Source organism: Neofelis nebulosa, chromosome Y, assembly GCF_028018385.1.
Source record: "Neofelis nebulosa isolate mNeoNeb1 chromosome Y, mNeoNeb1.pri, whole genome shotgun sequence".
Taxonomy (NCBI): domain Eukaryota; kingdom Metazoa; phylum Chordata; class Mammalia; order Carnivora; family Felidae; genus Neofelis; species Neofelis nebulosa.
In genome coordinates this window covers 5,553,772-5,622,548 of record NC_080801.1, presented here as the reverse complement: position 1 = coordinate 5,622,548, position 68,777 = coordinate 5,553,772, and the positions used below count along the sequence as shown (strand labels likewise).

General features: G+C 55.1%; 5 protein-coding genes across 5 annotated transcripts; all 5 read right to left on the bottom strand.

Annotated features, from left to right (window-relative positions):
* Nucleotides 1-12,418: 12,418 nt before the first annotated feature.
* On the bottom strand, nt 12,419-15,123 carry LOC131503465 (testis-specific Y-encoded protein 8-like). Its single transcript, XM_058714933.1, has 6 exons — nt 14,812-15,123; nt 14,419-14,649; nt 13,084-13,206; nt 12,879-12,990; nt 12,596-12,741; nt 12,419-12,490 (listed from the first exon to the last, which is right to left on the bottom strand). The coding sequence occupies exons 1-6, from the start codon at nt 15,121-15,123 to the stop codon at nt 12,419-12,421; spliced, it is 996 nt and encodes a 331-aa protein (XP_058570916.1).
* Nucleotides 15,124-21,292: 6,169 nt separating this feature from the next.
* LOC131503464 (testis-specific Y-encoded protein 3-like) lies at nt 21,293-24,543 on the bottom strand. Its single transcript, XM_058714932.1, has 7 exons — nt 24,228-24,543; nt 23,440-24,065; nt 22,670-22,747; nt 22,414-22,525; nt 22,178-22,321; nt 21,998-22,084; nt 21,293-21,473 (listed from the first exon to the last, which is right to left on the bottom strand). The coding sequence occupies exons 1-7, from the start codon at nt 24,541-24,543 to the stop codon at nt 21,445-21,447; spliced, it is 1,392 nt and encodes a 463-aa protein (XP_058570915.1). The 3' UTR covers nt 21,293-21,444.
* Nucleotides 24,544-37,315: 12,772 nt separating this feature from the next.
* LOC131503426 (testis-specific Y-encoded protein 1-like) lies at nt 37,316-40,042 on the bottom strand. The gene is made up of 5 exons (XM_058714897.1): nt 39,356-40,042; nt 38,058-38,135; nt 37,790-37,901; nt 37,507-37,652; nt 37,316-37,401 (listed from the first exon to the last, which is right to left on the bottom strand). The coding sequence occupies exons 1-5, from the start codon at nt 40,040-40,042 to the stop codon at nt 37,330-37,332; spliced, it is 1,095 nt and encodes a 364-aa protein (XP_058570880.1). The 3' UTR covers nt 37,316-37,329.
* A 6,180-nt stretch (nt 40,043-46,222) lies between these two features.
* On the bottom strand, nt 46,223-49,483 carry LOC131503462 (testis-specific Y-encoded protein 3-like). The gene is made up of 7 exons (XM_058714931.1): nt 49,168-49,483; nt 48,380-48,858; nt 47,610-47,687; nt 47,354-47,465; nt 47,116-47,261; nt 46,938-47,022; nt 46,223-46,403 (listed from the first exon to the last, which is right to left on the bottom strand). The coding sequence occupies exons 1-7, from the start codon at nt 49,481-49,483 to the stop codon at nt 46,375-46,377; spliced, it is 1,245 nt and encodes a 414-aa protein (XP_058570914.1). The 3' UTR covers nt 46,223-46,374.
* Nucleotides 49,484-62,258: 12,775 nt separating this feature from the next.
* On the bottom strand, nt 62,259-64,991 carry LOC131503520 (testis-specific Y-encoded protein 1-like). Its single transcript, XM_058714967.1, has 5 exons — nt 64,305-64,991; nt 63,001-63,078; nt 62,733-62,844; nt 62,450-62,595; nt 62,259-62,344 (listed from the first exon to the last, which is right to left on the bottom strand). The coding sequence occupies exons 1-5, from the start codon at nt 64,989-64,991 to the stop codon at nt 62,273-62,275; spliced, it is 1,095 nt and encodes a 364-aa protein (XP_058570950.1). The 3' UTR covers nt 62,259-62,272.
* Between the last annotated feature and the right edge of the window lie 3,786 nt (nt 64,992-68,777).

The following is a 68,777-nucleotide window of genomic DNA, read 5'->3' as shown; positions in this document are numbered from 1 at the left end:
TAGGTCACCAGGAAACTGGGGCGCGTCTGTTGCATAGGCAGGAAGGCTGTGGGCCCCGTGCGGGGCAACTCCTCCGGGGGGCTTGCAGCCGGCCCTCTGTGCGCTCTGGGTGCCCTGTTTGGCTTCTGGCCATGCGAAAGCGACCTTTGCATTCCACGCTGCGCTGGGCACGCGGCTGTCTATACACACGGGTAAAGGGGGACCTCCACGCTTTTCCCATGTACACCGCCACCGTTGTTCATTGTGCCCCTAGTCTGACAAATCCACTCAGCGGTCACCTTGGCTGTCCGGGAGACGCATTTCAGCTGTGCGCCTGCTGTCTGTGCACCCTGGTTTTCCATCTGCTCAGCCTCCTTTGCATATTCTCTACGTCCATCTTTGCTCCCAGAAGACATGTATGTCATGACAGCAGTCTAGCAGTGCACCGGCTAGGGAAGGTCGGTGACCAGAGGTGTGTGACGTGGAGAGGACGCCACACTAGGGGAGGCTGCGTATCACGCGCGCCGCTCTTGCCGTTTGTCCCCGTTGCCTGGAACGTGACACGCTGGCAAGCACACACCCCCCTCTCACGATCGGCTGCCCATTCCTCCCGTGTGTGGCAGTGCACAGGAAAGACCCGTGCCCGTGAGCCCTGGGATTCCTGGAGCTTGCGTCTGCCGCACAGACAGCGGTCCCCTTCCTCCCACAATGGTCGGCCATCTTCTCACAGGGACCCTCCCCAGGCCTTCGTTGGCCATATGTCTGTTCATCCTGCTCCCATTTCCTTTACCACTCACTTAGGCGGCAGGCTGCCATGAGCGTGGGCGCTGACTCAAAACACTGTCCCCCTGTGCCACAGACAGCATGATTTCAAGGGTCTCCGAGAGGTTTCAGGGGGTTGGGGGATGTAGTGTTGGGACCCAAGTGAGGGACACGCCCCACGGTCTACACGAAGCCACATGACCACTTTGGGGAAGCAATAAGCTGCAGACGGTGTGCAGTGAGGGCAATGATGTGGTCTCCCTCCCTGTCAGGGCAGTGGTGATGTGGACTCCCTGCCGGTCTATGTCAGACAGCACCAGCTACACATACACACACACACACACACACACACACACACACACACACACACACACACACACACCACACAGAGCCACTGCAGGATTGGAGGCTCGAGATGCATTGCCTGGCCAGGCACCACACTCATGCATTGCTTTTCCCTTTGGTGGAGTGCAGTGTTCCCCTACCTCTTTATGGGACCAGGAGGCTGCCCCGCAGGCGGGGGATTTTAGGATTTCCAAATTCGTGTGCCGGGCCCTCTGGCCAACATGTTGCTTCCGTGACACAGAAGAGGTTCCTCCAGACTCGTTGGGCTATGTCACGATACGTACAGGGTACAGAAATGCTCCAGGGTGGCTGTGATATATGAGGCAGCACACCACCGCTTCAGGTGACAGCAATGCATAGACACGCAGGTGGATGGGGGGAGGCTGACCAGGTGGTAGGGGGCTGAGAGGGGGTGGCCAGTGTGACCGACAGAGAGGCAAACGCTTACCCAGAAAGGGAGAGGAACAGGTCCAGTGGTGAGCCCTCAAGCTGCCCTCAGCAGAGGACGTAGGGGGTGGGCAAGACAGGAAAGCAGGCCCAGACCCTGGTGCACCTGACCTATGCAACTCACTCCCTCCAGAGAAATGGGGCCTGTCAAACTCCCACGCATCGCTGGGAGACCCCGTGGCAGCAACGTGGGAGCAAATCTGGGTCCCAGGTGCAGGGACTGTCTGGGACAAGCAGGCAATGCCTTTCAGTTTGACCAACACCTACCACAATATTGGGGCCCAGGGGCCGGGCCCCAACTTCGCAAGGGACTCTAGACCAGCCAGGCCCGTCTCTGCAGGGTCATCCAGGAGGATGTTCACCGAGACACATCCCCAGGCTCGGACCACAAGGCCTTGCGATGATCCCCTAGGCCGCTCCAGGAGCAGGGCCAGACTTACTCTTGCTATCTGCTGCCTCCCTCCACTAATGCCCACTTCCTTGCAGGGAACTTTGGTCCTCCTCCACTGCACCATGGAAGGCCCAACCCCAACTTGCCCCTGGCCAAGGCAACACAGGATGAGCGGACCCAGGCAAAGTCCAGGCTTTCCTCCCGTCATGAAAGGTGTTCAGCTAGCTCCGTGTCGATCCCAGGAGCGAAGGGATTGCACTCGCTGCACTTTGGCACTGGAGCCTCCCCCTTACTCACCAAGTCAGGAAAGCCCCCAGTCTCTTTCCTTCGCTAGCCAACGGCCTACGCACACTCACTCAGGCACAAAGATGCACGGCCACGCGGCACGTGGACACAGACACGCGCACGCTGCCAGCACAAACGCTAAGGCACAGGCAAAAGTACTCACAGGCGCCAGCCACAATACATTCACAGACACGCTCTAGTGGACCTGTGCACTCACTCATGCCCTCTGCCACATCCCACTCACGAAGCTAGCTCCTCCCCACGACTCACACTTGCTTTTCCCCCTCACACAGCACATGCATTTGTCCTGGGGCCCAAACCTGGCTGAAAACTAGGGCCGATTCAGGACCTCCATTGGGTCACGGAAGCTTGCATTGAGATGCCAAGGAAAGAGAGCCACACCTGATACCAACCTTCCAGTACCAATGGCACTGGAACATGGCAGGTGGAGAAACACCAGCTACGACTAGGTTCCCTGCTTCCTCGGCTCCTGCCCTTTCTTCAGACCCTCTCAACACTGGGGAGTCCCTTGGGTCTCAGTACCTCCCAGCTGGCTGCAACCTACAGGGCAAGGGCCAAGGGACTGACCTTTCTCAGTTCACATGCATACCCAGCTTGTGTGGGCTGCCTGGAGGCAGTCACGGCTTAGGAGGTCTGGATGTGCTCTGACCCCTGGTACTTGTGCGTTCCTTTGTGCGTTCCCCTGCAGCCCTGTGCCATCAGCAGCCTACTACGTCCATATGGACATGCACAGCTCACGGAAACCCACATGCACTGATACTGTCCCAGGACAGGACAGAGACAGAGAAAGAGAGATGGAGGTGTGGGAGGGAGGAAGCGTTCCCTAAAGAAAATGATCACAGGGACTCAGAGACAGACAGAGGCCAGAGGGACATGGAAGGAGGCCGAGGAAGGAGAGTAAGTCACAACTAGAGACAGCCACAGAGGGGGAGTGTGTGTGTGTGCCCGTGCCTGTGCCTGTGCGTGCGCGTGCGCGTGCGTATGCATGAGTGAAATTGTCTGGGACTGAGACGGGCGTGCTGCCACGATGCCTGGACTCTCGAACGCCCTCTTCCAGCAGAATGGAGGCCCGGTATTCTCAGGAATCTCAGCGTTTTCCGGAACATGACTCCCTTGCTTTGGGGCCTTAGCCCATCCTCAGGCTAGGGCCATAGAGCACAAGGGGTGGGAACTTGAGGCATGAGGCTCCAGACTAGGCCCGGCAGGTGGAGTGTCGAGGCCCAAGGTTTTTAAATGCCTGCTGCCTCCTTCTGGAGCCCACCAGCTTTTGGGAAGCACGCCCACGGCCACGTGGCCCTTCGGACACTGCAGTGGCTGTGGCTGTGGCTGTGGCTGTGGCTGTGGTGGAGGTGGGGCAGAGGCAGGGCAGTGAACTTTTTGACCACAGGTCCTTGGGGTGAAGGAGCTCCAGGCCAGACCCAGACAGTTGGCTGCTGTTCAGGAACCATCAGCTGGAGGGTGGTGGGCGTGGCTCCAGCATTGGAGCCCCTGCCTCCCCTCCCAGGTCTGGAGCAGGTTCTCTGCCTCCCCCTCCAGGGTGACCTCCCTGTGTGGTACATGCCCTTTTCCGCTTTGTCACCGACCACAACTGTCCTATGGGATGTCTCATATCAGAGAACTGGTGCTACACATCTCACCTCTTTGGGGAGGAGCCAAGATGGCAGACAGCATGGAAGCTTCTTAAGTGTCTCGTGTGCATGAAATACAGCCAGACCAACACTAAACCATCGTACCCACCCAGGAAACTGACTGGGGGATTAGCACAGCAATCTGCATATCCTGAACCTCCGAATTCAGCAGGTACGTGGCATGGAGAAGTGAACTTGGAGAGCGAGGAGGCGCAGGAAGGGAGGTGCTTTTGTGCGCGGAGAGGCAAAGGAGACTGGGCAGGTGGAAATTTTACTAATTTTCTTTAAAACTCTTCTACATTATTCTTTCCTTTTGTGTCTATATTCACAAATTCTATTTTACTCCCATCTTCTCCTTTTAGTCTACTTCAGTGTATTGAGTTTTCAAATTCTCACGACATTTCCCTTTTTAATATTTTTATTGGTATTTTCTAAATTTTTCTCCACTCCCACTTTTTTTTTCTCCCCTGTGACAAAACCACTTTCAACACCCAGATGAAACATGCCTAGAATCTAGCATCATTCATTCCATTATTTACGTGTGTGTTTTTAAGTTTTTACTTTTAACATTTTACACTTTGAATATTTCATTCGAATTTTCCACCTCATGAGTTCCTTTTCTCCATTCCAAATGACAAAAGGAAGGAATTCACCCAGAAAGAAAGAGCATGAAGAAACGAGAGCCAGGGATTCAACCAACACAGGTACAAGCAAGATGTCTGGAGCAGCATTTAGAAGCACGATGATGAGAATACTAGCTGCAGTCCAATGTAGATTAGAGTCCCTTTGTGCAGAGAAAAAATGAAGTGAAAACTGGCCAGAATGAAATTAAAAATGATATAACTGAGCTGCAATGACGGATGGATGCAGCGGTGTCAAGGATGGATGAGACAGAAGAGAGAATCAGCGATTCAGAGGACAAATGTATGGAGACTATGGAAGCAGGAAAATCAAGGGAGATTAAGGAAAAGAGCACGATTGAAGAATTGGAGAAATCAGTGACTCATGCAGAAGGAACAACATCAGAACCATAGGGGTCCCGAGGAGGAAGAGCGAGAAATAGGGGTAGAAAGGTTATGTGAGCAAATCATAGTGGGAAATTTTGCTAACCTGGGGAAAGACACACCATCAAAATCCAGGAAGCACCGAGGACCCCATTAGATTCAACAAAAACTGACCCTCAGCAAGGCATATCATATTCAAACTCACAAAGTACTCAGGCAAAGAGAATCAGGAAGGCACCAAGGGGAAACAAGTCCCTAAACTACAAGAGAAGATAGATCAGGTTTGCAGCAGACCTATCCAGAGAAACTTGGCAGGCCTGAAAGGAGTGGTAGGATACGTTCAAAGTGCTGAATTAGAAACATCCGCAGTGAAGAATTCTTTATCCAGCAAGGCTGTCATTCAAAATAGAAACAGAGAAAAAGGTTCCCAAACAAAATTTAAAGGAGTTTGTGACCGCTAAATCAGACCTGCATGCAATTTTAAGGGGGGACACTCAGAGGGAAATTCATATCTATCTATCTATCTATCTATCTATCTATCTATCTATCTACCTACCTACCTACCTACCTACCGATCTACCAGTTTATATTTATATTTAGAAATAGATATAGAATTAGATATATAAAGATATATAGAGATATATAGATATTGATATAGATATAGATATATAGATATAGTTATACAATACGTATACATATACACATACACATACATATACACATACATATAGATATACATATACATATACATATATATATAAATATACATATACACATACACATACATATACATATAGATGGAGATGGAGACGTAGATATAGATATAGATATAAAGATATATAGATATTTTATCCTCCAACCCTTCAAACAAGATAATGGCCATAAATTCATATCTTTCAGTACTCACTTTAAACGTCAGTGGACTCAATGCTCCAATCAAAACACACAGGGGAACAGAATGGATGAGAGAACAAGTTGCATCGATATGCTGTTTACCGGAGACCCACTGTAGATGTGAAAACAACTTCAGAGTGAAAATAAGGGGATGGAGAATCATCTGTCATGCTAACCGTCAACCAAACAAAGCCAAAGTAGCCATACTTCTATCAGACAATCCAGACGTTAATGTAAAGACTGTGTCAAGTGATGCACAAGGGCATGATGTCATAATCGAGGGGTCTATCCACCAAGAAGACCTAGCAATTGAAAACATTTATGTGGTGTATTTGAGAGCAACCAAATATACAAATCAGTTAATCACAAACATAAGGAACCTCATTCTTAGTAATGCCATCATAGGAGGAGACATCAACTCCCCACTTGCTGCAATACACAGATAATCTAAACAAAAACTCAACAAGCAAACGGGGGCGTTGAAGGACACACTGGACATGATGGGCTGCACAGATATCTTCAGAACATTTCATAATAAAGCAGCAGAACATACGTTCTTCTCCAGTGCTCATGGAATATTCTCCTCTATAGATCATTTCCTGGCGGAAAAAGTCAACCCTAAGGAAGTTCAAAGAGATCGAGGTCACACCGTGCACATTTTCAGACCACAACACTACGAGACTCGAAATCAACTACAAGAAACAATTTGGAAAGGTCACAAATACTGGGAGACTGAAGAACATCCTACTAAACACTGAATGGGCTAACCAAGGGTTTAAAGAGGATATACAAAGTATACCGAAGTCAATGAAAATGTATATGGAAGTTACTGATAACACCACAACCCAAAACCCCTGGGACGCACCGGGTGTGTAATAAGAGGACCTGTCTAGCAAGTCAGGTCTTCCTAAAGAAGAAAGAAAGGTCTCAGAGACACAACCTCACCTTACGCCTTAAGAGGCTGTAAAAAGAACACCATATGAAACCCAACACATTCAGAAGGCAGAAAATAACAATCATTAGGGGAAATTAACGCTATTGAAACCAAAAATGAAACAAACCAAAAACAAAAACAACCTCAAACCAACCACCCAACCAACCAACCAACCAAAATAGGAGAACAGATCAATGAGCCCAGAAGCTGCTTCTTTGAAGGAGTTAACAAAATTGATAAGCCAGTCATCAGTTTGATGAAACAGAAAAAGGAAACGGCCCAAATCAATAAACGCAAGAATGAAAGAGGAGAGATCACAAGCAACACAGCAGAAAGGCAAACAATAAGAAGAGCATATTAGGAGCAATTATTTGCCAATAAAATGGGCAATCTGGAAGAAATGAACAAATTCCTAGAAACATTTACACTACCAAAGCTGAAAGAGGAAGAAAAGGAAAATCTGAACAGACCCATCACCAGTAAAGAAATCAAGTTAGTAATCAAAAACCTGCTGAAGGAAGAAGACTGCGGGGCCGGATGGCTTTCCAGGGGAGTGCCAGCAAACATTTAAGGAAGAGTTAACCCTTATTCTCTTGAAGCTGTTCCCACAATAGAAATGGAAGGAAACTTCCAACCTCTTTCTTTAAAGCCAGCGTTACCTTGATTCCAAAACCGGAAAGAGACCCCACTAAAAAGGAGAACTATAGACCAATTTCCCTGATGCACATGGATGCAAAACTCCTCAACAAGATATCAGACACTCGGATCCAACAATACATTAAAATGTTATTCACCACGACCCAGTGGGATTTGCACCTGGGATGCAGGGCTGGTTCAGCATCCGCAAAACAATTAACAGGATTCCTCACATCAACCAAAGAAAAGACGAGAACCACAGGATCCTCTCACTCGATCCAGACAGAGTGTTGGACAAAATACAGCATCCTTTCCTGGTAAAAAAAAAAAAAAAAACCCTCACGAAAGTAGGGATAGAAGGAGCACACATCGAGGTCATAAAGCCATGTATGAACGACCCAACGTGAATATCATCTCAATGAGCAAAAGCTCTCAGCTCAAGTCAGGAACGAGACAGGAATGTCCACCCCCTCCGCTGTTACTCAACACAGTATTGGAAGTCTTAGCCTCGGGCCTCTTCATCCTTCTGCTCCCCCTCTGCAGCTACTGCGCTTCCAGCCCTGGCTCTACCTTTCCTCCTCCTCGTCTTCTTCCCTCTGCTCACGTCCTCCTCAATTTCCTCCCCAGCTACTACTGCTCTTCGACTCCTGCTGCTCCTCTTGCTCGTCCTGGACTTCCTCCTCCTCCACTTCTTCCCTCGCCTGCACCCGATCATTCACTCGTCTTCCTCCTCCTCCTCCTCCTGTAACTCCTCCCAATCCTCTTCCTGCATCTGATCCTCCTCGTCCTCGTCCTTCACCTCTTCCTCCAACTCTTCCTCCTAGGACTCTTCCTCCTTCTCCAGGTCCTCTCCTGCTACTGCCCTTCCTGCCCTACCTCTGACCTTTCACCTCTTCTTCCCTCTGCTCTCGTCCTAGTCAACTCCCTCCTCCAGCTGCTCCTGCTCCTTTGGCTCGCGATCCTCCTCTTCCTGGTGCTCGACATCATCCTCTTCCATTTGTCCTTCTCCTGCACCCAGTCATTCCCTACTCCTTCTCCTCCTCCTCTTCTTCTAACCCCACCCAATCCTCTTCCTCCAACTCTTCCCGCTCCTCCTCTCCCTCCACCTTTTCCTCCTCGGGCTCTTCCTCCTTCTGCTCCTACACTTCTACTCATGCTCTTCCACCCTGGCTCTATCTTTTCTCCTCATCCTCTTCCCTCTGATCTCGCCCTCCTCAACATCCTCCCGCAGCCGCTCCTACTCCTTTGGCTCGTGCTCCTCCTCATCCTGGACATCCTCCTCCTCCACTTGTTCCCTCTCCTGCACCCAATCATTCACTCCTTCTCCTCCTGCTCTAACGCCTCCCAATCCTCTTCCTCCAACTCCTCCTCATCGTCCTTCTCCTCCTCCTTTAATGCTTCCTCTGGTCATCCTTCTCTTCTCCAGGCACATCTTTGTCCCTTAAGACCACCACAATCTCCCCTAAGAACGGGAGCAATAGCTCTCGCACTGCCCCCAAGTCATCCGCAATGAGCACCGGACCCTGAGGCATGGGCCCTGACAAGCCTTTGTGTCCCTGCAAAAGGAGCCTGGCAACCTCCCAGGCCTCCTGGGGAGACCCGGTAGTGGGAACCTGGGAGCAGCGACAGGATCCCCAGTGCAGCGACACCCAAGGGACGATCATATTGTGCTCTGTCTTTTCAACAACACCTACAGCAGTATCGGACATAGAGGCCGGGCCCCAACGGGCCTCACACGCGACCCCTGAGCAGCCAGCCCTGTGTCGGCAGTGCCATCCAGGAGGAAGCTCACCGACACACATGCCAGGCCTAGGACCCAAAGGCGCTTCGAACACCCGCTAGGCAGATAAGGTCAGGGCTAGGTTACTGCATGGGACCTGATGCATCCCTACAGTCGTCCCCAATTCCTTGTAGGACAGGTCGGACGTCCTCCACCGGGCCATGGGGTCTCCATGCTGTCAGCTGGCAGCAGCCAACACGTGACCAGCGGTACTGGGACACCGTCCAGCCTTCCCTCTCATGCTGGATGGTGGCCGCGTGTTTACCGAAAGCCCTGTATGGGGGCAACGGGCTATGTGGAAGGCAGGTAGGCGGGTAGCCAGGCACAGACGAGACCACCCGCTGTGATCCCGCAGGGTCACTGGGATTTCACTTCCATCTGGCCCACACGCAAATCCTAGGGATGGGGCTTTGGGGGCAGTGCGAAGCCTTGCAGCTTCAGCGTCAAGGAGCTGGGCACACACACCTGTGGGCACAGCCGGCAGCAGACTGGGACCAGTGTTCCTCCCTAGGCCCCTTTGAACCTCCACCACCTGAGAAGAATACGGGAGGGGCTGTAAGGCTTTAGATTCCCCAAAGCACACACAGAGTGGGCCACGTGCTGCCCACTGCGGTTTGGGGCGGGACAGGTGGAGCCCGGTCAGAATCCTGACCACACTGTCCACAGCATCCTCCATCGACATGCAACCGCTGAGACGCTGAGAAAGGAACCCAGTTCCCCATTTACGTGAGGCCAGGAATCGACAAAGTCTGAGGCTAATCAGGGTCGCCCGCACAGGGACTGAGAGGCTCATTCTGGCACCCCTTACGTGCAAGGGGAACAGAGTTCTGGGACACACCTTGACATGTCCCCAGCCCAGCTGCAGCGACAGTGGTGATCTTGTGCTGCGGGGAGAGGTGTTGTTGGCAAGGAACTGTCCCCTCAGAGAGCAGCTGGCAGGCTGCTCACCTGCCCATCCACACATGGATCCCCACACACCATCCTGTATGGCACCCCTGGGGGTCTCAAGTCACCTGAGGTCTAGGGTCCAAGCTCCTCCCTTTCCCTGGGCCTGGTGCACAGGAAGCAGAGAGGAGAGCCCCGAGGAAGAGCTGACTCGTGACAAAACATGGCACGTCTGCCAAGAGCAGACATTCTTGCTGGACGGCTCCCTCCAGGGAAATACCTACGCCCTCTGCACACCACGTAGCCTGACAGGTTGTGTTCCCTAGCTACTCTGTGCACAAAGCCTGGGCACAACCATGTAGCCCCTACGTATTTGCTACTGTAGGCCCACCAGGGCAACGCAACACACACACACACAGACACACACACACACACACACACACACACTCACTCCCACATAGACACACACTAACACACACACAAGCACACTCACTCACAAGTGGTCCACTGGCCACTGGGCACAGGCTTTCCTCCCCTCGGCCCCCCTCTTGACCTTGCACCAATTTCCCTTTTGCATCCTGACTTGAGCCCGCTGGCACAGCAACGATTGCACCCATCCTGCCGATTACCATCAGGACTCAGGAGGGAAGGGAGTGCACTCTTGTATTCTGGCACCTGACTGTCCCACCTAAGCACCTCATCCACAGAGACCCATGTGTCTCTCCTTGTCTCTCCAGCGGCTACACACCCACTCCTGCACACACAGAGACACACGGCTACGCAATCGCACGAACACATGCACGCTCACACTGCCGGCATCCCCATGGATCTCAGGCCCAGTTTGCCACAGACACCCGCACACACTCGCAGGAACTCACGCTGGATCTCCGCCCTCGCGCGTACTCTCTCCATGAAATCCCACTTATAAGCCTCGCTGCTGCCCACAACCTACACCTGCCTCTTCCCCTCACACATCTCCCATCCTGAGCCACTGTCTGAGGACAGGGCTCGGGGTCAAAGGGGCCCCAGGTGTGGGAGGCAGCAGCAAGGTATACTGGCATCGACTGTGAGAAGCTTGCCTACTCCTGAGTTCTCCGGGGACACGGGGCCTTAGCTCTGATCCTGACTGGAGGCTTTGCTCCCTGGATTCTATCTCACCAAGGACAGGACACCCTTCTGGGAGCAACGGTCCTGGCTGAATCCCACCAAGGCCTGGCCACACTGTACCAGGACCCAATGGACCAATTTGGTCCCACTGTGCAATCCCCTTCCCTGCCTTTCGGCTTTGGTCTATACAACAGGTCTCCAAATAACAGGTCTGTCTCTTCCTCCTCCTCTTTCCAGGCTCTGCCTGCCCAAGAAAGCAGGCCTCAGTGCACATGGCAACACCTGCCCCACACCAGGACTGCACCTCTCCTGCACACACAGAATCACCCGGGCAGTGGCTAGGACAGTCACACTCAGGTCCCGATCTCGTCGTCCCTCCTGAGGTCCCCATAAACACATACACACACACACACACACACACACACACACACACACACACACACAAACAGAAGGGTTTTCAACGTCCTGTATGTGTCCACATAAACATCATGGAAACTCTTCAAGGCTGCCACACGTTATCTCTTCCTCAATTCTCTCCGGGGCACGTAGAAGACAGGAGACTCATCCACCCATCTCTTCCAGCACTCGTGGTGTCCTCCATTGTTTCTGCATGGGCAAAGATAGAAGCTCTGCGCATTCACCCCACACAGATGCAGAGCCCCTGACTCATGTGGGCACACGCAGACACATTTGCGTACACGCTCACACACACACCCCCACGCAACAGACACCAAGAATGATACGGGATATTGGCAAATACTTCCCAGCTGGTGTCACTCTTGTGCCTCGCCCTTTTGCGATCTCCCTTGCTTTCTCACCCAGGGATTCATTTCCAGCCCCCAATGGCCTTGGACCAGTTCTAAGAATGGCTGTGAGGTTGCGCGAGGACATGGCGTGGTGGGGCACATGGAAGGAAGTGCGAGATTCTCACCACAGTGGCGTCTGGGGACACGTCAGCTCCTGACCCAAAGACTGGCAGGCAAATCCAGACTGAAGGAGCAGGGGGAAGTCCGGGAGAGGGCGGACATCCACGGGGAGCATTTGTGGTGGAGAAGCATTGCTCGTCCTGAGTTGCTCTCCAAAGCCCCAGCCCACAGCACAACTGCATTTGGTTTGCAGGCTTCGACCCTCTGTGTGTTTGCAGCTGAGTCTGTGCAGGTCCCCTGTCATCCTCCCACCCTCTCCCCATGCTACCTGTGTCCCTGTCTCGGCGGACCTTCCATTTCCAAGCCAATGTCTGGCCCACGCTCCCTTGCCCATACAACACACAGGTCAACACACCGCATACTGGGGTTCTCACCGACACGTGCGCACGTCAGATCACTGTCTTCTGGTCCCTTCCTCCCTCAGGTAGTACTGCAGGGGATTGGGCCACAGGTCCTCGATGATGATCTGGAAGGGGACACAGGCCGGCACCACATTGGGCATAGCCCATTCTCCTCTCTGGCCGGGGGCCACCCACATTCCCACTGCTGACGAAGGCCTCAGGGGCCCCACCTCGGCAATCCTGTTCTCCCCTGGGCAGCTGTGCTCACACAGCCAGTTGAACAAGTTAAGGCTGGTGGGGTCATGCCTGCGACTGGGAGCTCCACGTTCATAATCCCAGAACCACTGGACTGGAGTGGAATGCGATGCCCTGTAGCCTGCAGGAAGAGAGGATTTGAGGAGCAACCTGATGGCCTCCTCCCCACCCACCTCCCCCTCCCCGTCGCCCTCCCGCATGCCCCTGATTCATGCTCCTCACCCCCTGCCCCGCACCATCATGGGACCCACACCCTACCAGCAAAGCTAAGCTGATACTCCTTAATGATCACTGGGTTCCGGAAGTACGGGTTGGCCCCAAAGAAAAACATCACTCTGCAGCGGTACTTGGGATGGCCCACTTCTTCCACCTGCCGTGAGCAATGGGACAGGAGGGGGCAAGTGTCCTCCCTCGGGCTCCCGAGCTACTTGCCTGGCTGTGAGGGTGAGCACCTTTGCCTCACCCTCTCCCGCCCAAATCCCACACCCGACGGGACGGCCCCCAGCCACAGCCTCCCCGGTCTGACCTCCAAGTCGACCACGTAGCTGAGCACGTCTTTGTCCTGGGCACCCATCATGGCCGACAACTGGGGGTGATTCAGAATCTGTGCTGTGTCAAGGAGCTGTGCCTTCAGATGCTGTGGAAACAGACACACACCCCCTCCAAACCTCCCAGGCTAAGAGCAAAGGACGGGATCATGGCATTTGCAGAAACACCAGGAAACACTAGTCCCCACACTCCTCAGCCTCTGCAAATGCATCAGACCCCATCGACACTGGGCAGTCCGTTGGCTTCCTGTACCTCCCACGCTGTCTGCACACAGCAGGGAGAGACTCCACTGCCTGCACTCCTCACAGTTCCTTCCTATATCTGACCTGTGTGGGCTGCCAGCAGCCCATCATAGCTTGGGATGTCGGCCTGTGCTCTGACCCCTCCTCACGGCTGGGTTTCTTGGCATATTCCCGTGAAGACCTAGGTTGTCACCAGCCTTCTGAGTGCAGATGGAAGAACATGGCTTACAGGAACCCGACTGCCCACTTACGATGCAAGCGGAGGGTGTGGGAGGGAGAAAGAGATCAAGAAGCACGGACGAGGAGGGCCGAGGAGGGAAAAGAAATAGACACAGTGACACAGCCAGTCCGGAGAGAAAGACATGGGTGGGACCCAGCCGGAGCCTGAGGACAGAGAGGGAAGCAGCGGTGGACATACCAGGAGAGAATCCTGTGTGTGTGTGTGTGTGTGTGTGTGTGTGTGTGTATGTCAGGGTCTGTGCAGGCAGCTTGTACCCCGTTCGGAGTGGGTCTGAGTCGTCCTACTGTCTGGCAAAGGGGCGTGGCGTGCTTCCACTAAAGGCCATGAGTGTGTGTCTGAAAAGCTCTCCTTTGACGGAACTGCTAAGAAACCGTGCACAGCCTGTGAATGTGAAGGTGGGTGTGCGGCCTGTGTAACTCTCCCATTTTGCAGCGAAATATTTCCTTGCTTTATCTGCTCTGAGTGAAGGCTGCTTTGTGCTACCCTAGCTCTGGTAGCATGGGGACACATGACTCGCGTCCGCAAATAATGTTTGAGAGCAGCCTGCAGGCCAATGTTGGCGGAGACCAAGAGGAAGCAGCTCCAAGTCCCCGGGTCCCCCCGTGCCCAACAACCGCCCCTGTGCAAGGCCTTACACTGGATCCCAGACCACACCAACCCAGGGCCAGGGACCATTCCCCAGCTCTCCTCCCTCGGGGCCATCGCCCTGAGGCACCCTGCTCTCAGTGCCCAGCCCTCCTGCACAACAGCCCCCGCCATCACCCACCAGCACAAGGAAGGATACCGCCTGGGCCCAGAAGCCAGGGATGTGCTTGATGACGGCCCTTCTGTGATCCAGGTGAGAAATCCGCCTCCGAAGAATCCTGCGCTTCAGCCGCCGTAAGGCCCTGGAATCCTGGGCATTCCCAGCGCTGATCTCCAGCTGAAGACGCTCCAGCACTGCCAGTGGGTCCTGGGCTGAGGCAGGACGCAGCGCTGCCTCTCGCTGCTGCAGCTCCTGTGAGAGCGGGGGCCCCTCCTCCGCCTCTGCATCTGCCTCGCGCTTCTCCTCTTGCTCCTGAATCTCCTCCTGCTGCTGTCTCTCAACTTCCACCTCCTCCTCCTCGTGCATGTCCTCTGCTTCTGGCTTGGCTTCCTCAGAATTCTCCTCTCCAGCCACCTCTTCCTCGGTCGCCCCCCCGCCGTCCTCTTCCTCCTCCCCGATCACCACCTCAGCCGCCACCATTCCGTCATCCAATATCAGCACCAATTCCTCCGCTGGGCTTGCCACCTGTATCTCACACCCGGCCTGGGCTTCCTGCACACGATGGGCGCTTGCCGCCCCTGAACCTGGGGACTGCGGCCAACCCACGCCCTCCAGCGCCCCTGCACTCCCGCGGGTCCGGGACTCTCGACCTTTCTCATCCGGGACGATCAGGGTCCAGGGTCGACGGGAATCGCTGCTTTTTCCGGACCGCGACACGCTGGCCATGACTCTCCGCCCCGGCCCCAGTGTAGCTAGGGCAGCCTCAGGACAAGGACAGGGAAATGGCAGCCGGTGGGGGGAGCCTTGGCCGCAAGACCTTTAGCTCCCTGCTGCCTCCCGCCTCAGCCCGCCCAAGTTGGGCGCAGGCGCACAGGCTCTGGGATTTGAGGACTCCGCATTGGCTGTGGCTGCTGTGGAGGAGGGGCCGAGACAGAGGCAGTGAAGAGTGGGCGCATGCGGCCTGGGGCGAAGTGGTTCCAGGGCAGGTCAGGCCCGCTGGCCAGCTTCGCGGAACAATGAGTTGCAAGACAGCAAGACAGGGTGCTGGTGGCCAGCAAGCGCGCGCCAGCGGCCGGTCCGGGCTCTGGAGCAAGTGCCCAGCCACCAGCGTGAGCCCCGTTTTGCCGCATGTCCTCTTCAGCGCTGTCACCTTCCAGGCCTGACTTGCGAGGTCCCCGGTATCACACAATCTGTGGTCGCTTGTACACCCTTTCCCCAGAGGCCTCAGTACGGGCACCAGAGCATTCAGCACAGGAACGTCCACGCCGTGAGCCACTGCATGCTCCGTCCCTTGCCCCTTCTTCATGAAGCTGGGGCAAGGCCTGGAGAAGTCCTTAGGTGTCGCGCCTACTGGGGCCACATGGCCGTCCGCACGGTTTCTCCTCCCTGGCCGTCAGGCTGAGGGCAGCGGTAAGGTGGGTGCCCACCCAGAACCGGTGACACCCACCCTAGATCCACCCCAGTGCCGTGTCCCTGCCAGAAAGCAGCTCAGTAGACCTCACTGCACTGCAAATCAGAGCAAAGAACAACCCCAGAGCCCCATCTGCCACTGGTGCCCTACTGATCTCCGTGCAGAGGGCCAGGGAGGTGGGGTAGTAGGATTTAGCAGTTTGCTCCGGTCCGGAAATCTAACCTTCCACTAAAAGAAGGACGACTCCAACCAAGCAGGGCACTTAGGGGGCCCTTCACCGAGTATTGCAAACTTGTCTGTGTCTGTCTCTGAGAAAGCCCCGTGCCTGCTTTCACTAGTACACACGATAGCAGACGAGTTCCCTTCACATTTCCCAGGCGCCAACGAGAATTCTGAAGAAGCATGCACCCAGACACAGAAGGTCCACTGAGAGAGACAGCGAGAAAGAGACACACAGAGAGAGGGAGCTATAGAGGGAGAGAGAGAGACACGTGCAAGCAGATGAAGGAAGGACGAGTGGAGGGGAAGACCGGCCTGGAGAGGGAGAGTCCCAGGGAGATTGGCGGGACTGACAGGGAGGAGGAGCAAGACAAGAAGAGACAGAGGGGCACCTATTACAAGGAAGACCGGCGGAGACAGGGGGAGGCAGTAGTGATGGAGAGGAGGGAGACGAAGACAAAGAGAGCTGGAAGGAAAGTGGGAGGGAGGGACAGGAAGAAGACAAGGGAGGGGGAGGCAAGGAGAGGGTAGGAGGAAGGAGAGCAGGGGCAGCCGAGGCAGAGACAGGTGGGCTGACTCTGAAGACAGGGCAACTGCAGTGTGCAGTTTCACCTGGTGAAATTCACCTGTGCAATTTGCACAGAGACGAATGCTGTACAGTGGTCAGCCCTCAGCACAAAAGGCACCACTCCGACCTGGACCTTAAGGGCAGTCTGAAACGAACCCTGAACTAGAAGGAAGCTAGTTCTAGCTTCCTAGACTGAGGAATGACTGAGGTCATTCGGGGTGAGGAAGAGGGCACCGCAGGGAAGAACACCAGGACCCGATCCCCACAGGGCTGCTGGAAGCCCTGTAGTTACCAGCAGGAGACAGGAAACGGGACTGCCGGAAAGACACAGCAGAGATTTAGGCACAGCACGTGCGGGAAGAAATCACGTCCCAAAGCTCAGCAAACTCAAGCAAAGGCAGAGGCTGCACATGCATGAATGTCAATGCTGTCTGAGTGGAACCAACGAGGTTCTCACAGATGCCCAGGAAATGTGCTCAACTCTGAGAACCCTCGCCTCTGGCAAGCTTCTCATCCAAAGCGACTCATCACGGAGAAAGGGTGCACCGTGAGCAAAAGAGCCAAGGTCTCCTTCGGATCCCCGGACGCAGACAGGTGATCCGCCCAGTACTGTCAAGCCAATGGATGGTTATAAAGCTTACCTTCCACCACAGTGATGGAGGAAACTGGCACCCGAGGGGAGGACAATGAGTGAGAACCGCATCCCAGGCTGTAGGCTAAGGACAGACCATCAAGCTGTATTGGAAGGTCATGAGACCGTGACTCAAATGTCTGTACAGACACAGAGCGTCTGCAGAAGCACGAGGGCTGGATAGTTGTAAGCAGGTGGCGGGATTTCTAAGTCTGCGCTGCCTGTATGATACGAAAGGCTAACACGTGCAAGCAGAGCTATGCCCGTGTGATGCGGATCAGCCTCCTGAGGCGGTACTTTGTACCCTGTGGAGGACCTGGGACACGCATGCAGGCGGGCTCCTTGTGCACCTCTGCCACCAAGCACATAGGTGGGAAACGTAGGGCCAAAGGGCTCGCCGCCGGGCTTAGTGTGGCTCACCCTTGGGCGGGTGCATTGAGCATCGGTGCAGAAAGCACGGGGCTCACTGAAAGAGGCCAGCCCCTGACAGAAGCACAGTGGTGGTGAGCCCTGCCTGATGGATTCCTGAGGAGACTAAAGGAGTTAAAGGCATGCAGTCCACCAGAGAGCAGAGTGGTGTTAATCAGGGGAGGGTGCGATGAGGAGGTGTCGGGCCTCGGGTGTGAAGATGCAGTCCTGCCGTGTGCATGAGTTCTGGAGATCTAACTTGCACAGGGCAGCCGTAAGCAATGCTTCACCGCCTCGTCAGATTTCTCAGAGGCAAGGGCTCTCACCACAAACAAAGAGGGGTCGCTGAGAAATGTCCCGGTGAAGGTGGCTGGACGGAGCGCTTGCACGTGAAGGATACGGGCACATCCGTCACTGCCCGTTGTGTCCCTCACTCACGCACTAGTCCCGGGGGACTAAGCTGAGCTCAGAACCCAGCAGTCACAGGGGTCAGCCTCGTTCCCGCAAACATGAATCAGACTCCCAGGTAGGACGTAATGGACAAATTAGGGACCAGAACACACAGGAGGCACACGGAAACGAGACACACACTGGCAGGGGAAAGTCTCTCCCAGCCAGGAACATGCCACATGGCAAAAGAGTAAGTGGGAAAACGTTGCTGGACCGCTTTACACAATTTACGCGTGCATGTGCAAGGTGCAGGCCAGTGACGTTTGAGCCCCTCAGGTGCAAAGGGTTTGAAAACAGAGGGACAGAAAATAGAGGTGTGACTGCATGCTCACAGCAAGGCAGCTGCATTTGGGGACATGAACTGGCTGGCAGTGAGTGCATGGCCAATCCTCTGACGAAGGTCCTCCAGGCACGGAAGGATTTCTGGCTCCTGGAACACATAACAGAATGCGCAGAAGCCCCTCCACCTGACAGCAGGACAGCAATTGGATCTGTCAGTGGAAGAAAGGGTTTGAATTCAGAGGGAAACACACTCAAGCGCAGAAGCATACATCAAAGTCAAGACAGGCCACCAGAGCCACAGCTGACACAAGACACAGGTGTGCAGAGACGAAGGCGGTTACACGGGTACAGCTGTGCCCACTTAGGCCAGGCAAGGAGGCATCACCAGAGAGGTGTCGGCACAGGCAAAGCCAGGAAAAGACACAAACACGCCAGGGCTCACTCAGGGAGACAGAGGAGCACAGGCAAAGCAAGACATTTCCTGTGCACAGAGGACAACATGACGATCCCAACAGACCAATGAGAGACACGTGTGGTTCAGGAACATGGAAGTCAGAAGGCTCCTGAATTGCTGAGGGTGTCCTCTCTCAAGGGACAGCACTCTGGAGCCCACACACGCTGATGTTGGGGTGCAAGAGGCCGCTGGGCAGCAGATACAGTTGTGCACGCGGTTTAGCAGCTCCTGGACCCTAGGGCTCCCCAGGAATTGCTGCGCATAAGGGAGGAAATCCGGGGCTGCCGTGTGTGCAGCATGAGGGCTGTAATCCCTCGGACACAGAGCACCAAGGCCTCTGACCACGGACCTCATGTGTCCACACTTGAGGTTTTGGCTCTGGGGGCCGTGAGTGCAACCACACCCACACCTTGTCCGTACCTTGTCTTTGGGACAGGCCGGGCGGAAACGTCACCCTGGCCCCTAAGGAGGTATTCGCTGGAGATATTAACGTGTGGGGGACCCTGTGTTCACCTGTCCCGTAAAGTGTTCCTGCTCGGCAAGACCTATCAAGTAACGGCCTGCTTGTGCAGAAAGATGCCCCAAGGGGCCCAGCCTCATGACCACTGAGGCCGTATTCCCACTGCAGAATCATGGGCCATACTTTCTTTGGATGTTCACACCCAAAGACTCGGGTCAGCACAGGGAGCTTTTCCTGAGTACCCTGACATTTACACATCAAGCAGCTGAGAAGACGTGCTTCTCCAGCCAGTGTGCAGACAGCAGCGAGAGAAAGACCTGCCTTCCCTTCTAGAGAGTGCGACAGCCTCCGCCCTGGAAGAGGTGGGCTTGGTTGCACAGATCCTCAACTCCACAGCCTGGTGACACGCTGCTGACCATGTTGTCTGCATACTGAGAGGGACAAGAGGCCTCCATGCATTGGGACTGCCCTCGCCTTCCCTGGAATAGAGCCACTGCAGAGAAGGCTCTTGTACTGCAGAGCTGTGCAGTGGGGATCCTGGGGGGCTTGGGCAGCTTGGGAGACAGGAATATTAGTGTCGGGATGTCAGTCTCAGGCACGCTGTGCTGGGGGCCGTGTTACTTGGGGATACAGAAGAGCCTGCGATGGACAAGGCTGAACTCTGTCTACTGCACTGCTAGCACGGTGGAGCTTTTGCCCCATCCCTAGCACAGACATCTCTGGCAAGCAGCCATCTGCTCTGTAAGGAGTACCCCCGCACTCACGTCGTCGCAGGTGAGGCTCGTCCCAGTCCTTTCTAAGCTCCAGGCCTGCCCGGCACCTCTGCACAGAATGCTAAGGCCTCACAAGTCCATCGTTCCCTATGTGGCTGAGGCAGCCTTTGTCCTGGCACTCAGGCAAAGGAACACAGGCTGCCTGGGACGACGCGACCTCCCTGAGCGCCTGCTGGTGTTTGCACTTGGGAGTCTTTTCACAAGTCTCACATGGCGTGTTGGACACAGGGCTTAAGCCTGTGGACACAGAGGAAGAACATCACCCGACTCATCACGGCTGATGATGAGAGGGCAGAGGGCACACGAGAGAGGATGGCGTGTTCGTGCCCTGTAAGAGCTCCACCTCCCCGCGACCCTCCCCTCTGTTGGCTTGCAATCTGGGACACCCATTCGTAACCAGAGGTCTTTTCAGAAACAGCGAAGTTCACACAAGGGCATCAGTACTAGGACTCCTTCAGGAGTCGTGTGTGTGTGTGTGTGTGTGTGTGAATAAGTGAAGCGGTGTTTGGGAGGCTCAGCTTCAGGAAGTGGAACCAGAAAAGTTGGCTGTGATTTTGGAGTTGCGTGAGACTGTAGTGGGCTGTTTTCTCTGCAGCGTGTACGTTGTCCCTGTCAACTGTGCCTGAAGCAGAACTTCATCGGTCTTACCCACCCACTCTCCCTCTGGTCCCTCGGTTCCTTCCCCTGGACACCAATCTTACAACCTGCTCACAATCCCTCAAATATGTATGGCTGGTCCTGAGATCCTGACCTTGTCCCCAAGACAGTCTGCATTGGGAGACGTCTGAAAACCAGAGGGTAATCAACCCTGGGAATTCCTCCCTGTGTGGCGGTTCAGTCAACATGACTGAGGGTGTCCCCATGCGGGATTCTGGGGGCACCATCATGGACATGCCCAAACCCTGAATATTGGACCTCCCTGGCCTGTGCTGGCGTCTCCATTTCCTTGAATTTCCTCCTTTTCACAGGAAAGATAGGAACCTGGGCACTGGCCTTTCTCTCAGGTTTGTGCCCTGGCCTCCCTCACTCAAGTCCCCATTGCTTCAATCTTACTGACCTCACATGCAATCCCAATGTGTGACCCATCCCTACGGACAATGTCCTACGTCCCGCCCTTCCTTGCAACTCCAATGTGCAGGCACAGAACACTTACACCCCTGGACAGCCGCATGTATACATGGACACGCCCCAGAGCGTACCTGAGAGGAAGACACACAAATCGCTTCATGATATTTATCTCCCATTCTATATTTCTTCAAATGTATTGGACCCCCGCCCTGCGCCACGTGTCACCACCACCCTTGTCCTCATTTCGTGGGCAGGAGAATCTTGTGGACCATCGGTGAGCATCGGAAGGGTTTCCACTGGGGTCGATGAAGTGCGATGCTCCTTCATACTCTTCTCAAGATCGTGCATATCCCTGGGATATATGGGTACACACAGACACACACACACACACACACACACACACACACACACACACACACACACACACACACAGGACAGGTGAGAGTCTGATCTTGGCCCTGATTAAGGTTGCTTGAATGTTTCCAAACGGAAAGTAGAATGGGAGGGTGTGATAAGCTGTGCCAAAGCTGACAAGGGGCTCCCGAAGCCAGACAACATGTGGGATGGTGGTAGGAGGCCTGACGGTGGGGTTCATGGTCCGGGAATGACAGTTGTCACCGTGCTATCTGATGAGCCAGCTTTGGTTGTCCCGCTTTGCTCATTCTTTTTGTCTAGCCCCCTTCCCACCTTCAGGCTCCCCAAAGGGAAAAGCCTCTTTGACACGTTACTTCTTAAGACTCCCCGTCTCAGGCCGATGCCCTTTTGACCTGGTGTCACCTCCTGTGCCACTGTGAGTCTCGGTGCCTCCATGCAGAAGAGAATTGTGCCACGGACCCCACGGCACGCATTTCAGTGCCCACACCCTTGGCTGCTCACCTCTTTCCCTCTCAGTTCTCTCTCCTGGGGCCTCCTTCATCTTGAAATACGGCAGGGGATTGGGCCAAAGATCCTCTATGATTATCTGGTAGGGGAGACAGGCCAGGCCTCAGGTAGCTATCCCACGCAGTGGGGGAACCCATGAAAATCACCTCCCTTCCTTGTTACAGGGCCCCCCCTCAGCAATCCTGCTAGAGCCGGCAAAGCTGTGGTCAGAGAACCAGTTGAAGAAGTTGAGGCTGCTGTTGTCATGCCTGCGTCTGTAGGCCTCCTGTCTGTACCTTGGGTGCCACTGGATGGGACTGGAATGAGACGCCCTATACCCTGCAGGAAGACGAGTATGTGAGACGGCGCCAGAGAACCAGTCACATTCAACCCTCCACCCACTGCCGCCCATGCAGTCAGGGGACACTTACCAGCAAGGCCTAGGACATACTCCTTCGTAACGACTTCATTCTGGAAGTAGGAGTTCTTGACAAAAAACAGCAGGATCTTCCGGCATTCCCTGGGAAACTTGTGTTCCTCCACCTGCCGTGGTACAGTGGGGCAGAAATGTGAAATCTTCTTCCAGGACACCCTCCCTCCCCTGAGGAAGGAACACGTCACTTCTCCCCACCACCTCCCCTCCCCACACGGCCAGCCCCCCACACCACCTCCCACTCCCAGGCCGACCTTCAAATTGGTCCTGTGGCGAAGCATGCTTTCATCGGGCTTACTAATCAGGGCTGACATCTGAGGGTGGTTCACAAACTGCTGCAGGTCAAAGAGCCTTCAGGTGCTGGGCATGAGAGAGCTCGAAGCAGAGAACACGTGTGGACAGCATCCAGGCTTCCTCCCCCCGGGACTGACGTCCTCCCCCAGGGTCTCAAGCCCTCCCCACAGGCTGCGTCCAGGCCCACGGGGTGTCAGGATCGCGCAGGGCTCTGCTAGACACGCACAGGAGGCTGTGCATGCCCAGACGCCCGCAACCACGCCTAGCCTTGTGTGCTCATGAGGACACTGAGGACGCTTACTTCCACACAGCCAGACAGCACACATCCGGTCTCGCGCCGACCAGTGGGCATTCACATCGCCTTCCCCGCAGCAAGATGCTTAGCGGGACCCAGAAACGTGCCCCCACGCGGCTTTGTGTGGGAAGAAGCCCCCGGTCATTTCCCCGTCCTGGCCTGGACCTCCACCGCCACTCCCCACTCTCCCAGCGCTGTTTCCGTGCCAGGTGCGACGTAAAGCACACATGCCTCCCCCACCCCGGCACTGCCCTCCTCCCACACTCATTGCAGAGCCAGGACCGCCGGATGGGATCACGTTTGCACGTTCCCGGCCACTGGAGCGCGGCTTAGCTCCAGTCCCTGTCCTGGGTTCCTCTAAATGTCACCTCCCTTTCCTTCCTCTTGCGCAAGCCCAGCCCCCTCTGGACCCTCCACCAGCAGCAGGAAGGATACAGCCTTGGCCCAGAAACCACGGATGCCCTGGATAAGGGCACTTCTCTGTTCCAGATGACGCTGCCGCCTCTGCCACATCCTGAGTTGGAGTCGAGCGTGCTCCCGGCTGGCTTGTTTATTCACCGGCTGTAGCTCTATCTGAAGGGCCTCCAGAGCCTCCAGTGGGGAAGGGCAAGGACGGAGGCCTGACTCTACCCGCTCCTTCTTCTGCTGCTTCACCTGCAGCTCCTGGGCTTCTTCCACCCATCGGCCTTCCTGCTCACTCGGCTTCTGTTCCTCCTCCTCCTCCCGCTCCTCCTTGTCCTCCTTTCCCTCCACCTCCTCCTCGCCCTGCTGCTGCTCCTCCAGCGCTCCCTTCTCCTGCTCCTCTTCCTCCTCCGTTTGCAATTCTGCTCTCCCTTGGATGGCTCCCACGCCTTCCCTTCCTCCTCCTGCTCCTCCTCCTGGTCCCCTTCCCCTGCCACTGCCGCCGCCGATGCCTCCACCGCCACGGCCGCGCCCGCTTGTACACCCTGGTGCTCCTGCTCCTCCCCTTTCATTTCCGCCAACTCCTCCTCCTTCCGCTCTTCCTCCTTCTGCTTGGGCTTCTGCTGCTCGTCCTCCTTCTAATCTTTGACTCCTGCTGCCTCTCCCCCTCTTCCTCCTCCTCCTCCTTCTGCTCTTCTGTTCCTGCTGCTCCCCCTCGTCCTTCAGGTCCTTCTCCTCGTGAACTTGGACCTTGTCCTTCCCCTGCTCCTGCTCCTCGTCCTCCTCCCCCTTCTTCCTCTGGTCATGCCCCTCTTCCCCACGCGTGTCCTCTTCCGCGGCCGGCACCTCAACCTCCTCCTCCACCAGGCCCCACAGCGCCTCCACCGCCATTATGTCATGCACCAGCGGCACCGATATCTCGCTGGGGCCGCCCACCTGCCTCTCGGGTCGGGCCTGGCCTTCCTGCACAGGCTGTTCGCTTGTGGCCTGCAAGCCTTCGGCCTGCGGCACCTCCGGCGCTGCCGGACGCCCAGTGTCCCCACGGGCCCTCGTCTCTCGACCGCCCCCTTCCCGGTCGAAGGCGGCATGGGGCCTCCGGGCGTCCCCAGTGTTTCGGAAACACGAGTCGCGCAACATGCGGCCCCGGCCCGAGACACCAACTGTGGCTCCTACCGGCGACGAAGCGGGACGTGAAAGCACGGCCCCCCTCCCCAGACCCAGTCAGTGGAGCCCTGAGGGCAATGGCTGGCAACTCGCTCCCCCTTCCTCCCAGAGCCCAAACGTCGAGGGGGCGCATGCGCATGGTGCTGTACCCAGGATGCCTCGGCGGTGGCTATCGCCATGCCGATGCTGCCTCGGAGGCCTTTGTGGTGAGAGGTGTGCGCCTGCGGCTTTGAGGCTGAGGGAGCTCCAAGCCACGCCCAGGCTGCTTCACTGCCTTCGGGACCAATCATAGGGACGGTGGCGTGCGTGGCTTCGGCGGTCCCGCCCCTAGGTCACCAGGAAACTGGGGCGCGTCTGTTGCATAGGCAGGAAGGCTGTGGGCCCCGTGCGGGGCAACTCCTCCGGGGGGCTTGCAGCCGGCCCTCTGTGCGCTCTGGGTGCCCTGTTTGGCTTCTGGCCATGCGAAAGCGACCTTTGCATTCCACGCTGCGCTGGGCACGCGGCTGTCTATACACACGGGTAAAGGGGGACCTCCACGCTTTTCCCATGTACACCGCCACCGTTGTTCATTGTGCCCCTAGTCTGACAAATCCACTCAGCGGTCACCTTGGCTGTCCGGGAGACGCATTTCAGCTGTGCGCCTGCTGTCTGTGCACCCTGGTTTTCCATCTGCTCAGCCTCCTTTGCATATTCTCTACGTCCATCTTTGCTCCCAGAAGACATGTATGTCATGACAGCAGTCTAGCAGTGCACCGGCTAGGGAAGGTCGGTGACCAGAGGTGTGTGACGTGGAGAGGACGCCACACTAGGGGAGGCTGCGTATCACGCGCGCCGCTCTTGCCGTTTGTCCCCGTTGCCTGGAACGTGACACGCTGGCAAGCACACACCCCCCTCTCACGATCGGCTGCCCATTCCTCCCGTGTGTGGCAGTGCACAGGAAAGACCCGTGCCCGTGAGCCCTGGGATTCCTGGAGCTTGCGTCTGCCGCACAGACAGCGGTCCCCTTCCTCCCACAGTGGTCGGCCATCTTCTCACAGGGACCCTCCCCAGGCCTTCGTTGGCCATATGTCTGTTCATCCTGCTCCCATTTCCTTTACCACTCACTTAGGCGGCAGGCTGCCATGAGCGTGGGCGCTGACTCAAAACACTGTCCCCCTGTGCCACAGACAGCATGATTTCAAGGGTCTCCGAGAGGTTTCAGGGGGTTGGGGGATGTAGTGTTGGGACCCAAGTGAGGGACACGCCCCACGGTCTACACGAAGCCACATGACCACTTTGGGGAAGCAATAAGCTGCAGACGGTGTGCAGTGAGGGCAATGATGTGGTCTCCCTCCCTGTCAGGGCAGTGGTGATGTGGACTCCCTGCCGGTCTATGTCAGACAGCACCAGCTACACATACACACACACACACACACACACACACCACACAGAGCCACTGCACGATTGGAGGCTTGAGATGCATTGCCTGGCCAGGCACCACACTCATGCATTGCCTTTTCCCTTTGGTGGAGTGCAGTGTTCCCCTACCTCTTTATGGGACCAGGAGGCTGCCCCGCAGGCGGGGGATTCTAGGATTTCCAAATTCGTGTGCCGGGCCCTCTGGCCAACATGTTGCTTCCGTGACACAGAAGAGGTTCCTCCAGACTCATTGGGCTATGTCACGATACGTACGGGGTACAGAAATGCTCCAGGGTGGCTGTGATATATGAGGCAGCACACCACCGCTTCAGGTGACAGCAATGCATAGACACGCAGGTGGATGGGGGGAAGGCTGACCAGGTGGTAGGGGGCTGAGAGGGGGTGGCCAGTGTGACCGACAGAGAGGCAAACGCTTACCCAGAAAGGGAGAGGAACAGGTCCAGTGGTGAGCCCTCAAGCTGCCCTCAGCAGAGGACGTAGGGGGTGGGCAAGACAGGAAAGCAGGCCCAGACCCTGGTGCACCTGACCTATGCAACTCACTCCCTCCAGAGAAATGGGGCCTGTCAAACTCCCACGCATCGCTGGGAGACCCCGTGGCAGGAACGTGGGAGCAAATCTGGGTCCCAGGTGCAGGGACTGTCTGGGACAAGCAGGCAATGCCTTTCAGTTTGACCAACACCTACCACAATATTGGGGCCCAGGGGCCGGGCCCCAACTTCGCAAGGGACTCTAGACCAGCCAGGCCCGTCTCTGCAGGGTCATCCAGGAGGATGTTCACCGAGACACATCCCCAGGCTCGGACCACAAGGCCTTGCGATGATCCCCTAGGCCGCTCCAGGAGCAGGGCCAGACTTACTCTTGCTATCTGCTGCCTCCCTCCACTAATGCCCACTTCCTTGCAGGGAACTTTGGTCCTCCTCCACTGCGCCATGGAAGGCCCAACCCCAACTTGCCCCTGGCCAAGGCAACACAGGATGAGCGGACCCAGGCAAAGTCCAGGCTTTCCTCCCGTCATGAAAGGTGATCAGCTAGCTCCGTGTCGATCCCAGGAGCGAAGGGATTGCACTCGCTGCACTTTGGCACTGGAGCCTCCCCCTTACTCACCAAGTCAGGAAAGCCCCCAGTCTCTTTCCTTCGCTAGCCAACGGCCTACGCACACTCACTCAGGCACAAAGATGCACGGCCACGCGGCACGTGGACACAGACACGCGCACGCTGCCAGCACAAACGCTAAGGCCCAGGCAAAAGTACTCACAGGCGCCAGCCACAATACATTCACAGACACGCTCTAGTGGACCTGTGCACTCACTCATGCCCTCTGCCACATCCCACTCACGAAGCTAGCTCCTCCCCACGACTCACACTTGCTTTTCCCCCTCACACAGCACATGCATTTGTCCTGGGGCCCAAACCTGGCTGAAAACTAGGGCCGATTCAGGACCTCCATTGGGTCACGGAAGCTTGCATTGAGATGCCAAGGAAAGAGAGCCACACCTGATACCAACCTTCCAGTACCAATGGCACTGGAACATGGCAGGTGGAGAAACACCAGCTACGACTAGGTTCCCTGCTTCCTCGGCTCCTGCCCTTTCTTCAGACCCTCTCAACACTGGGGAGTCCCTTGGGTCTCAGTACCTCCCAGCTGGCTGCAACCTACAGGGCAAGGGCCAAGGGACTGACCTTTCTCAGTTCACATGCATACCCAGCTTGTGTGGGCTGCCTGGAGGCAGTCACGGCTTAGGAGGTCTGGATGTGCTCTGACCCCTGGTACTTGTGCGTTCCTTTGTGCGTTCCCCTGCAGCCCTGTGCCATCAGCAGCCTACTACGTCCATATGGACATGCACAGCTCACGGAAACCCACATGCACTGATACTGTCCCAGGACAGGACAGAGACAGAGAAAGAGAGATGGAGGTGTGGGAGGGAGGAAGCGTTCCCTAAAGAAAATGATCACAGGGACTCAGAGACAGACAGAGGCCAGAGGGACATGGAAGGAGGCCGAGGAAGGAGAGTAAGTCACAACTAGAGACAGCCACAGAGGGGGAGTGTGTGTGTGTGCCCGTGCCTGTGCCTGTGCGTGCGCGTGCGCGTGCGTATGAATGAGTGAAATTGTCTGGGACTGAGACGGGCGTGCTGCCACGATGCCTGGACTCTCGAACGCCCTCTTCCAGCAGAATGGAGGCCCGGTATTCTCAGGAATCTCAGCGTTTTCCGGAACATGACTCCCTTGCTTTGGGGCCCTAGCCCATCCTCAGGCTAGGGCCATAGAGCACAAGGGGTGGGAACTTGAGGCATGAGGCTCAAGACTAGGCCTGACAGGTGGAGTGTCGAGGCCCAAGGTTTTTAAATGCCTGCTGCCTCCTTCTGGAGCCCACCAGCTTTTGGGAAGCACGCCCACGGCCACGTGGCCCTTCGGACACTGCAGTGGCTGTGGCTGTGGCTGTGGCTGTGGCTGTGGTGGAGGTGGGGCAGAGGCAGGGCAGTGAACTTTTTGACCACAGGTCCTTGGGGTGAAGGAGCTCCAGGCCAGACCCAGACAGTTGGCTGCTGTTCAGGAACCATCAGCTGGAGGGTGGTGGGCGTGGCTCCAGCATTGGAGCCCCTGCCTCCCCTCCCAGGTCTGGAGCAGGTTCTCTGCCTCCCCCTCCAGGGTGACCTCCCTGTGTGGTACATGCCCTTTTCCGCTTTGTCACCGACCACAACTGTCCTATGGGATGTCTCATTTCAGAGAACTGGTGCTACACATCTCACCTCTTTGGGGAGGAGCCAAGATGGCAGACAGCATGGAAGCTTCTTAAGTGTCTCGTGTGCATGAAATACAGCCAGACCAACACTAAACCATCGTACCCACCCAGGAAACTGACTGGGGGATTAGCACAGCAATCTGCATATCCTGAACCTCCGAATTCAGCAGGTACGTGGCATGGAGAAGTCAACTTGGAGAGCGAGGAGGCGCAGGAAGGGAGGTGCTTTTGTGCGCGGAGAGGCAAAGGAGACTGGGCAGGTGGAAATTTTACTAATTTTCTTTAAAACTCTTCTACATTATTCTTTCCTTTTGTGTCTATATTCACAAATTCTATTTTACTCCCATCTTCTCCTTTTAGTCTACTTCAGTGTATTGAGTTTTCAAATTCTCACGACATTTCCCTTTTTAATATTTTTATTGGTATTTTCTAAATTTTTCTCCACTCCCACTTTTTTTTTTCTCCCCTGTGACAAAACCACTTTCAACACCCAGATGAAACATGCCTAGAATCTAGCATCATTCATTCCATTATTTACGTGTGTGTTTTTAAGTTTTTACTTTTAACATTTTACACTTTGAATATTTCATTTGAATTTTCCACCTCATGAGTTCCTTTTCTCCATTCCAAATGACAAAAGGAAGGAATTCACCCAGAAAGAAAGAGCATGAAGAAACGAGAGCCAGGGATTCAACCAACACAGGTACAAGCAAGATGTCTGGAGCAGCATTTAGAAGCACGATGATGAGAATACTAGCTGCAGTCCAATGTAGATTAGAGTCCCTTTGTGCAGAGAAAAAATGAAGTGAAAACTGGCCAGAATGAAATTAAAAATGATATAACTGAGCTGCAATGCCGGATGGATGCAGCGGTGTCAAGGATGGATGAGACAGAAGAGAGAATCAGCGATTCAGAGGACAAACGTATGGAGACTATGGAAGCAGGAAAATCAAGGGAGATTAAGGAAAAGAGCACGATTGAAGAATTGGAGAAATCAGTGACTCATGCAGAAGGAACAACATCAGAATCATAGGGGTCCCGAGGAGGAAGAGCGAGAAATAGGGGTAGAAAGGTTATGTGAGCAAATCATTGTGGGAAATTTTGCTAACCTGGGGAAAGACACACCATCAAAATCCAGGAAGCACCGAGGACCCCATTAGATTCAACAAAAACTGACCCTCAGCAAGGCATATCATATTCAAACTCACAAAGTACTCAGGCAAAGAGAATCAGGAAGGCACCAAGGGGAAACAAGTCCCTAAACTACAAGAGAAGATAGATCAGGTTTGCAGCAGACCTATCCAGAGAAACTTGGCAGGCCTGAAAGGAGTGGTAGGATACGTTCAAAGTGCTGAATTAGAAACATCCGCAGTGAAGAATTCTTTATCCAGCAAGGCTGTCATTCAAAATAGAAACAGAGAAAAAGGTTCCCAAACAAAATTTAAAGGAGTTTGTGACCGCTAAATCAGACCTGCATGCAATTTTAAGGGGGGACACTCAGAGGGAAATTCATATCTATCTATCTATCTATCTATCTATCTATCTATCTACCTACCTACCTACCTACCTATCTACCTGTTTATATTTATACTTTTTATATTTATATTTATATTTAGAAATAGATATAGAAGTAGATATATAAAGATATATAGAGATATATAGATATTGATATAGATATAGATATATAGATATAGTTATACAATACGTATACATATACACATACACATACATATACACATACATATAGATATACATATACATATACATATATATATATAAATATACATATACACATACACATACATATACATATAGATGGAGATGGAGACGTAGATATAGATATAGATATAAAGATATATAGATATTTTATCCTCCAACCCTTCAAACAAGATAATGGCCATAAATTCATATCTTTCAGTACTCACTTTAAACGTCAGTGGACTCAATGCTCCAATCAAAACACACAGGGGAACAGAATGGATGAGAGAACAAGTTGCATCGATATGCTGTTTACCGGAGACCCACTGTAGATGTGAAAACAACTTCAGAGTGAAAATAAGGGGATGGAGAATCATCTGTCATGCTAACCGTCAACCAAACAAAGCCAAAGTAGCCATACTTCTATCAGACAATCCAGACGTTAATGTAAAGACTGTGTCAAGTGATGCACAAGGGCATGATGTCATAATCGAGGGGTCTATCCACCAAGAAGACCTAGCAATTGAAAACATTTATGTGGTGTATTTGAGAGCAACCAAATATACAAATCAGTTAATCACAAACATAAGGAACCTCATTCTTAGTAATGCCATCATAGGAGGAGACATCAACTCCCCACTTGCTGCAATACACAGATAATCTAAACAAAAACTCAACAAGCAAACGGGGGCGTTGAAGGACACACTGGACATGATGGGCTGCACAGATATCTTCAGAACATTTCATAATAAAGCAGCAGAACATACGTTCTTCTCCAGTGCTCATGGAATATTCTCCTCTATAGATCATTTCCTGGCGGAAAAAGTCAACCCTAAGGAAGTTCAAAGAGATCGAGGTCACACCGTGCACATTTTCAGACCACAACACTACGAGACTCGAAATCAACTACAAGAAACAATTTGGAAAGGTCACAAATACTGGGAGACTGAAGAACATCCTACTAAAGACTGAATGGGCTAACCAAGGGTTTAAAGAGGATATACAAAGTATACCGAAGTCAATGAAAATGTATATGGAAGTTACTGATAACACCACAACCCAAAACCCCTGGGACGCACCAGGGTGTGTAATAAGAGGACCTATCTAGCAAGTCAGGTCTTCCTAAAGAAGAAAGAAAGGTCTCAGAGACACAACCTCACCTTACGCCTTAAGAGGCTGTAAAAAGAACACCATATGAAACCCAACACATTCAGAAGGCAGAAAATAACAATCATTAGGGGAAATTAACGCTATTGAAACCAAAAATGAAACAAACCAAAAACAAAAACAACCTCAAACCAACCAACCAACCAACCAACCAACCAACCAACCAACCAACCAACCAAAATAGGAGAACAGATCAATGAGCCCAGAAGCTGCTTCTTTGAAGGAGTTAACAAAATTGATAAGCCAGTCATCAGTTTGATGAAACAGAAAAAGGAAACGGCCCAAATCAATAAACGCAAGAATGAAAGAGGAGAGATCACAAGCAACACAGCAGAAAGGCAAACAATAAGAAGAGCATATTAGGAGCAATTATTTGCCAATAAAATGGGCAATCTGGAAGAAATGGACAAATTCCTAGAAACATTTACACTACCAAAGCTGAAAGAGGAAGAAAAGGAAAATCTGAACAGACCCATCACCAGTAAAGAAATCAAGTTAGTAATCAAAAACCTGCTGAAGGAAGAAGACTGCGGGGCCGGATGGCTTTCCAGGGGAGTGCCAGCAAACATTTAAGGAAGAGTTAACACTTATTCTCTTGAAGCTGTTCCCACAATAGAAATGGAAGGAAACTTCCAACCTCTTTCTATGAAGCCAGCGTTACCTTGATTCCAAAACCGGAAAGAGACCCCACTAAAAAGGAGAACTATAGACCAATTTCCCTGATGCACATGGATGCAAAACTCCTCAACAAGATATCAGACACTCGGATCCAACAATACATTAAAATGTTATTCACCACGACCCAGTGGGATTTGCACCTGGGATGCAGGGCTGGTTCAGCATCCGCAAAACAATTAACAGGATTCCTCACATCAACCAAAGAAAAGACGAGAACCACAGGATCCTCTCACTCGATCCAGACAGAGTGTTGGACAAAATACAGCATCCTTTCCTGGTAAAAAAAAAAAAAACCCTCAGGAAAGTAGGGATAGAAGGAGCACACATCGAGGTCATAAAGCCATGTATGAACGACCCAACGTGAATATCATCTCAATGAGCAAAAGCTCTCAGCTCAAGTCAGGAACGAGACAGGAATGTCCACCCCCTCCGCTGTTACTCAACACAGTATTGGAAGTCTTAGCCTCGGGCCTCTTCATCCTTCTGCTCCCCCTCTGCAGCTACTGCGCTTCCAGCCCTGGCTCTACCTTTCCTCCTCCTCGTCTTCTTCCCTCTGCTCACGTCCTCCTCAATTTCCTCCCCAGCTACTACTGCTCTTCGACTCCTGCTGCTCCTCTTGCTCGTCCTGGACTTCCTCCTCCTCCACTTCTTCCCTCGCCTGCACCCGATCATTCACTCGTCTTCCTCCTCCTCCTCCTCCTGTAACTCCTCCCAATCCTCTTCCTGCATCTGATCCTCCTCGTCCTCGTCCTTCACCTCTTCCTCCTCCTCCAACTCTTCCTCCTAGGACTCTTCCTCCTTCTCCAGGTCCTCTCCTGCTACTGCCCTTCCTGCCCTACCTCTGACCTTTCACCTCTTCTTCCCTCTGCTCTCGTCCTAGTCAACTCCCTCCTCCAGCTGCTCCTGCTCCTTTGGCTCGCGATCCTCCTCTTCCTGGTGCTCGACATCATCCTCTTCCATTTGTCCTTCTCCTGCACCCAGTCATTCCCTACTCCTTCTCCTCCTCCTCTTCTTCTTCTAACCCCACCCAATCCTCTTCCTCCAACTCTTCCCGCTCCTCCTCTCCCTCCACCTTTTCCTCCTCGGGCTCTTCCTCCTTCTGCTCCTACACTTCTACTCATGCTCTTCCACCCTGGCTCTATCTTTTCTCCTCATCCTCTTCCCTCTGATCTCGCCCTCCTCAACATCCTCCCGCAGCCGCTCCTACTCCTTTGGCTCGTGCTCCTCCTCATCCTGGACATCCTCCTCCTCCACTTGTTCCCTCTCCTGCACCCAATCATTCACTCCTTCTCCTCCTGCTCTAACGCCTCCCAATCCTCTTCCTCCAACTCCTCCTCATCGTCCTTCTCCTCCTCCTTTAATGCTTCCTCTGGTCATCCTTCTCTTCTCCAGGCACATCTTTGTCCCTTAAGACCACCGCAATCTCCCCTAAGAACGGGAGCAATAGCTCTCGCACTGCCCCCAAGTCATCCGCAATGAGCACCGGACCCTGAGGCATGGGCCCTGACAAGCCTTTGTGTCCCTGCAAAAGGAGCCTGGCAACCTCCCAGGCCTCCCGGGGAGACCTGGTAGTGGGAACCTGGGAGCAGCGACAGGATCCCCAGTGCAGCGACACCCAAGGGACGATCATATTGTGCTCTGTCTTTTCAACAACACCTACAGCAGTATCGGACCTAGAGGCCGGGCCCCAACGGGCCTCACACGCGACCCCTGACCAGCCAGCCCTGTGTCGGCAGTGCCATCCAGGAGGAAGCTCACCGACACACATGCCAGGCCTGGGACCCAAAGGCGCTTCGAACACCCGCTAGGCAGGTAAGGTCAGGGCTAGGTTACTGCATGGGACCTGATGCATCCCTACAGTCGTCCCCAATTCCTTGTAGGACAGGTCGGACGTCCTCCACCGGGCCATGGGGTCTCCATGCTGTCAGCTGTCAGCAGCCAACACATGACCAGCGGTACTGGGACACCGTCCAGCCTTCCCTCTCATGCTGGATGGTGGCCGCGTGTTTACCGAAAGCCCTGTATGGGGGCAACGGGCTATGTGGAAGGCAGGTAGGCGGGTAGCCAGGCACAGACGAGACCACCCGCTGTGATCCCGCAGGGTCACTGGGACTTCACTTCCATCTGGCCCACACGCAAATCCTAGGGATGGGGCTTTGGGGGCAGTGCAAAGCCTTGCAGCTTCAGCGTCAAGGAGCTGGGCACGCACACCTGTGGGCACAGCCGGCAGCAGACTGGGACCAGTGTTCCTCCCTAGGCCCCTTTGAACCTCCACCACCTGAGAAGAATACGGGAGGGGCTGTAAGGCTTTAGATTCCCCAAAGCACACACAGAGTGGGCCACGTGCTGCCCACTGCGGTTTGGGGCGGGGCAGGTGGAGCCCGGTCAGAATCCTGACCACACTGTCCACAGCATCCTCCGTCGACATGCAACCGCTGAGACGCTGAGAAAGGAACCCAGTTCCCCATTTTCGTGAGGCCAGGAATCGACAAAGTCTGAGGCTAATCAGGGTCGCCCGCACAGGGACTGAGAGGCTCATTCTGGCACCCCTTACGTGCAAGGGGAACAGAGTTCTGGGACACACCTTGACATGTCCCCAGCCCAGCTGCAGCGACAGTGGTGATCTTGTGCTGCGGGGAGAGGTGTTGCTGGCAAGGAACTGTCCCCTCAGAGAGCAGCTGGCAGGCTGCTCACCTGCCCATCAACACACGGATCCCCACACACCATCCTGTATGGCACCCCTGGGGGTCTCAAGTCACCTGAGGTCTAGGGTCCAAGCTCCTCCCTTTCCCTGGGCCTGGTGCACAGGAAGCAGAGAGGAGAGCCCCGAGGAAGAGCTGACTCGTGACAAAACATGGCACGTCTGCCAAGAGCAGACATTCTTGCTGGACGGCTCCCTCCAGGGAAATACCTACGCCCCTGCACACCACGTAGCCTGACAGGTTGTGTTCCCTAGCTACTCTGTGCACAAAGCCTGGGCACAACCATGTAGCCCCTACGTATTTGCTACTGTAGGCCCACCAGGGCAACGCAACACACACACACACACACACACACACACACACACACTCACTCCCACATAGACACACACTAACACACACACAAGCACACTCACTCACAAGTGGTCCACTGGCCACTGGGCACAGGCTTTCCTCCCCTCGGCCCCCCTCTTGACCTTGCACCAATTTCCCTTTTGCATCCTGACTTGAGCCCGCTGGCACAGCAACGATTGCACCCATCCTGCCGATTACCATCAGGACTCAGGAGGGAAGGGACTGCACTCTTGTATTCTGGCACCTGACTGTCCCACCTAAGCACCTCATCCACAGAGACCCATGTGTCTCTCCTTGTCTCTCCAGCGGCTACACACCCACTCCTGCACACACAGAGACACACGGCTACGCAATCGCACGAACACATGCACGCTCACACTGCCGGCACCACCACGGATCTCAGGCCCAGTTTGCCACAGACACCCGCACACACTCGCAGGAACTCACGCTGGATCTCCGCCCTCGCGCGTACTCTCTCCATGAAATCCCACTCATAAGCCTCGCTGCTGCCCACAACCTACAACTGCCTCTTCCCCTCACACATCTCCCATCCTGAGCCACTGTCTGAGGACAGGGCTCGGGGTCAAAGGGGCCCCGGGTGTGGGAGGCAGCAGCAAGGTATACTGGCATCGACTGTGAGAAGCTTGCCTACTCCTGAGTTCTCCGGGGACACGGGGCCTTAGCTCTGTATCCTGACTGGAGGCTTTGCTCCCTGGATTCTATCTCACCAAGGACAGGACACCCTTCTGGGAGCAACGGTCCTGGCTGAATCCCACCAAGGCCTGGCCACACTGTACCAGGACCCAATGGACCAATTTGGTCCCACTGTGCAATCCCCTTCCCTGCCTTTCGGCTTTGGTCTATACAACAGGTCTCCAAATAACAGGTCTGTCTCTTCCTCCTCCTCTTTCCAGGCTCTGCCTGCCCAAGAAAGCAGGCCTCAGTGCACATGGCAACACCTGCCCCACACCAGGACTGCACCTCTCCTGCACACACAGAATCACCCGGGCAGTGGCTAGGACAGTCACACTCAGGTCCCGATCTCGTCGTCCCTCCTGAGGTCCCCATAAACACATACACACACACACACACACACACACACACACACACACACACACACACACAAACAGAAGGGTTTTCAACGTCCTGTATGTGTCCACATAAACATCATGGAAACTCTTCAAGGCTGCCACACGTTATCTCTTCCTCAATTCTCTCCGGGGCACGTAGAAGACAGGAGACTCATCCACCCATCTCTTCCAGCACTCGTGGTGTCCTCCATTGTTTCTGCATGGGCAAAGATAGAAGCTCTGCGCATTCACCCCACACAGATGCAGAGCCCCTGACTCATGTGGGCACACGCAGACACATTTGCGTACACGCTCACACACACACCCCCACGCAACAGACACCAAGAATGATACGGGATATTGGCAAATACTTCCCAGCTGGTGTCACTCTTGTGCCTCGCCCTTTTGCGATCCCCCTTGCTTTCTCACCCAGGGATTCATTTCCAGCCCCCAATGGCCTTGGACCAGTTCTAAGAATGGCTGTGAGGTTGCGCGAGGACATGGCGTGGTGGGGCACATGGAAGGAAGTGCGAGATTCTCACCACAGTGGTGTCTGGGGACACGTCAGCTCCTGACCCAAAGACTGGCAGGCAAATCCAGACTGAAGGAGCAGGGGGAAGTCCGGGAGAGGGCGGACATCCACGGGGAGCATTTGTGGTGGAGAAGCATTGCTCGTCCTGAGTTGCTCTCCAAAGCCCCAGCCCACAGCACAACTGCATTTGGTTTGCAGGCTTCGACCCTCTGTGTGTTTGCAGCTGAGTCTGTGCAGGTCCCCTGTCATCCTCCCACCCTCTCCCCATGCTACCTGTGTCCCTGTCTCGGCGGACCTTCCATTTCCAAGCCAATGTCTGGCCCACGTTCCCTTGCCCATACAACACACAGGTCAACACACCGCATACTGGGGTTCTCACCGACACGTGCGCACGTCAGATCACTGTCTTCTGGTCCCTTCCTCCCTCAGGTAGTACTGCAGGGGATTGGGCCACAGGTCCTCGATGATGATCTGGAAGGGGACACAGGCCGGCACCACATTGGGCATAGCCCATTCTCCTCTCTGGCCGGGGGCCACCCACATTCCCACTGCTGACGAAGGCCTCAGGGGCCCCACCTCGGCAATCCTGTTCGCCCCTGGGCAGCTGTGCTCACACAGCCAGTTGAACAAGTTAAGGCTGGTGGGGTCATGCCTGCGACTGGGAGCTCCACGTTCATAATCCCAGAACCACTGGACTGGAGTGGAATGCGATGCCCTGTAGCCTGCAGGAAGAGAGGATTTGAGGAGCAACCTGATGGCCTCCTCCCCACCCACCTCCCCCTCCCCGTCGCCCTCCCGCATGCCCCTGATTCATGCTCCTCACCCCCTGCCCCGCACCATCATGGGACCCACACCCTACCAGCAAAGCTAAGCTGATACTCCTTAATGATCACTGGGTTCCGGAAGTACGGGTTGGCCCCAAAGAAAAACATCACTCTGCAGCGGTACTTGGGATGGCCCACTTCTTCCACCTGCCGTGAGCAATGGGACAGGAGGGGGCAAGTGTCCTCCCTCGGGCTCCCGAGCTACTTGCCTGGCTGTGAGGGTGAGCACCTTTGCCTCACCCTCTCCCGCCCAAATCCCACACCCGACGGGACGGCCCCCAGCCACAGCCTCCCCGGTCTGACCTCCAAGTCGACCACGTAGCTGAGCACGTCTTTGTCCTGGGCACCCATCATGGCCGACAACTGGGGGTGATTCAGAATCTGTGCTGTGTCAAGGAGCTGTGCCTTCAGATGCTGTGGAAACAGACACACACCCCCTCCAAACCTCCCAGGCTAAGAGCAAAGGACGGGATCATGGCATTTGCAGAAACACCAGGAAACACTAGTCCCCACACTCCTCAGCCTCTGCAAATGCATCAGACCCCATCGACACTGGGCAGTCCGTTGGCTTCCTGTACCTCCCACGCTGTCTGCACACAGCAGGGAGAGACTCCACTGCCTGCACTCCTCACAGTTCCTTCCTATATCTGACCTGTGTGGGCTGCCAGCAGCCCATCATAGCTTGGGATGTCGGCCTGTGCACTGACCCCTCCTCACGGCTGGGTTTCTTGGCATATTCCCGTGAAGACCTAGGTTGTCACCAGCCTTCTGAGTGCAGATGGAAGAACATGGCTTACAGGAACCCGACTGCCCACTTACGATGCAAGCGGAGGGTGTGGGAGGGAGAAAGAGATCAAGAAGCACGGACGAGGAGGGCCGAGGAGGGAAAAGAAATAGACACAGTGACACAGCCAGTCCGGAGAGAAAGACATGGGTGGGACCCAGCCGGAGCCTGAGGACAGAGAGGGAAGCAGCGGTGGACATACCAGGAGAGAATCCTGTGTGTGTGTGTGTGTGTGTGTGTGTGTGTGTGTGTGTGTGTATGTCAGGGTCTGTGCAGGCAGCTTGTACCCCGTTCGGAGTGGGTCTGAGTCGTCCTACTGTCTGGCAAAGGGGCGTGGCGTGCTTCCACTAAAGGCCATGAGTGTGTGTCTGAAAAGCTCTCCTTTGACGGAACTGCTAAGAAACCGTGCACAGCCTGTGAATGTGAAGGTGGGTGTGCGGCCTGTGTAACTCTCCCATTTTGCAGCGAAATATTTCCTTGCTTTATCTGCTCTGAGTGAAGGCTGCTTTGTGCTACCCTAGCTCTGGTAGCATGGGGACACATGACTCGCGTCCGCAAATAATGTTTGAGAGCAGCCTGCAGGCCAATGTTGGCGGAGACCAAGAGGAAGCAGCTCCAAGTCCCCGGGTCCCCCCGTGCCCAACAACCGCCCCTGTGCAAGGCCTTACACTGGATCCCAGACCACACCAACCCAGGGCCAGGGACCATTCCCCAGCTCTCCTCCCTCGGGGCCATCGCCCTGAGGCACCCTGCTCTCAGTGCCCAGCCCTCCTGCACAACAGCCCCCGCCATCACCCACCAGCACAAGGAAGGATACCGCCTGGGCCCAGAAGCCAGGGATGTGCTTGATGACGGCCCTTCTGTGATCCAGGTGAGAAATCCGCCTCCGAAGAATCCTGCGCTTCAGCCGCCGTAAGGCCCTGGAATCCTGGGCATTCCCAGCGCTGATCTCCAGCTGAAGACGCTCCAGCACTGCCAGTGGGTCCTGGGCTGAGGCAGGACGCAGCGCTGGCTCTCGCTGCTGCAGCTCCTGTGAGAGCGGGGGCCCCTCCTCCGCCTCTGCATCTGCCTCGCGCTTCTCCTCTTGCTCCTGAATCTCCTCCTGCTGCTGTCTCTCAACTTCCACCTCCTCCTCCTCGTGCATGTCCTCTGCTTCTGGCTTGGCTTCCTCAGAATTCTCCTCTCCAGCCACCTCTTCCTCGGTCGCCCCCCCGCCGTCCTCTTCCTCCTCCCCGATCACCACCTCAGCCGCCACCATTCCGTCATCCAATATCAGCACCAATTCCTCCGCTGGGCTTGCCACCTGTATCTCACACCCGGCCTGGGCTTCCTGCACACGATGGGCGCTTGCCGCCCCTGAACCTGGGGACTGCGGCCAACCCACGCCCTCCAGCGCCCCTGCACTCCCGCGGGTCCGGGACTCTCGACCTTTCTCATCCGGGACGATCAGGGTCCAGGGTCGACGGGAATCGCTGCTTTTTCCGGACCGCGACACGCTGGCCATGACTCTCCGCCCCGGCCCCAGTGTAGCTAGGGCAGCCTCAGGACAAGGACAGGGAAATGGCAGCCGGTGGGGGGAGCCTTGGCCGCAAGACCTTTAGCTCCCTGCTGCCTCCCGCCTCAGCCCGCCCAAGTTGGGCGCAGGCGCACAGGCTCTGGGATTTGAGGACTCCGCATTGGCTGTGGCTGCTGTGGAGGAGGGGCCGAGACAGAGGCAGTGAAGAGTGGGCGCATGCGGCCTGGGGCGAAGTGGTTCCAGGGCAGGTCAGGCCCGCTGGCCAGCTTCGCGGAACAATGAGTTGCAAGACAGCAAGACAGGGTGCTGGTGGCCAGCAAGCGCGCGCCAGCGGCCGGTCCGGGCTCTGGAGCAAGTGCCCAGCCACCAGCGTGAGCCCCGTTTTGCCGCATGTCCTCTTCAGCGCTGTCACCTTCCAGGCCTGACTTGCGAGGTCCCCGGTATCACACAATCTGTGGTCGCTTGTACACCCTTTCCCCAGAGGCCTCAGTACGGGCACCAGAGCATTCAGCACAGGAACGTCCACGCCGTGAGCCACTGCATGCTCCGTCCCTTGCCCCTTCTTCATGAAGCTGGGGCAAGGCCTGGAGAAGTCCTTAGGTGTCGCGCCTACTGGGGCCACATGGCCGTCCGCACGGTTTCTCCTCCCTGGCCGTCAGGCTGAGGGCAGCGGTAAGGTGGGTGCCCACCCAGAACCGGTGACACCCACCCTAGATCCACCCCAGTGCCGTGTCCCTGCCAGAAAGCAGCTCAGTAGACCTCACTGCACTGCAAATCAGAGCAAAGAACAACCCCAGAGCCCCATCTGCCACTGGTGCCCTACTGATCTCCGTGCAGAGGGCCAGGGAGGTGGGGTAGTAGGATTTAGCAGTTTGCTCCGGTCCGGAAATCTAACCTTCCACTAAAAGAAGGACGACTCCAACCAAGCAGGGCACTTAGGGGGCCCTTCACCGAGTATTGCAAACTTGTCTGTGTCTGTCTCTGAGAAAGCCCCGTGCCTGCTTTCACTAGTACACACGATAGCAGACGAGTTCCCTTCACATTTCCCAGGCGCCAACGAGAATTCTGAAGAAGCATGCACCCAGACACAGAAGGTCCACTGAGAGAGACAGCGAGAAAGAGACACACAGAGAGAGGGAGCTATAGAGGGAGAGAGAGAGACACGTGCAAGCAGATGAAGGAAGGACGAGTGGAGGGGAAGACCGGCCTGGAGAGGGAGAGTCCCAGGGAGATTGGCGGGACTGACAGGGAGGAGGAGCAAGACAAGAAGAGACAGAGGGGCACCTATTACAAGGAAGACCGGCGGAGACAGGGGGAGGCAGTAGTGATGGAGAGGAGGGAGACGAAGACAAAGAGAGCTGGAAGGAAAGTGGGAGGGAGGGACAGGAAGAAGACAAGGGAGGGGGAGGCAAGGAGAGGGTAGGAGGAAGGAGAGCAGGGGCAGCCGAGGCAGAGACAGGTGGGCTGACTCTGAAGACAGGGCAACTGCAGTGTGCAGTTTCACCTGGTGAAATTCACCTGTGCAATTTGCACAGAGACGAATGCTGTACAGTGGTCAGCCCTCAGCACAAAAGGCACCACTCCGACCTGGACCTTAAGGGCAGTCTGAAACGAACCCTGAACTAGAAGGAAGCTAGTTCTAGCTTCCTAGACTGAGGAATGACTGAGGTCATTCGGGGTGAGGAAGAGGGCACCGCAGGGAAGAACACCAGGACCCGATCCCCACAGGGCTGCTGGAAGCCCTGTAGTTACCAGCAGGAGACAGGAAACGGGACTGCCGGAAAGACACAGCAGAGATTTAGGCACAGCACGTGCGGGAAGAAATCACGTCCCAAAGCTCAGCAAACTCAAGCAAAGGCAGAGGCTGCACATGCATGAATGTCAATGCTGTCTGAGTGGAACCAACGAGGTTCTCACAGATGCCCAGGAAATGTGCTCAACTCTGAGAACCCTCGCCTCTGGCAAGCTTCTCATCCAAAGCGACTCATCACGGAGAAAGGGTGCACCGTGAGCAAAAGAGCCAAGGTCTCCTTCGGATCCCCGGACGCAGACAGGTGATCCGCCCAGTACTGTCAAGCCAATGGATGGTTATAAAGCTTACCTTCCACCACAGTGATGGAGGAAACTGGCACCCGAGGGGAGGACAATGAGTGAGAACCGCATCCCAGGCTGTAGGCTAAGGACAGACCATCAAGCTGTATTGGAAGGTCATGAGACCGTGACTCAAATGTCTGTACAGACACAGAGCGTCTGCAGAAGCACGAGGGCTGGATAGTTGTAAGCAGGTGGCGGGATTTCTAAGTCTGCGCTGCCTGTATGATACGAAAGGCTAACACGTGCAAGCAGAGCTATGCCCGTGTGATGCGGATCAGCCTCCTGAGGCGGTACTTTGTACCCTGTGGAGGACCTGGGACACGCATGCAGGCGGGCTCCTTGTGCACCTCTGCCACCAAGCACATAGGTGGGAAACGTAGGGCCAAAGGGCTCGCCGCCGGGCTTAGTGTGGCTCACCCTTGGGCGGGTGCATTGAGCATCGGTGCAGAAAGCACGGGGCTCACTGAAAGAGGCCAGCCCCTGACAGAAGCACAGTGGTGGTGAGCCCTGCCTGATGGATTCCTGAGGAGACTAAAGGAGTTAAAGGCATGCAGTCCACCAGAGAGCAGAGTGGTGTTAATCAGGGGAGGGTGCGATGAGGAGGTGTCGGGCCTCGGGTGTGAAGATGCAGTCCTGCCGTGTGCATGAGTTCTGGAGATCTAACTTGCACAGGGCAGCCGTAAGCAATGCTTCACCGCCTCGTCAGATTTCTCAGAGGCAAGGGCTCTCACCACAAACAAAGAGGGGTCGCTGAGAAATGTCCCGGTGAAGGTGGCTGGACGGAGCGCTTGCACGTGAAGGATACGGGCACATCCGTCACTGCCCGTTGTGTCCCTCACTCACGCACTAGTCCTGGGGGACTAAGCTGAGCTCAGAACCCAGCAGTCACAGGGGTCAGCCTCGTTCCCGCAAACATGAATCAGACTCCCAGGTAGGACGTAATGGACAAATTAGGGACCAGAACACACAGGAGGCACACGGAAACGAGACACACACTGGCAGGGGAAAGTCTCTCCCAGCCAGGAACATGCCACATGGCAAAAGAGTAAGTGGGAAAACGTTGCTGGACCGCTTTACACAATTTACGCCTGCATGTGCAAGGTGCAGGCCAGTGACGTTTGAGCCCCTCAGGTGCAAAGGGTTTGAAAACAGAGGGACAGAAAATAGAGGTGTGACTGCATGCTCACAGCAAGGCAGCTGCATTTGGGGACATGAACTGGCTGGCAGTGAGTGCATGGCCAATCCTCTGACGAAGGTCCTCCAGGCACGGAAGGATTTCTGGCTCCTGGAACACAAAACAGAATGCGCAGAAGCCCCTCCACCTGACAGCAGGACAGCAATTGGATCTGTCAGTGGAAGAAAGGGTTTGAATTCAGAGGGAAACACACTCAAGCGCAGAAGCATACATCAAAGTCAAGAGAGGCCACCAGAGCCACAGCTGACACAAGACACAGGTGTGCAGAGACGAAGGCGGTTACACGGGTACAGCTGTGCCCACTTAGGCCAGGCAAGGAGGCATCACCAGAGAGGTGTCGGCACAGGCAAAGCCAGGAAAAGACACAAACACGCCAGGGCTCACTCAGGGAGACAGAGGAGCACAGGCAAAGCAAGACATTTCCTGTGCATAGAGGACAACATGACGATACCGACAGACCAATGAGAGACACGTGTGGTTCAGGAACATGGAAGTCAGAAGGCTCCTGAATTGCTGAGGGTGTCCTCTCTCAAGGGACAGCACTCTGGAGCCCACACACGCTGATGTTGGGGTGGAAGAGGCCGCTGGGCAGCAGATACAGTTGTGCAGGCGGTTTAGCAGCTCCTGGACCCTAGGGCTCCCCAGGGATTGCTGCGCATAAGGGAGGAAATCTGGGGCTGCCGTGTGTGCAGCATGAGGGCTGTAATCCCTCGGACACAGAGCACCAAGGCCTCTGACCACGGACCTCATGTGTCCACACTTGAGGGTTTGGCTCTGGGGGCCGTGAGTGCAACCACACCCACACCTTGTCCGTACCTTGTCTTTGGGACAGGCCGGGCGGAAACGTCACCCTGGCCCCTAAGGAGGTATTGGCTGGAGATATTAACGTTTGGGGGACCCTGTGTTCACCTGTCCCGTAAAGTGTTCCTGCTCGGCAAGACCTATCAAGTAACGGCCTGCTTGTGCAGAAAGATGCCCCAAGGGGCCCAGCCTCATGACCACTGAGGCCGTATTCCCACTGCAGAATCATGGGCCATACTTTCTTTGGATGTTCACACCCAAAGACTCGGGTCAGCACAGGGAGCTTTTCCTGAGTACCCTGGCATTTACACATCAAGCAGCTGAGAAGACGTGCTTCTCCAGGCAGTGTGCAGACAGCAGCGAGAGAAAGACCTGCCTTCCCTTCTAGAGAGTGCGACAGCTTCCGCCCTGGAAGAGGTAAGGCTTGGTTGCACAGATCCTCAACTCCAAAGCCTGGTGACACGCTGCTGACCATGTTGTCTGCATACTGAGAGGGACAAGAGGCCTCCATGCATTGGGACTGCCCTCGCCTTCTCTGGAATAGAGCCACTGCAGAGAAGGCTCTTGTACTGCAGAGCTGTGCAGTGGGGATCCTGGGGGGCTTGGGCAGCTTGGGAGACAGGAATATTAGTGTCGGGATGTCACTCTCAGGCACGCTGTGCTGGGGGCCGTGTTACTTGGGGATACAGAAGAGCCTGAGATGGACAAGGCTGAACTCTGTCTACTGCACTGCTAGCACGGTGGAGCTTTTGCCCCATCCCTAGCACAGACATCTCTGGCAAGCAGCCATCTGCTCTGTAAGGAGTACCCCCGCACTCACGTCGTCGCAGGTGAGGCTCGTCCCAGTCCTTTCTAAGCTCCAGGCCTGCCCGGCACCTCTGCACAGAATGCTAAGGCCTCACAAGTCCATCGTTCCCTATGTGGCTGAGGCAGCCTTTGTCCTGGCACTCAGGCAAAGGAACACAGGCTGCCTGGGACGACGCGACCTCCCTGAGCGCCTGTTGGTGTTTGCACTTGGGAGTCTTTTCACAAGTCTCACATGGCGTGTTGGACACAGGGCTTAAGCCTGTGGACACAGAGGAAGAACATCACCCGACTCATCACGGCTGATGATGAGAGGGCAGAGGGCACACGAGAGAGGATGGCGTGTTCGTGCCCTGTAAGAGCTCCACCTCCCCGCGACCCTCCCCTCTGTTGGCTTGCAATCTGGGACACCCATTCGTAACCAGAGGTCTTTTCAGAAACAGCGAAGTTCACACAAGGGCATCAGTACTAGGACTCCTTCAGGAGTCGTGTGTGTGTGTGTGTGTGTGTGCGTGTGTGTGTGAATAAGTGAAGCGGTGTTTGGGAGGCTCAGCTTCAGGAAGTGGAACCAGAAAAGTTGGCTGTGATTTTGGAGTTGCGTGAGACTGTAGTGGGCTGTTTTCTCTGCAGCGTGTACGTTGTCCCTGTCAACTGTGCCTGAAGCAGAACTTCATCGGTCTTACCCACCCACTCTCCCTCTGGTCCCTCGGTTCCTTCCCCTGGACACCAATCTTACAACCTGCTCACAATCCCTCAAATATGTATGGCTGGTCCTGAGATCCTGACCTTGTCCCCAAGACAGTCTGCATTGGGAGACGTCTGAAAACCAGAGGGTAATCAACCCTGGGAATTCCTCCCTGTGTGGCGGTTCAGTCAACATGACTGAGGGTGTCCCCATGCGGGATTCTGGGGGCACCATCATGGACATGCCCAAACCCTGAATATTGGACCTCCCTGGCCTGTGCTGGCGTCTCCATTTCCTTGAATTTCCTCCTTTTCACAGGAAAGATAGGAACCTGGGCACTGGCCTTTCTCTCAGGTTTGTGCCCTGGCCTCCCTCACTCAAGTCCCCATTGCTTCAATCTTACTGACCTCACATGCAATCCCAATGTGTGACCCATCCCTACGGACAATGTCCTACGTCCCGCCCTTCCTTGCAACTCCAATGTGCAGGCACAGAACACTTACACCCCTGGACAGCCGCATGTATACATGGACACGCCCCAGAGCGTACCTGAGAGGAAGACACACAAATCGCTTCATGATATTTATCTCCCATTCTATATTTCTTCAAATGTATTGGACCCCCGCCCTGCGCCACGTGTCACCACCACCCTTGTCCTCATTTCGTGGGCAGGAGAATCTTGTGGACCATCGGTGAGCATCGGAAGGGTTTCCACTGGGGTCGATGAAGTGCGATGCTCCTTCATACTCTTCTCAAGATCGTGCATATCCCTGGGATATATGGGTACACACAGACACACACACACACACACACACACACAGACACACACACACACACACACACACACACACACACACACAGGACAGGTGAGAGTCTGATCTTGGCCCTGATTAAGGTTGCTTGAATGTTTCCAAACGGAAAGTAGAATGGGAGGGTGTGATAAGCTGTGCCAAAGCTGACAAGGGGCTCCCGAAGCCAGACAACATGTGGGATGGTGGTAGGAGGCCTGACGGTGGGGTTCATGGTCCGGGAATGACAGTTGTCACCGTGCTATCTGATGAGCCAGCTTTGGTTGTCCCGCTTTGCTCATTCTCTTTGTCTAGCCCCCTTCCCACCTTCAGGCTCCCCAAAGGGAAAAGGCTCTTTGACACGTTACTTCTTAAGACTCCCCGTCTCAGGCCGATGCCCTTTTGACCTGGTGTCACCTCCTGTGCCACTGTGAGTCTCGGTGCCTCCATGCAGAAGAGAATTGTGCCACGGACCCCACGGCACACATTTCAGTGCCCACACCCTTGGCTGCTCACCTCTTTCCCTCTCAGTTCTCTCTCCTGGGGCCTCCTTCATCTTGAAATACGGCAGGGGATTGGGCCAAAGATCCTCTATGATTATCTGGTAGGGGAGACAGGCCAGGCCTCAGGTAGCTATCCCACGCAGTGGGGGAACCCATGAAAATCACCTCCCTTCCTTGTTACAGGGCCCCACCTCAGCAATCCTGCTAGAGCCGGCAAAGCTGTGGTCAGAGAACCAGTTGAAGAAGTTGAGGCTGCTGTTGTCATGCCTGCGTCTGTAGGCCTCCTGTCTGTACCTTGGGTGCCACTGGATGGGACTGGAATGAGACGCCCTATACCCTGCAGGAAGACGAGTATGTGAGACGGCGCCAGAGAACCAGTCACATTCAACCCTCCACCCACTGCCGCCCATGCAGTCAGGGGACACTTACCAGCAAGGCCTAGGACATACTCCTTCGTAACGACTTCATTCTGGAAGTAGGAGTTCTTGACAAAAAACAGCAGGATCTTCCGGCATTCCCTGGGAAACTTGTGTTCCTCCACCTGCCGTGGTACAGTGGGGCAGAAATGTGAAATCTTCTTCCAGGACACCCTCCCTCCCCTGAGGAAGGAACACGTCACTTCTCCCCACCACCTCCCCTCCCCACACGGCCAGCCCCCCACACCACCTCCCACTCCCAGGCCGACCTTCAAATTGGTCATGTGGCGAAGCATGCTTTCATCGGGCTTACTAATCAGGGCTGACATCTGAGGGTGGTTCACAAACTGCTGCAGGTCAAAGAGCCTTCAGGTGCTGGGCATGAGAGAGCTCGAAGCAGAGAACACGTGTGGACAGCATCCAGGCGTCCTCCCCCCGGGACTGACGTCCTCCCCCAGGGTCTCAAGCCCTCCCCACAGGCTGCGTCCAGGCCCACGGGGTCTCAGGATCGCGCAGGGCTCTGCTAGACACGCACAGGAGGCTGTGCATGCCCAGACGCCCGCAACCACGCCTAGCCTTGTGTGCTCATGAGGACACTGAGGACGCTTACTTCCACACAGCCAGACAGCACACATCCGGTCTCGCGCCGACCAGTGGGCATTCACATCGCCTTCCCCGCAGCAAGATGCTTAGCGGGACCCAGAAACGTGCCCCCACGCGGCTTTGTGTGGGAAGAAGCCCCCGGTCATTTCCCCGTCCTGGCCTGGACCTCCACCGCCACTCCCCACTCTCCCAGCGCTGTTTCCGTGCCAGGTGCGACGTAAAGCACACATGCCTCCCCCACCCCGGCACTGCCCTCCTCCCACACTCATTGCAGAGCCAGGACCGCCGGATGGGATCACGTTTGCACGTTCCCGGCCACTGGAGCGCGGCTTAGCTCCAGTCCCTGTCCTGGGTTCCTCTAAATGTCACCTCCCTTTCCTTCCTCTTGCGCAAGCCCAGCCCCCTCTGGACCCTCCACCAGCAGCAGGAAGGATACAGCCTTGGCCCAGAAACCACGGATGCCCTGGATAAGGGCACTTCTCTGTTCCAGATGACGCTGCCGCCTCTGCCACATCCTGAGTTGGAGTCGAGCGTGCTCCCGGCTGGCTTGTTTATTCACCGGCTGTAGCTCTATCTGAAGGGCCTCCAGAGCCTCCAGTGGGGAAGGGCAAGGACGGAGGCCTGACTCTACCCGCTCCTTCTTCTGCTGCTTCACCTGCAGCTCCTGGGCTTCTTCCACCCATCGGCCTTCCTGCTCACTCGGCTTCTGTTCCTCCTCCTCCTCCCGCTCCTCCTTGTCCTCCTTTCCCTCCTCCTCCTCCTCGCCCTGCTGCTGCTCCTCCAGCGCTCCCTTCTCCTGCTCCTCTTCCTCCTCCGTTTGCAATTCTGCTCTCCCTTGGATGGCTCCCACGCCTTCCCTTCCTCCTCCTGCTCCTCCTCCTGGTCCCCTTCCCCTGCCACTGCCGCCGCCGATGCCTCCACCGCCACGGCCGCGCCCGCTTGTACACCCTGGTGCTCCTGCTCCTCCCCTTTCATTTCCGCCAACTCCTCCTCCTTCCGCTCTTCCCCCTTCTGCTTGGGCTTCTGCTGCTCGTCCTCCTTCTAATCTTTGACTCCTGCTGCCTCTCCCCCTCTTCCTCCTCCTCCTCCTTCTGCTCTTCTGTTCCTGCTGCTCCCCCTCGTCCTTCAGGTCCTTCTCCTCGTGAACTTGGACCTTGTCCTTCCCCTGCTCCTGCTCCTCGTCCTCCTCCCCCTTCTTCCTCTGGTCATGCCCCTCTTCCCCACGCGTGTCCTCTTCCGCGGCCGGCACCTCAACCTCCTCCTCCACCAGGCCCCACAGCGCCTCCACCGCCATTATGTCATGCACCAGCGGCACCGATATCTCGCTGGGGCCGCCCACCTGCCTCTCGGGTCGGGCCTGGCCTTCCTGCACAGGCTGTTCGCTTGTGGCCTGCAAGCCTTCGGCCTGCGGCACCTCCGGCGCTGCCGGACGCCCAGTGTCCCCACGGGCCCTCGTCTCTCGACCGCCCCCTTCCCGGTCGAAGGCGGCATGGGGCCTCCGGGCGTCCCCAGTGTTTCGGAAACACGAGTCGCGCAACATGCGGCCCCGGCCCGAGACACCAACTGTGGCTCCTACCGGCGACGAAGCGGGACGTGAAAGCACGGCCCCCCTCCCCAGACCCAGTCAGTGGAGCCCTGAGGGCAATGGCTGGCAACTCGCTCCCCCTTCCTCCCAGAGCCCAAACGTCGAGGGGGCGCATGCGCATGGTGCTGTACCCAGGATGCCTCGGCGGTGGCTATCGCCATGCCGATGCTGCCTCGGAGGCCTTTGTGGTGAGAGGTGTGCGCCTGCGGCTTTGAGGCTGAGGGAGCTCCAAGCCACGCCCAGGCTGCTTCACTGCCTTCGGGACCAATCATAGGGACGGTGGCGTGCGTGGCTTCGGCGGTCCCGCCCCTAGGTCACCAGGAAACTGGGGCGCGTCTGTTGCATAGGCAGGAAGGCTGTGGGCCCCGTGCGGGGCAACTCCTCCGGGGGGCTTGCAGCCGGCCCTCTGTGCGCTCTGGGTGCCCTGTTTGGCTTCTGGCCATGCGAAAGCGACCTTTGCATTCCACGCTGCGCTGGGCACGCGGCTGTCTATACACACGGGTAAAGGGGGACCTCCACGCTTTTCCCATGTACACCGCCACCGTTGTTCATTGTGCCCCTAGTCTGACAAATCCACTCAGCGGTCACCTTGGCTGTCCGGGAGACGCATTTCAGCTGTGCGCCTGCTGTCTGTGCACCCTGGTTTTCCATCTGCTCAGCCTCCTTTGCATATTCTCTACGTCCATCTTTGCTCCCAGAAGACATGTATGTCATGACAGCAGTCTAGCAGTGCACCGGCTAGGGAAGGTCGGTGACCAGAGGTGTGTGACGTGGAGAGGACGCCACACTAGGGGAGGCTGCGTATCACGCGCGCCGCTCTTGCCGTTTGTCCCCGTTGCCTGGAACGTGACACGCTGGCAAGCACACACCCCCCTCTCACGATCGGCTGCCCATTCCTCCCGTGTGTGGCAGTGCACAGGAAAGACCCGTGCCCGTGAGCCCTGGGATTCCTGGAGCTTGCGTCTGCCCCACAGACAGCGGTCCCCTTCCTCCCACAGTGGTCGGCCATCTTCTCACAGGGACCCTCCCCAGGCCTTCGTTGGCCATATGTCTGTTCATCCTGCTCCCATTTCCTTTACCACTCACTTAGGCGGCAGGCTGCCATGAGCGTGGGCGCTGACTCAAAACACTGTCCCCCTGTGCCACAGACAGCATGATTTCAAGGGTCTCCGAGAGGTTTCAGGGGGTTGGGGGATGTAGTGTTGGGACCCAAGTGAGGGACACGCCCCACGGTGTACACGAAGCCACATGACCACTTTGGGGAAGCAATAAGCTGCAGACGGTGTGCAGTGAGGGCAATGATGTGGTCTCCCTCCCTGTCAGGGCAGTGGTGATGTGGACTCCCTGCCGGTCTATGTCAGACAGCACCAGCTACACATACACACACACACACACACACACACACACACACACACACACACACACACACCACACAGATCCACTGCAGGTTTGGAGGCTCGAGATACATTGCCTGGCCAGGCACCACACTCATGCATTGCCTTTTCCCTTTGGTGGAGTGCAGTGTTCCCCTACCTCTTTATGGGACCAGGAGGCTGCTCCGCAGGCAGGGGATTCTAGGATTTCCAAATTCGTGTGCCGGGCCCTCTGGCCAACATGTTGCTTCCGTGACACAGAAGAGGTTCCTCCAGACTCGTTGGGCTATGTCACGATACGTACGGGGTACAGAAATGCTCCAGGGTGGCTGTGATATATGAGGCAGCACACCACCACTTCAGGTGACAGCAATGCATAGACACGCAGGTGGATGGGGGGAAGGCTGACCAGGTGGTAGGGGGCTGAGAGGGGGTGGCCAGTGTGACCGACAGAGAGGCAAACGCTTACCCAGAAAGGGAGAGGAACAGGTCCAGTGGTGAGCCCTCAAGCTGCCCTCAGCAGAGGACGTAGGGGGTGGGCAAGACAGGAAAGCAGGCCCAGACCCTGGTGCACCTGACCTATGCAACTCACTCCCTCCAGAGAAATGGGGCCTGTCAAACTCCCACGCATCGCTGGGAGACCCCGTGGCAGGAACGTGGGAGCAAATCTGGGTCCCAGGTGCAGGGACTGTCTGGGACAAGCAGGCAATGCCTTTCAGTTTGACCAACACCTACCACAATATTGGGGCCCAGGGGCCGGGCCCCAACTTCGCAAGGGACTCTAGACCAGCCAGGCCCGTCTCTGCAGGGTCATTCAGGAGGATGTTCACCGAGACACATCCCCAGGCTCGGACCACAAGGCCTTGCGATGATCCCCTAGGCCGCTCCAGGAGCAGGGCCAGACTTACTCTTGCTATCTGCTGCCTCCCTCCACTAATGCCCACTTCCTTGCAGGGAACTTTGGTCCTCCTCCACTGCGCCATGGAAGGCCCAACCCCAACTTGCCCCTGGCCAAGGCAACACAGGATGAGCGGACCCAGGCAAAGTCCAGGCTTTCCTCCCGTCATGAAAGGTGATCAGCTAGCTCCGTGTCGATCCCAGGAGCGAAGGGATTGCACTCGCTGCACTTTGGCACTGGAGCCTCCCCCTTACTCACCAAGTCAGGAAAGCCCCCAGTCTCTTTCCTTCGCTAGCCAACGGCCTACGCACACTCACTCAGGCACAAAGATGCACGGCCACGCGGCACGTGGACACAGACACGCGCACGCTGCCAGCACAAACGCTAAGGCCCAGGCAAAAGTACTCACAGGCGCCAGCCACAATACATTCACAGACACGCTCTAGTGGACCTGTGCACTCACTCATGCCCTCTGCCACATCCCACTCACGAAGCTAGCTCCTCCCCACGACTCACACTTGCTTTTCCCCCTCACACAGCACATGCATTTGTCCTGGGGCCCAAACCTGGCTGAAAACTAGGGCCGATTCAGGACCTCCATTGGGTCACGGAAGCTTGCATTGAGATGCCAAGGAAAGAGAGCCACACCTGATACCAACCTTCCAGTACCAATGGCACTGCAACATGGCAGGTGGAGAAACACCAGCTACGACTAGGTTCGCTGCTTCCTCGGCTCCTGCCCTTTCTTCAGACCCTCTCAACACTGGGGAGTCCCTTGGGTCTCAGTACCTCCCAGCTGGCTACAACCTACAGGGCAAGGGCCAAGGGACTAACCTTTCTCAGTTCACATGCATACCCAGCTTGTGTGGGCTGCCTGGAGGCAGTCACGGCTTAGGAGGTCTGGATGTGCTCTGACCCCTGGTACTTGTGCGTTCCTTTGTGCGTTCCCCTGCAGCCCTGTGCCATCAACAGCCTACTACGTCCATATGGACATGCACAGCTCACGGAAACCCACATGCACTGATACTGTCCCAGGACAGGACAGAGACAGAGAAAGAGAGATGGAGGTGTGGGAGGGAGGAAGCGTTCCCTAAAGAAAATGATCACAGGGACTCAGAGACAGACAGAGGCCAGAGGGACATGGAAGGAGGCCGAGGAAGGAGAGTAAGTCACAACTAGAGACAGCCACAGAGGGGGAGTGTGTGTGTGTGCCCGTGCCTGTGCCTGTGCGTGCGCGTGCGCGTGCGTATGAATGAGTGAAATTGTCTGGGACTGAGACGGGCGTGCTGCCACGATGCCTGGACTCTCGAACGCCCTCTTCCAGCAGAATGGAGGCCCGGTATTCTCAGGAATCTCAGCGTTTTCCGGAACATGACTCCCTTGCTTTGGGGCCTTAGCCCATCCTCAGGCTAGGGCCATAGAGCACAAGGGGTGGGAACTTGAGGCATGAGGCTCCAGACTAGGCCCGGCAGGTGGAGTGTCGAGGCCCAAGGTTTTTAAATGCCTGCTGCCTCCTTCTGGAGCCCACCAGCATTTGGGAAGCACGCCCACGGCCACGTGGCCCTTCGGACACTGCAGTGGCTGTGGCTGTGGCTGTGGTGGAGGTGGGGCAGAGGCAGGGCAGTGAACTTTTTGACCACAGGTCCTTGGGGTGAAGGAGCTCCAGGCCAGACCCAGACAGTTGGCTGCTGTTCAGGAACCATCAGCTGGAGGGTGGTGGGCGTGGCTCCAGCATTGGAGCCCCTGCCTCCCCTCCCAGGTCTGGAGCAGGTTCTCTGCCTCCCCCTCCAGGGTGACCTCCCTGTGTGGTACATGCCCTTTTCCGCTTTGTCACCGACCACAACTGTCCTATGGGATGTCTCATATCAGAGAACTGGTGCTACACATCTCACCTCTTTGGGGAGGAGCCAAGATGGCAGACAGCATGGAAGCTTCTTAAGTGTCTCGTGTGCATGAAATACAGCCAGACCAACACTAAACCATCGTACCCACCCAGGAAACTGACTGGGGGATTAGCACAGCAATCTGCATATCCTGAACCTCCGAATTCAGCAGGTACGTGGCATGGAGAAGTCAACTTGGAGAGCGAGGAGGCGCAGGAAGGGAGGTGCTTTTGTGCGCGGAGAGGCAAAGGAGACTGGGCAGGTGGAAATTTTACTAATTTTCTTTAAAACTCTTCTACATTATTCTTTCCTTTTGTGTCTATATTCACAAATTCTATTTTACTCCCATCTTCTCCTTTTAGTCTACTTCAGTGTATTGAGTTTTCAAATTCTCACGACATTTCCCTTTTTAATATTTTTATTGGTATTTTCTAAATTTTTCTCCACTCCCACTTTTTTTTTCTCCCCTGTGTCAAAACCACTTTCAACACCCAGATGAAACATGCCTAGAATCTAGCATCATTCATTCCATTATTACGTGTGTGTTTTTAAGTTTTTACTTTTAACATTTTACACTTTGAATATTTCATTTGAATTTTCCACCTCATGAGTTCCTTTTCTCCATTCCAAATGACAAAAGGAAGGAATTCACCCAGAAAGAAAGAGCATGAAGAAACGAGAGCCAGGGATTCAACCAACACAGGTACAAGCAAGATGTCTGGAGCAGCATTTAGAAGCACGATGATGAGAATACTAGCTGCAGTCCAATGTAGATTAGAGTCCCTTTGTGCAGAGAACAAATGAAGTGAAAACTGGCCAGAATGAAATTAAAAATGATATAACTGAGCTGCAATGCCGGATGGATGCAGCGGTGTCAAGGATGGATGAGACAGAAGAGAGAATCAGCGATTCAGAGGACAAACGTATGGAGACTATGGAAGCAGGAAAATCAAGGGAGATTAAGGAAAAGAGCACGATTGAAGAATTGGAGAAATCAGTGACTCATGCAGAAGGAACAACATCAGAATCATAGGGGTCCCGAGGAGGAAGAGCGAGAAATAGGGGTAGAAAGGTTATGTGAGCAAATCATAGTGGGAAATTTTGCTAACCTGGGGAAAGACACACCATCAAAATCCAGGAAGCACCGAGGACCCCATTAGATTCAACAAAAACTGACCCTCAGCAAGGCATATCATATTCAAACTCACAAAGTACTCAGGCAAAGAGAATCAGGAAGGCACCAAGGGGAAACAAGTCCCTAAACTACAAGAGAAGATAGATCAGGTTTGCAGCAGACCTATCCAGAGAAACTTGGCAGGCCTGAAAGAGTGGTAGGATACGTTCAAAGTGCTGAATTAGAAACATCCGCAGTGAAGAATTCTTTATCCAGCAAGGCTGTCATTCAAAATAGAAACAGAGAAAAAGGTTCCCAAACAAAATTTAAAGGAGTTTGTGACCGCTAAATCAGACCTGCATGCAATTTTAAGGGGGGACACTCAGAGGGAAATTCATATCTATCTATCTATCTATCTATCTATCTATCTATCTATCTATCTACCTACCTACCTACCTACCTATCTACCAGTTTATATTTATATTTAGAAATAGATATAGAATTAGATATATAAAGATATATAGAGATATATAGATATTGATATAGATATAGATATATAGATATAGTTATACAATACGTATACATATACACATACACATACATATACACATACATATAGATATACATATACATATACATATATATATAAATATACATATACACATACACATACATATACATATAGATGGAGATGGAGATGTAGATATAGATATAGATATAAAGATATATAGATATTTTATCCTCCAACCCTTCAAACAAGATAATGGCCATAAATTCATATCTTTCAGTACTCACTTTAAACGTCAGTGGACTCAATGCTCCAATCAAAACACACAGGGGAACAGAATGGATGAGAGAACAAGTTGCATCGATATGCTGTTTACCGGAGACCCACTTTAGATGTGAAAACAACTTCAGAGTGAAAATAAGGGGATGGAGAATCATCTGTCATGCTAACCGTCAACCAAACAAAGCCAAAGTAGCCATACTTCTATCAGACAATCCAGACGTTAATGTAAAGACTGTGTCAAGTGATGCACAAGGGCATGATGTCATAATCGAGGGGTCTATCCACCAAGAAGACCTAGCAATTGAAAACATTTATGTGGTGTATTTGAGAGCAACCAAATATACAAATCAGTTAATCACAAACATAAGGAACCTCATTCTTAGTAATGCCATCATAGGAGGAGACATCAACTCCCCACTTGCTGCAATACACAGATAATCTAAACAAAAACTCAACAAGCAAACGGGGGCGTTGAAGGACACACTGGACATGATGGGCTGCACAGATATCTTCAGAACATTTCATAATAAAGCAGCAGAACATACGTTCTTCTCCAGTGCTCATGGAATATTCTCCTCTATAGATCATTTCCTGGCGGAAAAAGTCAACCCTAAGGAAGTTCAAAGAGATCGAGGTCACACCGTGCACATTTTCAGACCACAACACTACGAGACTCGAAATCAACTACAAGAAACAATTTGGAAAGGTCACAAATACTGGGAGACTGAAGAACATCCTACTAAACACTGAATGGGCTAACCAAGGGTTTAAAGAGGATATACAAAGTATACCGAAGTCAATGAAAATGTATATGGAAGTTACTGATAACACCACAACCCAAAACCCCTGGGACGCACCGGGTGTGTAATAAGAGGACCTGTCTAGCAAGTCAGGTCTTCCTAAAGAAGAAAGAAAGGTCTCAGAGACACAACCTCACCTTACGCCTTAAGAGGCTGTAAAAAGAACACCATATGAAACCCAACACATTCAGAAGGCAGAAAATAACAATCATTAGGGGAAATTAACGCTATTGAAACCAAAAATGAAACAAACCAAAAACAAAAACAACCTCAAACCAACCAACCAACCAACCAACCAACCAACCAACCAACCAACCAAAATAGGAAAACAGATCAATGAGCCCAGAAGCTGCTTCTTTGAAGGAGTTAACAAAATTGATAAGCCAGTCATCAGTTTGATGAAACAGAAAAAGGAAACGGCCCAAATCAATAAACGCAAGAATGAAAGAGGAGAGATCACAAGCAACACAGCAGAAAGGCAAACAATAAGAAGAGCATATTAGGAGCAATTATTTGCCAATAAAATGGGCAATCTGGAAGAAATGGACAAATTCCTAGAAACATTTACACTACCAAAGCTGAAAGAGGAAGAAAAGGAAAATCTGAACAGACCCATCAACAGTAAAGAAATCAAGTTAGTAATCAAAAACCTGCTGAAGGAAGAAGACTGCGGGGCCGGATGGCTTTCCAGGGGAGTGCCAGCAAACATTTAAGGAAGAGTTAACACTTATTCTCTTGAAGCTGTTCCCACAATAGAAATGGAAGGAAACTTCCAACCTCTTTCTTTAAAGCCAGCGTTACCTTGATTCCAAAACCGGAAAGAGACCCCACTAAAAAGGAGAACTATAGACCAATTTCCCTGATGCACATGGATGCAAAACTCCTCAACAAGATATCAGACACTCGGATCCAACAATACATTAAAATGTTATTCACCACGACCCAGTGGGATTTGCACCTGGGATGCAGGGCTGGTTCAGCATCCGCAAAACAATTAACAGGATTCCTCACATCAACCAAAGAAAAGACGAGAACCACAGGATCCTCTCACTCGATCCAGACAGAGTGTTGGACAAAATACAGCATCCTTTCCTGGTAGAAAAAAAAAAAAACCCTCAGGAAAGTAGGGATAGAAGGAGCACACATCGAGGTCATAAAGCCATGTATGAACGACCCAACGTGAATATCATCTCAATGAGCAAAAGCTCTCAGCTCAAGTCAGGAACGAGACAGGAATGTCCACCCCCTCCGCTGTTACTCAACACAGTATTGGAAGTCTTAGCCTCGGGCCTCTTCATCCTTCTGCTCCCCCTCTGCAGCTACTGCGCTTCCAGCCCTGGCTCTACCTTTCCTCCTCCTCGTCTTCTTCCCTCTGCTCACGTCCTCCTCAATTTCCTCCCCAGCTACTACTGCTCTTCGACTCCTGCTGCTCCTCTTGCTCGTCCTGGACTTCCTCCTCCTCCACTTCTTCCCTCACCTGCACCCGATCATTCACTCGTCTTCCTCCTCCTCCTCCTCCTCCTGTAACTCCTCCCAATCCTCTTCCTGCATCTGATCCTCCTCGTCCTCGTCCTTCACCTCTTCCTCCTCCTCCAACTCTTCCTCCTAGGACTCTTCCTCCTTCTCCAGGTCCTCTCCTGCTACTGCCCTTCCTGCCCTACCTCTGACCTTTCACCTCTTCTTCCCTCTGCTCTCGTCCTAGTCAACTCCCTCCTCCAGCTGCTCCTGCTCCTTTGGCTCGCGATCCTCCTCTTCCTGGTGCTCGACATCATCCTCTTCCATTTGTCCTTCTCCTGCACCCAGTCATTCCCTACTCCTTCTCCTCCTCCTCTTCTTCTAACCCCACCCAATCCTCTTCCTCCAACTCTTCCCGCTCCTCCTCTCCCTCCACCTTTTCCTCCTCGGGCTCTTCCTCCTTCTGCTCCTACACTTCTACTCATGCTCTTCCACCCTGGCTCTATCTTTTCTCCTCATCCTCTTCCCTCTGATCTCGCCCTCCTCAACATCCTCCCGCAGCCGCTCCTACTCCTTTGGCTCGTGCTCCTCCTCATCCTGGACATCCTCCTCCTCCACTTGTTCCCTCTCCTGCACCCAATCATTCACTCCTTCTCCTCCTGCTCTAACGCCTCCCAATCCTCTTCCTCCAACTCCTCCTCATCGTCCTTCTCCTCCTCCTTTAATGCTTCCTCTGGTCATCCTTCTCTTCTCCAGGCACATCTTTGTCCCTTAAGACCACCACAATCTCCCCTAAGAACGGGAGCAATAGCTCTCGCACTGCCCCCAAGTCATCCGCAATGAGCACCGGACCCTGAGGCATGGGCCCTGACAAGCCTTTGTGTCCCTGCAAAAGGAGCCTGGCAACCTCCCAGGCCTCCTGGGGAGACCCGGTAGTGGGAACCTGGGAGCAGCGACAGGATCCCCAGTGCAGCGACACCCAAGGGACGATCATATTGTGCTCTGTCTTTTCAACAACACCTACAGCAGTATCGGACATAGAGGCCGGGCCCCAACGGGCCTCACACGCGACCCCTGAGCAGCCAGCCCTGTGTCGGCAGTGCCATCCAGGAGGAAGCTCACCGACACACATGCCAGGCCTAGGACCCAAAGGCGCTTCGAACACCCGCTAGGCAGATAAGGTCAGGGCTAGGTTACTGCATGGGACCTGATGCATCCCTACAGTCGTCCCCAATTCCTTGTAGGACAGGTCGGACGTCCTCCACCGGGCCATGGGGTCTCCATGCTGTCAGCTGGCAGCAGCCAACACGTGACCAGCGGTACTGGGACACCGTCCAGCCTTCCCTCTCATGCTGGATGGTGGCCGCTGTGTTTACCGAAAGCCCTGTATGGGGGCAACGGGCTATGTGGAAGGCAGGTAGGCGGGTAGCCAGGCACAGACGAGACCACCCGCTGTGATCCCGCAGGGTCACTGGGATTTCACTTCCATCTGGCCCACACGCAAATCCTAGGGATGGGGCTTTGGGGGCAGTGCGAAGCCTTGCAGCTTCAGCGTCAAGGAGCTGGGCACACACACCTGTGGGCACAGCCGGCAGCAGACTGGGACCAGTGTTCCTCCCTAGGCCCCTTTGAACCTCCACCACCTGAGAAGAATACGGGAGGGGCTGTAAGGCTTTAGATTCCCCAAAGCACACACAGAGTGGGCCACGTGCTGCCCACTGCGGTTTGGGGCGGGGCAGGTGGAGCCCGGTCAGAATCCTGACCACACTGTCCACAGCATCCTCCATCGACATGCAACCGCTGAGACGCTGAGAAAGGAACCCAGTTCCCCATTTTCGTGAGGCCAGGAATCGACAAAGCCTGAGGCTAATCAGGGTCGCCCGCACAGGGACTGAGAGGCTCATTCTGGCACCCCTTACGTGCAAGGGGAACAGAGTTCTGGGACACACCTTGACATGTCCCCAGCCCAGCTGCAGCGACAGTGGTGATCTTGTGCTGCGGGGAGAGGTGTTGCTGGCAAGGAACTGTCCCCTCAGAGAGCAGCTGGCAGGCTGCTCACCTGCCCATCCACACATGGATCCCCACACACCATCCTGTATGGCACCCCTGGGGGTCTCAAGTCACCTGAGGTCTAGGGTCCAAGCTCCTCCCTTTCCCTGGGCCTGGTGCACAGGAAGCAGAGAGGAGAGCCCCGAGGAAGAGCTGACTCGTGACAAAACATGGCACGTCTGCCAAGAGCAGACATTCTTGCTGGACGGCTCCCTCCAGGGAAATACCTACGCCCTCTGCACACCACGTAGCCTGACAGGTTGGGTTCCCTAGCTACTCTGTGCACAAAGCCTGGGCACAACCATGTAGCCCCTACGTATTTGCTACTGTAGGCCCACCAGGGCAACGCAACACACACACACACAGACACACACACACACACACACACACACTCACTCCCACATAGACACACACTAACACACACACAAGCACACTCACTCACAAGTGGTCCACTGGCCACTGGGCACAGGCTTTCCTCCCCTCGGCCCCCCTCTTGACCTTGCACCAATTTCCCTTTTGCATCCTGACTTGAGCCCTCTGGCACAGCAACAATTGCACCCATCCTGCCGATTACCATCAGGACTCAGGAGGGAAGGGAGTGCACTCTTGTATTCTGGCACCTGACTGTCCCACCTAAGCACCTCATCCACAGAGACCCATGTGTCTCTCCTTGTCTCTCCAGCGGCTACACACCCACTCCTGCACACACAGAGACACACGGCTACGCAATCGCACGAACACATGCACGCTCACACTGCCGGCATCCCCATGGATCTCAGGCCCAGTTTGCCACAGACACCCGCACACACTCGCAGGAACTCACGCTGGATCTCCGCCCTCGCGCGTACTCTCTCCATGAAATCCCACTCATAAGCCTCGCTGCTGCCCACAACCTACACCTGCCTCTTCCCCTCACACATCTCCCATCCTGAGCCACTGTCTGAGGACAGGGCTCGGGGTCAAAGGGGCCCCGGGTGTGGGAGGCAGCAGCAAGGTATACTGGCATCGACTGTGAGAAGCTTGCCTACTCCTGAGTTCTCCGGGGACACGGGGCCTTAGCTCTGATCCTGACTGGAGGCTTTGCTCCCTGGATTCTATCTCACCAAGGACAGGACACCCTTCTGGGAGCAACGGTCCTGGCTGAATCCCACCAAGGCCTGGCCACACTGTACCAGGACCCAATGGACCAATTTGGTCCCACTGTGCCATCCCCTTCCCTGCCTTTCGGCTTTGGCCTATACAACAGGTCTCCAAATAACAGGTCTGTCTCTTCCTCCTCCTCTTTCCAGGCTCTGCCTGCCCAAGAAAGCAGGCCTCAGTGCACATGGCAACACCTGCCCCACACCAGGACTGCACCTCTCCTGCACACACAGAATCACCCGGGCAGTGGCTAGGACAGTCACACTCAGGTCCCGATCTCGTCGTCCCTCCTGAGGTCCCCATAAACACATACACACACACACACACACACACACACACACACACACACACACACACACACACACAAACAGAAGGGTTTTCAACGTCCTGTATGTGTCCACATAAACATCATGGAAACTCTTCAAGGCTGCCACACGTTATCTCTTCCTCAATTCTCTCCGGGGCACGTAGAAGACAGGAGACTCATCCACCCATCTCTTCCAGCACTCGTGGTGTCCTCCATTGTTTCTGCATGGGCAAAGATAGAAGCTCTGCGCATTCACCCCACACAGATGCAGAGCCCCTGACTCATGTGGGCACACGCAGACACATTTGCGTACACGCTCACACACACACCCCCACGCAACAGACACCAAGAATGATACGGGATATTGGCAAATACTTCCCAGCTGGTGTCACTCTTGTGCCTCGCCCTTTTGCGATCCCCCTTGCTTTCTCACCCAGGGATTCATTTCCAGCCCCCAATGGCCTTGGACCAGTTCTAAGAATGGCTGTGAGGTTGCGCGAGGACATGGCGTGGTGGGGCACATGGAAGGAAGTGCGAGATTCTCACCACAGTGGCGTCTGGGGACACGTCAGCTCCTGACCCAAAGACTGGCAGGCAAATCCAGACTGAAGGAGCAGGGGGAAGTCCGGGAGAGGGCGGACATCCACGGGGAGCATTTGTGGTGGAGAAGCATTGCTCGTCCTGAGTTGCTCTCCAAAGCCCCAGCCCACAGCACAACTGCATTTGGTTTGCAGGCTTCGACCCTCTGTGTGTTTGCAGCTGAGTCTGTGCAGGTCCCCTGTCATCCTCCCACCCTCTCCCCATGCTACCTGTGTCCCTGTCTCGGCGGACCTTCCATTTCCAAGCCAATGTCTGGCCCACGTTCCCTTGCCCATACAACACACAGGTCAACACACCGCATACTGGGGTTCTCACCGACACGTGCGCACGTCAGATCACTGTCTTCTGGTCCCTTCCTCCCTCAGGTAGTACTGCAGGGGATTGGGCCACAGGTCCTCGATGATGATCTGGAAGGGGACACAGGCCGGCACCACATTGGGCATAGCCCATTCTCCTCTCTGGCCGGGGGCCACCCACATTCCCACTGCTGACGAAGGCCTCAGGGGCCCCACCTCGGCAATCCTGTTCGCCCCTGGGCAGCTGTGCTCACACAGCCAGTTGAACAAGTTAAGGCTGGTGGGGTCATGCCTGCGACTGGGAGCTCCACGTTCATAATCCCAGAACCACTGGACTGGAGTGGAATGCGATGCCCTGTAGCCTGCAGGAAGAGAGGATTTGAGGAGCAACCTGATGGCCTCCTCCCCACCCACCTCCCCCTCCCCGTCGCCCTCCCGCATGCCCCTGATTCATGCTCCTCACCCCCTGCCCCGCACCATCATGGGACCCACACCCTACCAGCAAAGCTAAGCTGATACTCCTTAATGATCACTGGGTTCCGGAAGTACGGGTTGGCCCCAAAGAAAAACATCACTCTGCAGCGGTACTTGGGATGGCCCACTTCTTCCACCTGCCGTGAGCAATGGGACAGGAGGGGGCAAGTGTCCTCCCTCGGGCTCCCGAGCTACTTGCCTGGCTGTGAGGGTGAGCACCTTTGCCTCACCCTCTCCCGCCCAAATCCCACACCCGACGGGACGGCCCCCAGCCACAGCCTCCCCGGTCTGACCTCCAAGTCGACCACGTAGCTGAGCACGTCTTTGTCCTGGGCACCCATCATGGCCGACAACTGGGGGTGATTCAGAATCTGTGCTGTGTCAAGGAGCTGTGCCTTCAGATGCTGTGGAAACAGACACACACCCCCTCCAAACCTCCCAGGCTAAGAGCAAAGGACGGGATCATGGCATTTGCAGAAACACCAGGAAACACTAGTCCCCACACTCCTCAGCCTCTGCAAATGCATCAGACCCCATCGACACTGGGCAGTCCGTTGGCTTCCTGTACCTCCCACGCTGTCTGCACACAGCAGGGAGAGACTCCACTGCCTGCACTCCTCACAGTTCCTTCCTATATCTGACCTGTGTGGGCTGCCAGCAGCCCATCATAGCTTGGGATGTCGGCCTGTGCACTGACCCCTCCTCACGGCTGGGTTTCTTGGCATATTCCCGTGAAGACCTAGGTTGTCACCAGCCTTCTGAGTGCAGATGGAAGAACATGGCTTACAGGAACCCGACTGCCCACTTACGATGCAAGCGGAGGGTGTGGGAGGGAGAAAGAGATCAAGAAGCACGGACGAGGAGGGCCGAGGAGGGAAAAGAAATAGACACAGTGACACAGCCAGTCCGGAGAGAAAGACATGGGTGGGACCCAGCCGGAGCCTGAGGACAGAGAGGGAAGCAGCGGTGGACATACCAGGAGAGAATCCTGTGTGTGTGTGTGTGTGTGTGTGTGTGTGTGTGTGTGTGTGTGTGTGTATGTCAGGGTCTGTGCAGGCAGCTTGTACCCCGTTCGGAGTGGGTCTGAGTCGTCCTACTGTCTGGCAAAGGGGCGTGGCGTGCTTCCACTAAAGGCCATGAGTGTGTGTCTGAAAAGCTCTCCTTTGACGGAACTGCTAAGAAACCGTGCACAGCCTGTGAATGTGAAGGTGGGTGTGCGGCCTGTGTAACTCTCCCATTTTGCAGCGAAATATTTCCTTGCTTTATCTGCTCTGAGTGAAGGCTGCTTTGTGCTACCCTAGCTCTGGTAGCATGGGGACACATGACTCGCGTCCGCAAATAATGTTTGAGAGCAGCCTGCAGGCCAATGTTGGCGGAGACCAAGAGGAAGCAGCTCCAAGTCCCCGGGTCCCCCCGTGCCCAACAACCGCCCCTGTGCAAGGCCTTACACTGGATCCCAGACCACACCAACCCAGGGCCAGGGACCATTCCCCAGCTCTCCTCCCTCGGGGCCATCGCCCTGAGGCACCCTGCTCTCAGTGCCCAGCCCTCCTGCACAACAGCCCCCGCCATCACCCACCAGCACAAGGAAGGATACCGCCTGGGCCCAGAAGCCAGGGATGTGCTTGATGACGGCCCTTCTGTGATCCAGGTGAGAAATCCGCCTCCGAAGAATCCTGCGCTTCAGCCGCCGTAAGGCCCTGGAATCCTGGGCATTCCCAGCGCTGATCTCCAGCTGAAGACGCTCCAGCACTGCCAGTGGGTCCTGGGCTGAGGCAGGACGCAGCGCTGCCTCTCGCTGCTGCAGCTCCTGTGAGAGCGGGGGCCCCTCCTCCGCCTCTGCATCTGCCTCGCGCTTCTCCTCTTGCTCCTGAATCTCCTCCTGCTGCTGTCTCTCAACTTCCACCTCCTCCTCCTCGTGCATGTCCTCTGCTTCTGGCTTGGCTTCCTCAGAATTCTCCTCTCCAGCCACCTCTTCCTCGGTCGCCCCCCCGCCGTCCTCTTCCTCCTCCCCGATCACCACCTCAGCCGCCACCATTCCGTCATCCAATATCAGCACCAATTCCTCCGCTGGGCTTGCCACCTGTATCTCACACCCGGCCTGGGCTTCCTGCACACGATGGGCGCTTGCCGCCCCTGAACCTGGGGACTGCGGCCAACCCACGCCCTCCAGCGCCCCTGCACTCCCGCGGGTCCGGGACTCTCGACCTTTCTCATCCGGGACGATCAGGGTCCAGGGTCGACGGGAATCGCTGCTTTTTCCGGACCGCGACACGCTGGCCATGACTCTCCGCCCCGGCCCCAGTGTAGCTAGGGCAGCCTCAGGACAAGGACAGGGAAATGGCAGCCGGTGGGGGGAGCCTTGGCCGCAAGACCTTTAGCTCCCTGCTGCCTCCCGCCTCAGCCCGCCCAAGTTGGGCGCAGGCGCACAGGCTCTGGGATTTGAGGACTCCGCATTGGCTGTGGCTGCTGTGGAGGAGGGGCCGAGACAGAGGCAGTGAAGAGTGGGCGCATGCGGCCTGGGGCGAAGTGGTTCCAGGGCAGGTCAGGCCCGCTGGCCAGCTTCGCGGAACAATGAGTTGCAAGACAGCAAGACAGGGTGCTGGTGGCCAGCAAGCGCGCGCCAGCGGCCGGTCCGGGCTCTGGAGCAAGTGCCCAGCCACCAGCGTGAGCCCCGTTTTGCCGCATGTCCTCTTCAGCGCTGTCACCTTCCAGGCCTGACTTGCGAGGTCCCCGGTATCACACAATCTGTGGTCGCTTGTACACCCTTTCCCCAGAGGCCTCAGTACGGGCACCAGAGCATTCAGCACAGGAACGTCCACGCCGTGAGCCACTGCATGCTCCGTCCCTTGCCCCTTCTTCATGAAGCTGGGGCAAGGCCTGGAGAAGTCCTTAGGTGTCGCGCCTACTGGGGCCACATGGCCGTCCGCACGGTTTCTCCTCCCTGGCCGTCAGGCTGAGGGCAGCGGTAAGGTGGGTGCCCACCCAGAACCGGTGACACCCACCCTAGATCCACCCCAGTGCCGTGTCCCTGCCAGAAAGCAGCTCAGTAGACCTCACTGCACTGCAAATCAGAGCAAAGAACAACCCCAGAGCCCCATCTGCCACTGGTGCCCTACTGATCTCCGTGCAGAGGGCCAGGGAGGTGGGGTAGTAGGATTTAGCAGTTTGCTCCGGTCCGGAAATCTAACCTTCCACTAAAAGAAGGACGACTCCAACCAAGCAGGGCACTTAGGGGGCCCTTCACCGAGTATTGCAAACTTGTCTGTGTCTGTCTCTGAGAAAGCCCCGTGCCTGCTTTCACTAGTACACACGATAGCAGACGAGTTCCCTTCACATTTCCCAGGCGCCAACGAGAATTCTGAAGAAGCATGCACCCAGACACAGAAGGTCCACTGAGAGAGACAGCGAGAAAGAGACACACAGAGAGAGGGAGCTATAGAGGGAGAGAGAGAGACACGTGCAAGCAGATGAAGGAAGGACGAGTGGAGGGGAAGACCGGCCTGGAGAGGGAGAGTCCCAGGGAGATTGGCGGGACTGACAGGGAGGAGGAGCAAGACAAGAAGAGACAGAGGGGCACCTATTACAAGGAAGACCGGCGGAGACAGGGGGAGGCAGTAGTGATGGAGAGGAGGGAGACGAAGACAAAGAGAGCTGGAAGGAAAGTGGGAGGGAGGGACAGGAAGAAGACAAGGGAGGGGGAGGCAAGGAGAGGGTAGGAGGAAGGAGAGCAGGGGCAGCCGAGGCAGAGACAGGTGGGCTGACTCTGAAGACAGGGCAACTGCAGTGTGCAGTTTCACCTGGTGAAATTCACCTGTGCAATTTGCACAGAGACGAATGCTGTACAGTGGTCAGCCCTCAGCACAAAAGGCACCACTCCGACCTGGACCTTAAGGGCAGTCTGAAACGAACCCTGAACTAGAAGGAAGCTAGTTCTAGCTTCCTAGACTGAGGAATGACTGAGGTCATTCGGGGTGAGGAAGAGGGCACCGCAGGGAAGAACACCAGGACCCGATCCCCACAGGGCTGCTGGAAGCCCTGTAGTTACCAGCAGGAGACAGGAAACGGGACTGCCGGAAAGACACAGCAGAGATTTAGGCACAGCACGTGCGGGAAGAAATCACGTCCCAAAGCTCAGCAAACTCAAGCAAAGGCAGAGGCTGCACATGCATGAATGTCAATGCTGTCTGAGTGGAACCAACGAGGTTCTCACAGATGCCCAGGAAATGTGCTCAACTCTGAGAACCCTCGCCTCTGGCAAGCTTCTCATCCAAAGCGACTCATCACGGAGAAAGGGTGCACCGTGAGCAAAAGAGCCAAGGTCTCCTTCGGATCCCCGGACGCAGACAGGTGATCCGCCCAGTACTGTCAAGCCAATGGATGGTTATAAAGCTTACCTTCCACCACAGTGATGGAGGAAACTGGCACCCGAGGGGAGGACAATGAGTGAGAACCGCATCCCAGGCTGTAGGCTAAGGACAGACCATCAAGCTGTATTGGAAGGTCATGAGACCGTGACTCAAATGTCTGTACAGACACAGAGCGTCTGCAGAAGCACGAGGGCTGGATAGTTGTAAGCAGGTGGCGGGATTTCTAAGTCTGCGCTGCCTGTATGATACGAAAGGCTAACACGTGCAAGCAGAGCTATGCCCGTGTGATGCGGATCAGCCTCCTGAGGCGGTACTTTGTACCCTGTGGAGGACCTGGGACACGCATGCAGGCGGGCTCCTTGTGCACCTCTGCCACCAAGCACATAGGTGGGAAACGTAGGGCCAAAGGGCTCGCCGCCGGGCTTAGTGTGGCTCACCCTTGGGCGGGTGCATTGAGCATCGGTGCAGAAAGCACGGGGCTCACTGAAAGAGGCCAGCCCCTGACAGAAGCACAGTGGTGGTGAGCCCTGCCTGATGGATTCCTGAGGAGACTAAAGGAGTTAAAGGCATGCAGTCCACCAGAGAGCAGAGTGGTGTTAATCAGGGGAGGGTGCGATGAGGAGGTGTCGGGCCTCGGGTGTGAAGATGCAGTCCTGCCGTGTGCATGAGTTCTGGAGATCTAACTTGCACAGGGCAGCCGTAAGCAATGCTTCACCGCCTCGTCAGATTCCTCAGAGGCAAGGGCTCTCACCACAAACAAAGAGGGGTCGCTGAGAAATGTCCCGGTGAAGGTGGCTGGACGGAGCGCTTGCACGTGAAGGATACGGGCACATCCGTCACTGCCCGTTGTGTCCCTCACTCACGCACTAGTCCTGGGGGACTAAGCTGAGCTCAGAACCCAGCAGTCACAGGGGTCAGCCTCGTTCCCGCAAACATGAATCAGACTCCCAGGTAGGACGTAATGGACAAATTAGGGACCAGAACACACAGGAGGCACACGGAAACGAGACACACACTGGCAGGGGAAAGTCTCTCCCAGCCAGGAACATGCCACATGGCAAAAGAGTAAGTGGGAAAACGTTGCTGGACCGCTTTACACAATTTACGCCTGCATGTGCAAGGTGCAGGCCAGTGACGTTTGAGCCCCTCAGGTGCAAAGGGTTTGAAAACAGAGGGACAGAAAATAGAGGTGTGACTGCATGCTCACAGCAAGGCAGCTGCATTTGGGGACATGAACTGGCTGGCAGTGAGTGCATGGCCAATCCTCTGACGAAGGTCCTCCAGGCACGGAAGGATTTCTGGCTCCTGGAACACATAACAGAATGCGCAGAAGCCCCTCCACCTGACAGCAGGACAGCAATTGGATCTGTCAGTGGAAGAAAGGGTTTGAATTCAGAGGGAAACACACTCAAGCGCAGAAGCATACATCAAAGTCAAGAGAGGCCACCAGAGCCACAGCTGACACAAGACACAGGTGTGCAGAGACGAAGGCGGTTACACGGGTACAGCTGTGCCCACTTAGGCCAGGCAAGGAGGCATCACCAGAGAGGTGTCGGCACAGGCAAAGCCAGGAAAAGACACAAACACGCCAGGGCTCACTCAGGGAGACAGAGGAGCACAGGCAAAGCAAGACATTTCCTGTGCATAGAGGACAACATGACGATACCGACAGACCAATGAGAGACACGTGTGGTTCAGGA

Bases quoted from the DNA above. Each gene is read 5' to 3' on its own strand.
- LOC131503465 (XM_058714933.1), bottom strand. From the start codon at position 15,123: ATGGCCAGCGTGTCGCGGTCCGGAAAAAGCAGCGATTCCCGTCGACCC. The intron at 14,650-14,811 runs GTGGCTGGAGAG...CCGCTCTCACAG, and splicing joins GGGGGGCGACCGAGGAAGAG to GAGCTGCAGCAGCGAGAGGC. The intron at 12,742-12,878 runs GTAGGGTGTGGG...CTCTTCCTGCAG, and splicing joins GTATCAGCTTAGCTTTGCTG to GCTACAGGGCATCGCATTCC.
- LOC131503462 (XM_058714931.1), bottom strand. From the start codon at position 49,483: ATGTTGCGCGACTCGTGTTTCCGAAACACTGGGGACGCCCGGAGGCCC. The intron at 47,466-47,609 runs GTCGGCCTGGGA...GTACCACGGCAG, and splicing joins GCCACATGACCAATTTGAAG to GTGGAGGAACACAAGTTTCC. The intron at 47,262-47,353 runs GTAAGTGTCCCC...GTCTTCCTGCAG, and splicing joins GTATGTCCTAGGCCTTGCTG to GGTATAGGGCGTCTCATTCC.
- LOC131503520 (XM_058714967.1), bottom strand. From the start codon at position 64,991: ATGGCCAGCGTGTCGCGGTCCGGAAAAAGCAGCGATTCCCGTCGACCC. The intron at 63,079-64,304 runs GTATCCTTCCTT...GACACAGCACAG, and splicing joins CTGGCTTCTGGGCCCAGGCG to ATTCTGAATCACCCCCAGTT. The intron at 62,596-62,732 runs GTAGGGTGTGGG...CTCTTCCTGCAG, and splicing joins GTATCAGCTTAGCTTTGCTG to GCTACAGGGCATCGCATTCC.
- LOC131503426 (XM_058714897.1), bottom strand. From the start codon at position 40,042: ATGGCCAGCGTGTCGCGGTCCGGAAAAAGCAGCGATTCCCGTCGACCC. The intron at 37,902-38,057 runs GTCAGACCGGGG...TGCTCACGGCAG, and splicing joins GCTACGTGGTCGACTTGGAG to GTGGAAGAAGTGGGCCATCC. The intron at 37,653-37,789 runs GTAGGGTGTGGG...CTCTTCCTGCAG, and splicing joins GTATCAGCTTAGCTTTGCTG to GCTACAGGGCATCGCATTCC.
- LOC131503464 (XM_058714932.1), bottom strand. From the start codon at position 24,543: ATGTTGCGCGACTCGTGTTTCCGAAACACTGGGGACGCCCGGAGGCCC. The intron at 22,748-23,439 runs GTATCCTTCCTG...GACCTGCAGCAG, and splicing joins GTGGTTTCTGGGCCAAGGCT to TTTGTGAACCACCCTCAGAT. The intron at 22,526-22,669 runs GTCGGCCTGGGA...GTACCACGGCAG, and splicing joins GCCACAGGACCAATTTGAAG to GTGGAGGAACACAAGTTTCC.